Genomic DNA, 72,089 nt, shown 5'->3' with positions numbered 1-72,089 from the left:
GGAGGTGGTGTTGAAGAGCAGGATCTTTAGAGCCCATGCTGCTTATTAATATGCTGTACAGACACGCTTCTTCCAGGAATACCCACTTCTGATTCTGCTGTGGTGATAACGATACATTACCTTGCCCATTAAGTGTTTGTTGGTGGAAAACATTAACTCTAAATGTCTGGTTCCATGTGAGCAAAGCTAGGGCTCCTGTAAAACTGGGCAACGATACTCTGAATTCAACTGAACTGTTTGGGCAACTTTGTCACTTCTGGGGCCATCATTTTCAGGATAGTTTCCACAGTGTGAGACAAGGACTGCTTCCTGTAGTACTGGCACGAGGGTGAAAAGAGAGCTCTTTAGCAAACACATTGTTTATCTACCCTTAAAAAGCTTGTCATCCCCAGGGTGCTTGTCCAGAAGCAATCTCATTACTTAAATCATATCCTAGCATGTGGAAAAACTCCCCGAGTCCCCCACCTGCCCCACCTACTGATTTCTCAGGACCACTGACAACAGCTTTCATGTGGAATTTGGGATTAATATCAAGCAAGCCACAGATTTTTGTCTCCACTGGACTTGGGCCTTAGGGACAGTTTCCATTCCAGGTGTTAAGGGCTTCCTGACTTTCAACAGTGGTGCTGATCCCAGTTCTGAGGAATGGAACATCAGAGAGCCTCCCCTCCTCAGCCACTTGTAAGCATAACAAACTGAAAATGTAATCTGCTTTCAAATATTCTGTTGAGTAAAGATTCCTTTGAATTACTTTAACTGGGTTTTTGTAGAGACAAGGGACCATTCTCTGTTTCCCATGTCATAAATGACTTTAATGAGGAATGGTGAAAACATCAATTAGGGCAAGCCCACCTGTACTGGGGCTACCCTCCCTTCAACTCTCCATACCCTGTTGGGTAGAAACCATGTGGGAATTTACCACTCAGCTATTCCAGAGACCCTTAGAACAAATAGCATTTGCTCCCAATTACTGAATCATGCGGACTTCCTACTTTTGGTAAGAACATTGCCTTCCTCACCATCAGGGCCTTTGAACACACTGTTCTCTCTCCCTGGAATAAGTCACCCCCTTGCCATTTCTTCTCCTGGCAAATACTCACCCTTAAGACTCAGCTTAAGGGAGCACATGACCGTGTTTGGGGTTCTGGAGGGTTTTCTGTTACATCCTCCCATAGGACCCCACAGATCCCTTTGATCCATCTTGTCTCATTTTTCCTGTTAGCCAACTGACTAACAGGAAATTTCAGCCACAAATGAGCACATACTAAGTAATCACTGTGCATTTGAGGAATGCCAGCACCTTGAAAGGAAGCCACAAGTTGTAAACAGAGTTTATACCAGAGGAGACTTACTGATCATTCAAAACATTCAATATATTCAAGTATATATTGAATTGTTAGCATCAGAGACACAAGCAGATATTGCATCCATAAGAACATAAACAGATAATGGACACTACTATTTTGATTTTTGAAATAAAAATATAAATGGACAGCCTGAAAGGACAAACAGATGACAAACTGAATTGAGAGAGTCAATCAAGGAATTATCCCAGAATGTAGCACAAAGAGAAAAGAGATGAAAAATATGAGAAAACAGGCAAGAAATAAGAAGGATGGATCCATGAGACTGAATGTTTGTCTAATAGGTATTCTAAGAAGCCAAAATGGTAAAAATGGAGGGGGGTGGGGACACAGTCAAATATTAAGGAAGAACTGAAGACTGCTTGAAGCCTCAGACGTAAGAAGTCACAGATACCTCACTGGGGCCAATCCTTCAATCAGTTGCTGAAGGTAGACTTAATTTGGAAAGCAGTCAAAGGTCATTTGCAACCAAGTGTGATAGAAGAGATGGATAATCAAGCTTAGTTCTTGTCGACAATTAGTTGTAAGTTAAATTAGATGACCATTTTTAAAATTATTTGCAAGGCTCATAATAGACTTCTGAAGATGCCTGCCTCTGCCATCAGCACCCATAGGGAGTTTAGTGAGTTGAGTTTGCTCCGTCTTTCTCAAAACCTCCTCTAGTTTCCTTGTATCACTGAATGGGAGGTCATGAACAAATTAGAAACCTGGGGTCAACTAAGAGAGCACTGCCTCTCCTGTATCCTCCCTCATCAACTGCCTTTCTACTTATAGTTCCACAATAGATATTATTGCTTCCTAACACAAATCTAGCCTCTTCATTCTTGTTATCCCCCAACTGCTGTATGTACTCCTACCTCCAGAATTGCAAATACCTCTCCTCTACTTGCCATCAAAATCTCAACCACATTTCAAGGCCCAGAACATGTCCCATCATTCACATGAAGCCTCCTTTGGTCTGTATGCTAATATCTCTTTGTACTTGTCAACAGTACCAAGCTTCTTAGTTTTTCTCTCCCAGTAGACTGCAGGCTTCCCTAGAGCTGAGAGTGTGCCAAACATTTTCTTAATGATCATTAGGAACTGCTCCAGGTACATGTTAACATGAAAATATCCCAGGAGGGAGAACAAGTTAAAGGATTAGCCCCTGGATACGAATTATTTTGATAAGGTAATATCCTCTGCCTGGGCAGAGCATAGTAGGTGGATAGAAAATGTGGGGAAATTACACAAAAAAAGAAGTGTGGGTGGGAAGGGGCACTGGAGGCAAATGTTGAGAATCCCACAAGTGTGTTCAGTGACCTCGTGGCTCTCACATGATCCCCCAATATAGCTGTGACAAGAGGGATGTATTGGGAACTACAAGACTACCCCACTCCCCAACCTGCTGCATGTTCTTAAGACAGATATAGTGAGCTGTTCAAAGGCATACAGCTCTTTAGGGACCCCTGAGGGTACAACTCCAGTCCAAACTGTTCCTTCCAGCTATTCCAGGGACTGTCCATTGTTACTTCTGCTCTTGCTGGAGATGGAATCACAATAAGTTTATCGAGGTTTTACCATATGCTAGACACCTGATACGGCCCTAACAGGCTTTATCTTGTTTCTTCCTCCTAGTAACCACATCAAGAAATACCGCTGTTTCCCCCATGTTTTTCTAACGAAGAAACTAAGCAGAGATCTAGCAGTGGACACAGTGATAGAGGGTCTCCCTGGACCCAGGAAAGTGAGTGGTGTGGGGAGGGATGCAGAAGCAGCTTTGAGTTTCCCCCACCAATTCGTTTCTCATTCCCTCTACCTGCAATGCCCTTCCTCAGCTTGGTGTCTTGCAGAGTAATGCTTCTCCTTCAAATCCTGCTTGTAAAGCCATGCGTGACCTTCCTAGGGTAGTCACTTTCTCCTCTCTTTTCATAGCTGTTTATGCCTCTGGTTGAACACTTGTGCAATCTGACTTATATTATGATGATATGGGTGGCTCTGTCTTCCCCAGATTAACTCCGTAAGAGCAACAACCTCATGTCCCCATGTCCCTAGAGCATAAAACAGCGGCTAGGACGTTGTAGATTTACTCAGTGTTGGAGGTGAAGACAGTGGCCTCCACATGCGTGCACTCCGTGTGCCCTCCATGCACTGGAAACCTCCTTGGCAGAACCCTGGAGATCCCACGAGCCTTGATGCCCTCTTCAGGGCCACAGTGTGGCCATGGACAGTGTCAGTCTGAGGGCCCACAGATGGGATATCAGGGTACCAGTTGTGCCCCTCACTCTCTCCTTAAACCTTTCTCACTGGTTCTGTGGACCGAAGAATGTAACACCCCATTATCAACTGTAATTTGGGGTCTAGTTAAAATGAAAAATCTTCAAGAGAAATTATATTCACTTATAACCTGGAAACAACTTTCTATTGGTCAGTGAAAGCAGTTTTAATCAGGAAAGAACCTCTGGGACATTGGACAGCTTGAAGCAGAAGGTTGAGAAAGGAACTGGGCCCAGGAGTTGTCCATTTGAGGTCTTTGGATGGGCTTTAGAGGGTCCGGGATCCCAGAATTGTACTGAAAGCTTTGCATGTTGATTCCTGAGTGTGTTTCTCCAGAGCAAGATTCCACCACGTTCACTGGATCCTCAAAATGGGGACTCTAAAAGAAATGAGAAGAGATGGAGAAGGTGACCAAAGTGGGCCACGTGCACCCCAGGCTCCCTGACGTCTCAGTGTTTCTCTGCAAACCTGGGCCTGCGGGCACCACTGGCTGGCCTATGACAACGCGAAAGAAAAGAACCAAGGAAGGCGACAGGGCAAAGGCACAGGGAAGGGCTGGGGGAGGGCAGCTAAGACAAAGGGTAAGAATGCTGGGCAGCAGATACAGAGATAAGAGGGGCCCTGTGACTCAACCCCCTCGTTTTATAGATAAGGAAACGGACGTCCAGAGAGGCTAGGTGGCCCCAGCACTCTGGGGTCAGCCAGGGGCTTCCTTGCCAGAGAGTGTCCCTGCTCTAGGACATCTCTATGGCCTCACAGTCTGTTCATTAAACAACAGATAAGCTCTCAAGGAAAGGCCAGCAGTGCTGCTGCTATCTGACTGTTTGGGTGGTAGCTATGGGCCACTGTGTTGCTGGGACTTGGCATTTGGAATCACTGCTAAGATGTGCAGAAGGCAAACATCCCTCTGAGGATATGTGAATGCATCATTCTTTGACAACTCCAGGCCTAAAAGGCTTAAGATGCTAACCATTGGTTCACTTCATTTCACAAACGTTTACTGAGCACTTACTGGGTGTGAGGCACTTGTGGTAGCCCCCAGGGGCTAGATAGAAAAGCGAGATGTGAGTCCTTGCTCTGGAGGAACTTATGTTGTGGGAATATTGACAGACATCCCCTATTTCTGCCGTTACAAGAACTTATCATATCCAGGTAGATGAGCGGAAGGAAGCAAGGCCACTTGGGACTGCAGTGCCATAAATCTTGGATGCCAAGACTCAGGCATGGCTCTGGATCTTGCCACAGAAAGAGGTTCAGGGGGCCTCTCTGGCTGGGGGCACCTGGGCTGCCCTAAGGATTGTTTATCCATTTAGGGACCTTCCTTCTTTACTACCAGAGACAAGGAATCCCACAACTCCATGTGCCACAGAGATCTTAAAGCTGGAGGAACGACAAACACCACCACTGGCACTTGGCTCTGGAGGCTTCCCTTTCACCCACCTCAGTGTCCTGAGGCAGCTTCAGTGCACCCCCTCAGCCAGGGCATGGCAGGCCTGGGAAGTAAGCACATTTCTGAGACTCGTACTCAGCTCATCTGGCCCCAAAGCCTGTTCTTGTGACGTGGTCTCTGGGACTTGTACTCAGCTCATCTGATCCTAAAGCCTGCTCTTGTGCTTTTGTCACTTCTGCCTTTTCCCTCCTCTGGTTAAAAGCCCAATTTTGGCTGGAAAATTCCACTACCTTATCTCCTGTGGGGCCAGGTAACCCATCAGGTCTTATGAAATTGAATTGAAAAGTGAAGTCATGGGAAACCTCTTAGAAAAATGACTGCTGTTGCTGGAACAGTCCCCAACTGGCCCTTTCTGCCTCCTCCGTAAGGCGAGGTCGAACTCCTCATGAAAAAAACTATGGTTTGGGTGTCAGGCAATCCCAATACAATAGGAACTGGAGGATCAACCCCAATTCAACAGGTTCCCCAAATACTGCCCCCACTTTGTCTCATGGCCTGAAATGCCTTAAATAATCAAGAAGTCTTTTAAGACAGTCATTTCTCACTGTTTAAAAAAAACTTCTCTGGGAGACTCTATCAGATGCAGCCCACTGGGAAGACAATAGATTAGGTATCTGAGGAACCAGAGGCACCATCAGACGGGCAAAGAGGCTAGCTGAGATAAGGGCATTCTTGGACTACTCTTGTTTTTGACTGCCAATGTTCCCAAGTCCCAGGCTTGCTGGTAGTCAGCCACTAAGTCATTGTGAAGAAAGGAGTGATTCCATGAACCCACACAGAGCACCTCCTGGGGCAGGTGTTGTGCTGGAAATCATGGGACCTCACAGGTGAGTGAGAAAGTCACAGTCCTGTTTGATGGATGCCCAGGAGCCTTGGGTCTGCACACACATGTGAAATGTGGGTGTTAGCAGCAGGTACCTTTCATACACTGTCAATAGTCTTCCCTATGTGGGTAGAACCCTAGGGGCTGAGGTCTCCCATTGGTGCCTTCAGGGCTTTTTGCTCATTCCACACAAATGGTCAGTCAGAGACCACAGCAGGGATGGGAACTATAGGGTGGACAAGGCATTTGCCCTGAAGGTAGTCCACACCATGTGTATCTATCTGCATTTTTCCTGTTGGTTCCTATTGTGTCGCTCCTGCTCCAGAACGAGAATGTCCCAGGGAATCACTGGAAGCTTGCTAGGAATAACAACTGGAACCTCAAGTTTCATGACCCCAGTGCCAGGGAATGGAAATCAGATCACTGAATGTGCACATGGGTGAACCTTCCCTGCTTTTAAGTAACCATTGACAAGTGACCTTCCCTGGATGTCATGTAAGTGGCTCATTTTTAAAGGGAGAGAACCATATTATTAGAAGATCACAGCATTTCTTTCCAGTCCTGATACCCTGTGTCTCCTTGATGTAGAAGTTCATGGGCAGCTCTACATGTCTTTCTAGAGAACTGTGGTTCTCATAAGATGTCCTAGCTAGCAGCACCTTCAGCTCGCTTGTCTTACTGCCTCCCATGTCTAGAAAGAAAACTGAATGTCTGAATGTAGTACCCTGCTCAGATAAGGTTCCTAATAAGTGTTTCTTGAATGAAACGCTCCAAGGCTCTGATTTATATAGTGCCTTGGCAGTCAAAATCAATAGTAGTCCAAGACCCATGTCAGAGAGAAAAAGAGGAGGAGTATTTATACCAGGTAAGAGATGGCTCAGGCAAGGAGAAGAAGAAGCAGACTTGTCATGGGAAACCAGTGGGGCAGAACTGGACGAGCAGGGAAACGTGGAGGAGGAAGAACTCAGCAGGTAAGATGTTGTGGTAAAGCAGGAGTCAGACTTTGAGTGGAGAGAACCAAAAAATAAGGCTGAGTCAAGACGAATTTGGGGTGGGGCGTGGTAGCTCATACCTGTAATCCCAGCTCTTTGGGAGGCTGAGGCAGTTGAATCACCTGAGGTCGGGAGTTCAAGACCAGCCTGGCCAACACGGTGATAACCCTGTCTCTGCTAAAAATACAAAAATTAGCCGGACATGGTAGTGGGTGCCTGTAATCCCAGCTACTCAGGAGGCTGAGGCAGGAGAATCCCTTGAACCCAGGAGGCGGAGGTTGCAGTGAGTCAAGATCTCATCACTGCACTCCAACCTGGGTGACAGAGCAAGACTCTGTTAAAAAAAAAAAAAAAAAAAAAGATGAATTTGAAAGCCTTGCAGACAACTGGAAGCAAAGAAGGGTTTTTGGCAGAAGATTGACGTGATGTAAGCTGAGTTAAAAAGCAAATCTGGCAGCAACGTGCAGAAGAGAGTGAAAGAGAAGGTCTGAGAAGGAAGATCTTGGATAGTTTACAATGGGGAATAAAAGCCGAACAAAGCTGGAGATAGTGCAAACTCAAGCAACGGGTTTGTAGCAAGCATGTACGAAGGCCTGGACACTGTTCTAGAAGTGGAATACAGTTGTGAAGGAGAGAGACACACAGATCCCTGTCCTTTGGGAATTCACCTTCTAGAGAGAGAAGAAACAGATGGAAGAATTTGACTTTTCATGAATGAATGCCTCTTTTTGCTCTGTAAGAGGCGTGAGGAAATTTACAAACATACATCCACTCAGAATAATAAAAATAAGTGATTTTACCTATTGCCTTTGACAACATCCTTTCATTAGATAAAATAGTGAGTTCCCTATGGCTGACCTTACAAAGTCACTCAGAGGTAGCCTATGGCCTGGCACCAAAGCATGGCTAGACAAAGGTAGTTGCACGAAGAACACAAGTGACTAGTTCCCAGTTTGTAGCTCCATGAAGGTTGTGATGGTTGATTCAGATACTGAGTAATGGCAACAAATGGGCTGGAGTCTCGATTGGGCTCATGGAGAGGTGGTTTGTTTGGCATCATGCCTGGTCCTTTGAGAGGAAGGCTGTGCTCTAGAATGTGCTGCAGTCCATCCCCCACCCTCCACATTCATGTCACCTGTGTTGCCCTTGAAGACATTAGAGCTTGGGGCTGCCAAAAGAGGATTGAGGGTCCACCAGGAATCCCCAGTAGATTTTTCACAGCAGAGGCTTTTGAGAGCAATTAATATTAGAGAGTTTGAGGTAGGGGTAAGTTTTGGCAAAGAAGGAAGCCAGGAATTTGCCTTCAACTGACCACTGAGATATCCTTTGTCATGAATGGAGCAGAGGGTAGGGTTAAGGCCCATTATAAAAATTAACATATAAGCCAGAAGATTAAAAAAATACAGGGATGTATCTTGAGACAGGGACACGACATTATTAAGGACTATGCCTAGAACTTTGTGACTGGATATGGTTAGACTGGGATGGGAAGGGATATGTTAGGAAAGTAAAGGGAAAAGGGAAGTACAAAACACCCAAGATTTTGAAGCTGGATGATAGGGTAATGATGTATAAGAAGGTTAGGGCTCTGATCACTTGAGATCAGGAGTTTGAGACTAGCCTGGCCAACGTAGTGAAACCCCATCCCTACTAAAAATACAAAAATTAACTGGGCATGGTGGTACGTACCTATCATCCTAGCTGCTGGGGAAGCTGAGGCAAGAGAATCGCTGGAACCTGGGAGGCAGAGGTTGTGGTGAGCTGAGATTGTGTCACCACTGCACTCCAGCCTGGGCAACAGAGCAAGACTCTGTCTCAAAAATAAATAAATAAAAATAAAAATAAAAATAAAAAAGGACAGAGGGAGAAGGTCAGGAGGAGGTTGATGGATTCGGTTTTAGATGTAACTGTGGAGTAATGGTGAAGTATCTGCATCGTGGAGTTCACTAGGCAGTCAGTGCTTCAGAGATGGAGAGGACAGAGGCAAGAAGGGAATCGGGGGAGGTGCCTTCACAGAAGTAAGAGCTTAAGACAGGAAAATAGAGTTCTGAAAAGGAGAATAAAGCAGAGAGGGCAAACGGTTTAGGCTGGAGAGATGCTCATGGTTTGAGGACTGACGGAGGAATAAGAACGGCTGTAGAGGAATAGAAACAATGAGAGAAACCTGCCACAACCATCATTGGAGAACAGATACAAGAAGGAGGAATGGCCAAATGGGTCCAACGCTGCAGAATGAGATCAAGAACAAACATAGATGGGGAAGAGGTACAGATCAGGCAGTAGTCAGGTCATGTGTCAGCTTTCAGAGACAGGTTTTAGTGTGGCCAGGCAGAAGTCGGGAGATAAGAGGAAATGGGTAGAGAAAAAAATGCATTTCTGCAGGAGCTAGGGTGTGAAAGAGGGATGGGCCAGGTTTGCTGGAGAGAATAAGAGGGAGTGCAAGCTTGGCACCCAGCCCTCAGATCCAGGGTGACTGGGCCTGTTTCCCTGCTGGGCCGGTAGCCCCCATGCTAAAAGGTAGGATTTAGCAGGGTCTGGACATGCTAGGCAGCACTTCTGCAAGGCCAGGGCCTGCCTCCCCTCCCTGTGGCAGGCTAGGGTTAGGGCTTGAGCTGTACTAGAGGATCTGAGAGTCCTTCATGGCACTGTAGGACCCGAATGTGTTCAGACCCCCAGGTCACCAGGACACCTGGGCTCTGCTGTGTCCCCACAGGTTTTTGCCCTGACTCAGGCTGAGGACTTTGGGTGTAGGACTCGCATTTCCTTACGCAGAGGTTGGTGGGGCATTGAATGAAGGTATTAATAGGCTCCATGTAGCACAGGCACACGGGCCTGGTGCATCAAGTGGCCAGAGCCCCTGCTTGGTGCCAGGAAAACGTGGGATGCCTGAGCAGGCAGAGACCACTCAGCAGATAATAATGGGGTGACCCAAGAAAATGACCCTCAGAGGGCAGTGGAGACCCAGGCATTTGAGACGGCCTGGCAAATGCACAGCACCTGAGGGCTGTGTGCCTATATGTGTATGTTTGGGGGTGAGAGGAGGGTATTACTAGCCAAGGGGACATATGAACAACCTATGTGCAAGTTCTAGGACCTTCCTATACTCCTGTACCCCTATTTGAAGACTTCTGTTCAACATACCCACGTGGCCCATTAGAATGTTCCACTGAGCAGGAAAACCAATGTGCAATCAGGAGAGAAGCTCAAAGGACCTTTCCAGCTGTGGCATGCAGAGATCCATAAAGCTTAATCCTTTAAAAGGAATTATTCTAAATAGCCCAGGAGTGAGCATAAACGAATGAAAAGTCCATGAATGTGGGGACTGAATCCCATAATAGGTTGCAAAACGGCATGATAAAGAGCATGGGCTCTGGAGACAGACCACCTAGGCTCCAATTTCAGCTCTGTCACATGTGAGCTGGGTGCCCTAGGGCAAGCTGCTTAACCTCCCCAGGCCTCAGTTTCTCCATCTGTAAAATGGGGATAGTTAGACTTAGCTCTCAGGCTTATCATGAAGATGAGTGGCTTAATATTTGTAAAGTGCTTAGAACAATAACTGACACAGCACACGCTTTCTGGGTGTTAAAAAATATTCTTACCCTGTTGGGTTTTTAAGTGATGCTCTTCTCGGGGATCTTTATGACATACTTTTGAGGAAGATGAGAAACCAGGCTTCTTAGCTCTGTTAAACATTTTAGACACACAAACAGTCCTCACTTTGCATGGTAGTATGGGACTGTAAAAATGACCATGCAAGCTAAAACTGTGCAAAGCAATCCTAAAAATCAAGAGAAAAATTACAACTGTTCTGTGACCTTTAAAATTTTTTGTCAAAGCATTAGAAACCCTTACCATAGGTTGTAAGTGTGTAGGGAGACAAGCAAACAAAAATAGTAAAACAAATATTTTAGTACACAGTAATTTGAAACATTAGAAACAATGCAACATTTTAAGTGTTTTCTTTCTTTGTGAAAATAAACTTATTGAGAAGTTTTTTTTAAAAAAGTTCTTGCCTTCTTCTCTTTGCATAACTTACGCTACTGAGGGAACATCTTTTCTCTACCAGTGAATTGCCATAGTCCTTTATAAATTTGCATCAGCTTCCAACATCTTATACTCTTTGCTTTCAATGTTGTGAAATACCTCTGAAAGTTCCTATAATGTGAAGATTTTTGCTGGCATCACTTCCTGTGGGACATCTTCATCCTTTTTGTCGCAACCACTTTCCTCATTTATGCTTTGAACAATGGTTTCAGGTTTCATCAATATAAATAGAAACTTTAAGGGTCCTGGCTGTCAGTCAGAAAGTCACATAGAGCTTACTCAGAATGATGTCAAATTCCACTCTAGAAATTTAAAACCTCAGCCTGTTAAAAATAGCTTGTCATCAACAAAGGAACCAGATGATAACAGACACAAGGCTGACTTTTTAGTCTCAACTTATATATATGAAAAAAACAACCCCAAAACTGCTCAACATAAGCGCAGGCATTTTCAGTGCCCTGCATCCAAGCATTAATGATTATTTAAATGGTAGAATAACATAAAATGATGAAGCAACTGGATAAATTCAACTATGTTGTCGAATTTTTGTAGTTGACGGAAATCAGTCTTTGGACTTTAAGATCTCATGTAGATCAGAGGAGAAATACAATTACATACTCCTTAAGAATCTGATGAAAGTTATGGCCTTTCTCCACCAGAATGTGCACATGAGCCGATACAATGTTATGCAGTGTTTCAAGGAATCCACAGAGCCCTGGATATCCAATTAGAAGCCCTGGCTATGAATCTAGAATTTTATTACTTTATTACTAGGTGAAACCCAGCCCAAGTTCGTTTGAGAGCCACTGCAAGTTCCAAAAACTGTAGGCACTATCTAAGTAAAGGCAAACCTTGGAGCATGTCATCTGCCACTGAAAATGCATTTAATGATGACTCACTCTTTCCTCACTATACAAGTTTGTTCAAACTACACCTCTTCAGCTACAAACTACCTACCATCCCTGAAACTCTGTTCTGAGAGTAAAGGGATTACAAAACCTGGCTAAAAATACAGACTCAATAGAATGTTGAAAAACACAATAGAACCAGCACATCAGACTGTAAATTGATTGTCTTGCACAGGATGTTAGCTGCTCTTCGAATGAGGTTCCTGAGTGGCACCTGAGCCTATTGCTGGTGGCATCCTATTCTGCCGTTCTCTTTCTTCCTCCTTCCCCATTCCTTTCTTTCTCTTCTCCCTTTATTCGTCCTCTGCAATTCTTTTTTTCCACACTACCGTTGGCAGGTCCCTAGGGACACTGTTTAATCTGGCCCATGGTACAAGAGATTTTAGATCTTCATTGAAGTCACTAGAGATGGCCTGAGTGAGTCACTTTGAATTTAATAGGCAAACTGATGGAAGGCTCTGAGAAGACCTCGATGCCCAAGAATTGTGTTCTTACTGTAGAAACTATTTTGATCAAAAAAGTCATTTTGGTCAAAAAGGGGAGTTGGGGGAATTGCTTTTTTTGTTTTTAAATTGATTTGGCTTCAAGGGAAGAAGATTGCCTAAACAAAACCTGCTGATGAAGTCACAGAATGACTCCACCTCTGGAATGAGCTTTATTTTCTTATATTTTGACAAGAAATTTGGCTTTCAATTGGGAATGCACGTCACTCTACCCACTCAAGGGCAAGATGATAAGGTTCTATCAGACCAAGCGTCTAAAGGAACCTGAGACTCTACCAAGGTCAGAAATGCTGCAATTCAAGCCAAAAGATCTTTCTTGGGCTTCCTTGTTTTGACTTGTAACCATAAATTAGTCTTGCCTAAATGTCTGATCACATTATAAAACAGTGAGTGAATCTGTACTGTGCAGCACCGTCTGAAGCAACAGGAGCTGTAGATGAACCTTTAAGGGGATTCTGTAATTTTCTGTCCCTTTGATTTCCACAGGACTCTAAATTGCCCCCTCTGAGGTCAAGGAACACAAGATGGTTTTGGAAATGCTGAACCCGATGCATTATAACATCACCAGCATGGTGCCTGAGGCCATGCCTGCTGCCACCATGCCAATCCTGCTCCTCACTGGCCTTTTTCTCTTGGTGTGGAATTATGAGGGTACATCCTCAATACCAGGTAAGTCAGTTGTTTATTTCCATTTCTAAGGAGATTATTTACTTGGGATTTTGGTCCATGATGGTAAAGAAAATTTTGCAAAAGGACAAAAAGCACACCTGGGAAGATCTCTGAAGACTATGGCTGTGTTAGCAAATAAGGACTTGGGTGAAAATTTTCAAACCAATTATCTGCACATTTTAAATGAAAGCACTTTAAAAATATCTTAGATAAACCCTTCCAGTCTGCACTGTGCTTTCGTAAAGTAGACTTGGCACAAGTACCTTTAAAACAAGCTCAAGATGGGGTGGAGTAAAGTAAAATTCCAGGGTTTTCTGGTTAACTTTTAAAAATGAGATTGCAAATTTGCTCTGAAGGTGAAAATGTCTCTGGAACGCCTTCTTCACTGCTTTTCTTCTCCCTTTCATTTTGCTTCCTCCATGCCCCCTCTTTGTCTTATATTTATCCCTTCTCTTTATTCCACTCATCATTTTCTCTTATTCTTGGGAATGTGGTGATAGTGGTCCCCATTTTTCTCCCACTACCTGGCTCCCATAAGGGTCAAATGAGATCCAGGCAGTGGGATAAAAATTCAGACCACTGCAGTACTCTTGGAACATCACACCTCGAGAGAATCTTCAACAAGATCTGTGGGTCAATCAAAAGTGGAGAATAATATAATTATCCAGATAATCCCAATAGAAAACCCCACCCTTCCACTGTTAAAGCTACAGTGATCAGATATCAGATTAATTCAGAATGACCTGAAATTTCAGACTGCTTCTTTAGTTTTCAGTGAAGATGCCTCATTGCAGACACATCTGTTCCCAATTCCATAAGATATCCAATGAGACTCTAAGAGCGTAGTTATTACACACTGGTAAGTGTGGTGGGCCTCGTCTCAGTGGGATCAGAAGTGGGAGCATGGGGCTGGCACAAAATGCTCTGTGTCTGGATTCTTTTTAACATTGCAGATAATTGCCTGTCTCTCTGCCTGATTCAGCCTGATATTTTAGATTACTTTAATGCCCAGTTTAAAGGAACATTTAGTTAATTTTGTTCTCTGCTCCCTGACAGGGTCAGCTCTAGAGAAGGGAGGCTCAGAGCTAAGGGAGGACTGTTTCATTGTCTTTAACTTGAACTCTCTTCCCCAGTGTGGCCCTTCCTCACTGGATTTCTCCTCTCCCAAGGGGGCTTCATGGTCAGGGTCAGTGAATGGTCGGGGTGGGGTGAGTACGTAGAGGGGTGGAAAGCCTTCTTTTTCCTCTTCTTCCCTTCATAGGCCCAGGTGCTAAATTCTAATTTGTCTGTATTATCAGAGAATCAGGCCAGGAGAGTCCAGCACTGCCCACACCGCATTGCCCATCCAGTAAGCCACAGGTTCTCAAGCTTTTAAGTCTATGTAAGAACACCCAGCAGGTAGGAGCTTGTTAACATTTCTGTTCCTGGACCCTGCTCCTGACTTTTTGACTCAGGCTCTTCAGGTCTAGAAACATGCATTTTTAAAAAGTCCCCCCGGATGCTTATGCTAATCAGCACTGGTAGAATTTCCTTGGACCCTTGACCAAGGAGGTCAGCCTGTTAGGACAAGCCTGAGAACCAGCAGCCCTGAAGCTCTGGATCAGCAGGAGAGTAGGCAGCATCTCACTCTGTCCACCATTTCTGGGCCAGGGCCATCATGCTGCATCCACTGACAGTCAGATCAAGTAGCACAGTGATTCTCAGCACTGTCTGAGGTAGGGGCTCAGCTGGTTTGGGGCTGCTATTTTTTAAAAAATCTCCACTCCTGATTTTTTATGAGCAGCCAAGGTTGAGAGCCACAGATATGAGCCTAACTCCTTCATTTGACAGAAGGGGAAACTGAGACCCGGCGAGCTGATCTGCCTTGCCCAGGCAAAACGCTATGACAAGCATGAGAAGCCATGGAGTTCAAACTCCTCATTTTACAAGTGGAGGGTTAAAGCCCAGAGAAGGGAAATGGCTTGTCAGCTCCCCAGCTGGACAGGAAGTGGGAATGTAGGGGGGCCACCAGGAAGTCCTAAAGCCCAGGTTGATGATCATTTTGCTGGACAGGTAGTTTCTAGTTTCACACTTTCCCTTTGAAAGCAGAAGGTCTAGTTAGAATCCACTAGTAGCACAGACTGTGAGATCCTATGGTTTCTGGTTGGGGGATGGAAGATAAGAAAATTGGCCTTGTTTGGGGTGGTTTTTGCTGATCAATACTCCTGAGCTCCTGCCAGCTCACTTGAATCAGTGGCTCTCTAGGTTCTTGGTTTTAGAGGTTTGGGGGAAGCGCAGAGTCAGGAAAGCTCAGGACCAGTGAAAGCTGGAGGAACTTACAATGATTTAAAGTCCTTGAGTGAGTTATAATTTACAAAGCAGTTTCATGCCCATTTTCTATGGTGAGGTTGGTGTGTTTGTGTCTGTTTTGTAGGTGGCAAAACTGAGACTCAAAGAGTCACACAACTAGTAAGTGATGAAACTGGGGCTCATATCTAAGCTTCTTCTAGCTGTATTTACTAAGAGGCCCTGTTCTCCTGCTTAGGGGAGGGAGGATGTGTGAAAAGATTAAAGAGATGTGGTTTCTGCCCCGAGGGGATTATATAAATGTAGTAAAGACAGTCAGGGGCACACACATAGGTGGCTGACTTAGTGCCAGGTAGGGGCTATGAAAGTCCTGAGGAAAGTGTCATTCCTGTGGGGGAGGGGGAGTGGCCAGGGTAGTGGGGGGCAGGGTTGGAAGCTTCAGTTCTGAAAAATTGCTCCCAATTTTTGGGTCAGGACTCACAGTCACCTGGCACGGGCTGCTCTCCCTTCCCCAAGGACATATAGCCATCCCCAGCTCTGAACAAGGGTCCTCTCCCTCCATATGCCATGCTGTGCCCTGGGTACCACATCCCAGAGCAGAGAACTGGGGGGGAAAAAAGCATGGGCACTGACATTCCACTTTTTCTTATTAAGATAATGTTTCACAGAAAAGTGCACAGCGCGGTGATAAATTTGCCATCACAATGCAGCCTGAGAAAGCGGATGTTACCCTTGTTCCAGAAGCTCCTCGCGTGCCTTTGCAATCACTCTCCCTCACTCCAGAGCAAAACACCGTCTTTGATTTTGTGACAGTCACTCCCTTGCTTTTTTTTTTCATCATTTTACCACATAATTTCATATCCCAGAGAATACAGGTTAATTTTGCCTTGTTTTAAACGTTTTAGCAGTCAATTCATACATTATGTATTCTCGTATCTTGCTTCTTTTGTTCAATAGTGTGTTTCTAAGATCCATCCACATTGTGGCATGCAGGTGTAGTTCATTTTCATTGCCATAGGGTATTGAGTTATATAAATATCTCATGGTTTAATTGCCAGTTCCACTGTTGAGGGACACTTGAGGTGTCTTTAGTTTGGGGCTATTGTGAACAAGGCTGTTCTGAATGTATATGTGCACACAGGTTTCTCTATGGTGTATATGTGTAAGGCGTGGAAAGCAACAGCTTGTTGATTAGGACAGCTGGGAAGAGGTCCCAGCTGTTGGCTCCAAGGAGGCTGTCTCTGTACAAAAATGCAGCAAAGCATTCACTACTCCTTTTAGGGTGTGAAAGAGGCTCCCACAATCACTGCATGCCTAAATAAGCATTCCTAAATCTGAGAAGCAAAGATCAGCTTAATGTGGATACAACCAGAATATTTCCCTAATATTCTACCAAAGTTTCTACCTTCCTCCAGCATTCTTCTCTCCAGCTGGAGGGTGGGTAGAAGCATAAGATATACACATAAATGAAAAGGTCACACTGTGTTAAGATTCTTTTATTTTGTAATTATTTTTCACATACTCTCCTGTCTTGCCCCTAGACTCTGATGGGGACCATTATACTTATAATATCTCCAGTCCCTAATTTGGAGCTAGTGTCTATACCAGTAGTATCTATACCAGTAATTGTTTGTTGGATGAATTAAGCTGATACAGAATTGATCGCTAAGGACTCAAAACTCTGGTTCTCTTCTGGTTAGAACACTAAGGTTCTTAATCTAAGCACAAGGTTCAATCTCCCTTTTTCAGTAGATACGTCTCTCCTGCGTCATAGCTTACATTTGAATGGCAGGTCCCAAATATTAAGATTTTTACATGGCAGGCTGGGTGTGGTGGCACAAGCCTGTAATCCCAAATCCCAGCTACTCAGGAGGCTGAGGCAGAAGAATCGCTTGAACCCGGGAGGCGGAGGTTGCAGTGAGCCGAGATCATGCCACTGCACTCCAGCCTGGGCAACAGAGCGAGACTCTGTCTCAAAAAAAAAGGATGGCATTTAAAACTTCATCCTTTATATTAGATACACATGCCTAATTAATTTTTAAAATTTATTCAGGAAATATTTATTGAGCATCTACAAAGTGCCAAGCTGTAAATATCCAGTGAGGTAATATTATGCATATATTAATTGATTAAAGGTTAATATATCTAATGACAGTTTAAGGAAATACATATTCAATCAAATCTGCCGTGGAAATCTTTTAAAGAGCTTAATGAAATTATTTTAATACGAAGTCAGTCATCTACTGTATAATGTAGCGTTACTAAAATAATCACAAGATTAACAACCTTAGACCATATTTTGGTTCTATAGGTATCAGCAAACATCTTCTATTTAAAGGGAAAAAAGAGCCGACAGTCTTGCTCATATTAACTCAGCTATTGCAAAGTAAAAGACTAAAAACTGTTTGCTGTGTTTGGGACTAAACATCCAATTTAGGTGATTTCAAGCAAAAGCTTACACTATGTATATCATTACACAACTCTTGCCCATAAGGTGAGAATGCTGTCTCACGTAGTTAGGAGTGTTTTGGCTTCAGAATGATTTCACTGGCAGAATGGAATTAAAGGAGAAAGATTCAGAAAAACTACTACTTGACAATTTCTAAAAAATTCTAAAACTTTTTAATCTAACTTTTTACCACCACCAGTAAAATCAAAGTACCAAGTTTGTTATCTGATATAAGCAACATCAAATTCCCCAGTTGTTCCCTGGGTTCATGTTCTTTATAATTCTGCCATCCTCTGCATAAGCAAGGTTGTAAGCAGCCACTACTCTCAGCTAAAACCAGATTATGGGACTCAAACTCCAGTCTAGAGGCTCAAAGACCCATTGCCTGACTCCTCAACTCTTAGCTTTATTTTGCCTAATGAGATTTAGCTTAAGAGCCTTTTCTTAAACAGTCTTTTTTGAGGGGAATAAAATAGATGTTCTTGGATTAGACATTGTCCTTGTAGATCTTGTTTCTTTCAGTTGAAAGATTTCCTACAAAACTACAGACCAGTTTTAACCCACCTATTCTGTCAACTGGGGCACTCAAACCAAAAGTTTCCAGAAAAAAACTACGCGCCAAACAGATCTGCCGGCTCGTCAGCGTTTCCATGTTTGCTACCAAACGCACGAATTGACTTGTATTCAAAACTCATTGATACCGGTTAACCTGGGAAGAAATTAGCACACACACCCCAGTTCATTCAGACTGAAATGATTGAGACCAAATAAAACTAGTGTGGCGTGGATACTGAATCCTTTTTACTCACGGAGGGGTGAAGAGCCTCATGTTAAGTGTGAGGCTTTTGTTTTGTTTTGTTTCAAATCACTTTATTCATGATTCACAGATATACATCAAATGTAAAGAACACTTAGCTATAAAAGAACAAAAACAGGAGTAACACAAAGCAGTTGCAATTTTTGGTGTGACTAAGATGTAGCTTACTCTCTGACACCTGTCCTAGGTCCTGGCTACTGCATGGGAATTGGACCCCTCATCTCCCATGGCAGATTCCTGTGGATGGGGATCGGCAGTGCCTGCAACTATTACAACCAGGTGTATGGAGAATTCATGCGAGTCTGGATCTCTGGAGAGGAAACACTCATTATCAGCAAGTGAGTCTGTTCATAATCGGAGACATACTTTTTTTTTTTTTTTTTTTTTGAGACGGAGTCTTGTTTTGTTGCCCAGCCTGGAGTGCAGTGGCGCGATCTCCGCTCACTGCAAGCTCCGCCTCCCGTGTTGACGTCATTCTCCTGAGTCGGCCTCCCGAGTAGCTGGGAGTACAGGTGGCCGCCGCCACGCCCGGCTAATTTTTTGCATTTTTAGTAGAGACGGGGTTTCACCGTGTTAGCCAGGGTGGTCTCAATCTTCTGACCTCGTAATCCACCCACCTTGGCCTCCCAAAGTGCTGGGATTACAGGCGTGAGCCACCGCGCCCGGCGGGAGACATACTTTTTAAATCGAGGCTGGAGTTTTTTCCACTTAAGACAGCTTTATTTTGATTATTGATGTCTTTGTTTCTAATGCTATATTTTTACCACTGAAATGAAGGTGAGCAATCCCCAGAAATCTAACATTGAAACAGAATAATTGGGTTTTGCTTGAAATGAAGTTAGCGGTACATAAATAAATAACTCTGGAAAGTTGGGAAATTATTTACAGTCTCTGTGAGCAGTGAATGTGGAAACTTGGAAACCAGATAATTTGATTTCAACGAAACATACTTTAGGGAGAGGTGTTATCTTTTCTGCTTTCCGAAGTTTTTTGGTCTTAACCACAAATAAACATTAAAAAGAACCAAGCCAAACAAACAAAGAAAAAACCCATACAAAACAAAAATAAAACCCAAGACACCACTGCACTATAGTCTGGGTGACAGAGCAAGACCCTGTCTTTTAAAAAGTAAAATAAAACCTGAGGCAGAGGTATCTGATCAGCAATTTGCTAATTTATTCTCCTGCCAAGCCACTGAGCACCTCTAAAAGAGCAGATGGTAAGCCGACCTTGGCTGAATCTGATTAAAGAAAAAAGAAAAGAAAAGAAGAGACGGTAGAAAAAGAAGTCATTCACATGCTGCTCTTCCATTTATGACTTTAAGCCAGTATCCAGTGGAGGGATCTTACATAAATCAGGAACAATGTTACCCATTTAAAAAAATAGTGTCCTCCCTCTCTGCATTATTATATTTTGTGGATAACTAGCAGATTGAATTAGTTCTATGGTTAACTAAATAGGAGTTGACTATAAAGAACTAGTTTGGTGAAATACTCGTTTTCTTGTTTATTGATCTTAGAAAATGGAGAATTTCAAAGGCAGCGTATTTCCGTAGACTTTCAGCCAGTTTTAGTAGATTTTTAGCAAACCTATGTGCAAACACTGTCTCATTAACACATTTTTATATTTGTAATCCCTGACAGAGCTTTACCCACAAACCGAAGCTGACCAGGGTGTTTTACCAATTTGTTCAAATTATTCATTCAGATACAAAGACTATAGCTCAAAAGCAAGTGAAGCTTTTCTAGAAACTACATAATTTTTTCAGGTCAAGATTACATACGTCATCTCATAAAATACCACGATATCCTCAAAGCCCAAATATTTGAAGCAGATACTGAAAGAAGGAAGCAGGAGAGAAATAGGTGTTATTTTAATACTTCCAAATATTTCAAACTATCCAAAACAATTTTTTTTTGGCCTGGGATTTTTTTGTTTGTTTCATTCAGTTTCATGTTGTAGCACTTCTAAGAGTAGCTGAGGCAGACCTCACACAACTAAACAGAAATGGCTTCAGGTGGAAACAGCATTTCATTGGGTTCATTGTGACGTACATTAATGCAGTAGTTTTCAAAGTGTGGTCCTTCAACAGGCAGCATCAACAAGCCTGGGAACTTGTTAGCAATGCACCTTCTTGGGCCCCACCCTGACCTACTAAATGAGACAGTCTGGGGTGGGACCCGCAATCCGTGTTTTAACAAAGTCTGCAGGTGATTCTGCTGCACACTTGAGTTTGAGAACCACTGCTCTAAGAACTAGATCATAATTACTTTTTTAATTTTAATTCTCCTGGTCTATTAGGCTTTAGTCAGCCAAATTTAAGTGACTATGATATGTTCTTGGTATGTTCTCATTTTAAAAATCAGTACTTGAGTCACTTTTACAACTGGCTACGGTCTCACAAATATCCTGGAAGCGCTGGTGTTTGGGTTTGCGGGTAGGGACATTTGCTGCTGCTCTTACATTTCCCCACACAGCCACCTGCCTTCCAGCTCTCCCCAGCCCAGGGTCTGCCTTCCCCACCACCTCTTTCCCTCAGCAGACAGGTGAAGTGACCCCCAGGATATTTATCTAGAAGGATATCTACCTGCTGCCCAGGATCTAGCACAGTGCCATGCTTCTCACCCTAGCTGTACCTTAGAGTCACCCAGGGAGATTTTCAAAGCCCCACTGCCTAGGCCACACCCCCACTTTTAGATCAGAACCTCTGAGGGTAGGACCCAGGCATCAGTGGTGTTTAATACTCCCCAGGTGATCCCAGGGTGTGACTGAGTTTGAGAACTTCCATCTGGAGAGGGGGTGGAGGCGGAAGCTCCTGGGGCAGGAGGGCCTCTCCCCGGGGTTAGGGGAAACAGCGATGCAGGTTTGGTTTTGTCTTATGCTGAGGTGGTGGCAGTATAAGACTAGAATTGGTGTAAAGAATGATGGAATTGAGAAAGGACCACAGTACCAGGATAGAAATCATTCTGACATACTAGATATTTCGATGCTAGATTCTTAAGTCTCCAGAAAAACTCCCTGAATTCCCAAAGACAATTCTTGAAGTGGTTGCTCGTTACAGTGGGGGTGGCATCTGACCACTCTGCTAATCTTAATTAGGAAACTGATTCCAACAACCCCGACCAAGTCAGGCGCTTGTGCACGCAGAGACGTGGCCACAACCCACCCACCCTACCCCCAGCTCTCCCAGTTCTTTCCTTTTCCTGTCCTCTCAGGCTTTTCACTTGTTGGAGTCTTTGTGTTCTCCTTAATTGCCTCAGAGCAGTTCCATTTTGTTGTTAAAGGCTGAGCTCCCCGCGGGAATAGGACATGTTTGTCCCCATCTCCTTTCCTTGCCTGCTCTTCAAGTCCCTTCCAGAACTCCCCGTACCTCTTGAAAAGACCCCACTGGACCTCAGAAAGCTTTTTATTTTTATTTGAATAGTTTGCCAGATTTTTTTTTTCTTTTGAAAAGTTTGAGGTCTGTAGTCATTACAACTGTGTAGAAATTATGGTCCAACTTTTCCAACCAGCTTTGTCCCAAAGTAATGGGGGCTGCAGAACTTCTGGGGAGAAGTCAGGCATGTGGGCTGCTGCGATTCCGCCTGCACCACTGGGGGCGTCGAGGCACAGTCCATCTGGTGAGATGTAGATGATGTGTGCACCATTCTTCCCCCAGTCAGCTACCCAGGCAGCTGTGCTCTAAATTAATGAGGGTCTGTAGGTGCTGCATGACACTATATGTCCATTATATGTCCCTAGATTCGTTTTTGTCATGAATACAAAAAAAAATTTATGTAGCACTCATAAAGGGAAATTAGCAATTAGCATGCTAATTCGGGTTCTATTTGCATATCTGTTAGCAATTAACATACTAATTAGGGTTATATTTTTACATCTGTCTTAAAGATGTGCAAATTTACACATCATTTGCAGGGGTTTCCTTCATTTATTCTTTGAATGTACATTTACTGAGAATTTATTATATACTAAGCACTGAATGATTCTAAGTTGTAATAGTCATTACTGGCTCTTCATCCATTAAATGTTTATTGAAAACTTACTATGTATAGCAGCAGGTATTGTTCTAAGCTCTGGGAATACAGCAGTGAAAAAAACAGCCAAAATTCCTTTACCTCATGGAGCAGTATGTTGTCACTAGGTCAACAATAAACAAGTAAAATATATAGTGTATCAGCAGAGTGACCAATTGTTTCAGTTTGCCTGGGACCAGGGCCTTTCCCAGGATGTGGGACTTTCAGTGCTGAAACTGGCATAATCCTGGGCAAACCAGGATAGCTGGTCACACTGTTATGAGGCAGATAGGTATTACATAGAAAAAGAATAGGGAAAGCGGATGGGGGAGGACGAGTTGTAGAGACACAGGTGTGATTGTAAATAGGTGGTTCAGGCAGCCCTCACTGAGAAGACAGCGTTTAAATAAAAACCTAAAGGAAATGAGCAAGTAGCCCATGCAGAGACCTGGTGGAAAAGCATTCTAGACAGAAGGAACAGCAAGTGCCAATGTCCTAAGGCGAGATCCTGAGTGGAAGAACACAGGAGATGAGATGAGACAGGCAATAGGGCACCAAATCACGTCAGGCCTTGCAGGCCATTGTAACAACTCCAGCTTTTACCCTCTGTGAGAAAGGAAGCCACTGAAGAATTTGAGCAGAGGAGTGACGCATGTGACTCATTTGTGTTTCAGCAGAATCATTCTGGCTGCTCTGTTGATAATAGGTGCAAGAAGACAAGGGATGGGGACAGAGAGACCAGTTAGGCAAGAGGTGATGGTGGCTGGTCCAGGTGGTAGCAGTAGAGGTGATAAGATATGAGGGAAAATTCCAGACATATTTTGAAGGCAAAGCCAACAGACTTGCTGACAGATTGGATGTAGGATGTAAGAGAAAAAAAAAAAAAGAGTCAAAGTGCTGTCCAGTTTTGCATTGAATGGGGACATCGTGTCCTAAGATAGGTGGAGCAAGTTGGGAAGGGGAGAGATTAGGGTTCCATTCTAGACATGTTAGATTTGACATGCCCAGTTGACATCTGAGTGGGATGATTGAGTAGAGAGGACTGAACCTGGAGACCCTCTAATGTAAATAGCACAGAAACTAGCAACAGAGACTGAGAAGGAGCAGCTGGACCGAGAAGAGAAAACCAGGAAAGTATGATGTCTGAAAACCAGGTGAAGAATCCATATCAGGGCGTAGAAAATTGTGAACCATGTCAAATACCACTGATGGGGAAAGGGAATGCATGGAGATTTCAGTACTGCGTTTAGCAACAGGGAAGTCACAGGTGACCTTGACAATAGCAGTTTCATTGGACTAGTCAGGGCAAAAGTCTGAACAGAGAAGAGAATAGGGGGAGAAGAATCAGAGGCATCAAGTGTAGACAAGTCTTCCAAGGAGTTTGCCATAAAGAAGGCAGGAAATGGGACAGTAGCTGAACGAGATGTGCAGGCAAAGGAAATTTGATTTTTAAAATAGGAGAAATTACAGCATGTGAGTTGTAGGGGGAATGGTCAGTTATGGAGGAAAATCAAATGATTGTTGATGGAAGAGAAAGAAAGGGTGTGCTAAGTGAGACGTGAAGAGGTCCCTGGGGACAAGTGGATGGGTTGGCCTTGAATGGGGACATGGAATTTCCATCGTAATAGGAGGGAAGGTGGAATATACGGGCACAGGTCCGGGTCGTTGGGGCTTGCGGAGATTCTCTTGTAGTTGTTTCCATTTTCTTGGGAAAATTGGAAAAAAAGTCTTCAGCTGGGGCTGAGTGGGGAGAATATAATAGTCATGTAGAAGAGTGAGAGAGTGAATGGGCTGGGGACTTGCAGTAGCATTGCCAGCGACACTGAGAGCCCACTTGAATTTAACCAAGACCTGACAGCAGGCACGTGTGTGCTCACGCACACACATGCACACACACGTGTGCACATACATGGTTTTTCTTTTCTTCCCAGCCTCAACTGCCAGATGCAAGCACAGAATAAGCTCAGAGTTGGACTTAGCTGGAGTTGTGGTTTTACCAGGCAACCATGACAAAGTAAGAAGAGGGTCAAGGGAGTTGAGGATTCAGGGAAGGGTATTTTAATTTTAATGATTGACAATAATTTCTTCCCAACTTTCTATTAAGAAAATTATCAAATGAGTAGGAAAATTGAAAGAGCCATCCCCCAGTCACACTTTTCCCCCTATGACATTGACCTTTTGAAGAGACCAGGTCAGCTATAAGATATCCCACATTCTGAATTTCTCTCACTGTTTCATCAGGATGTCATTTACTATATTCAACTATTCCCTGTATTTCTTGTAAACTGAAATTGGGTCTAAAGGCTCAATTAGATTAAGGTTGCACATTTTTGCAATAACACTTCAGTAGTACTAGGAACTTCATATCACATCACATCAGAAGATGAGTAACGGGTTGTCCCAGTAGCATTGATGTTAAATTTGATCACTTGGTTGGGTGGTTACAGTAAGATTCCTCTGTTATAAAGATTGCTTATCTCTTATAGTCACCTAGAATTTAAGCTGGGTAAGTGAGGATATTAGAGATGTGAAGGACAGTGAAAAGGTGACAGGATTGATGGAACAGATCTACACGAGGCAACTGTTTTTAAATGTTTGTCACCAGCTGGGTGCAGTGGCTCACACCTGTAATGCCAGCACTTTGGGAGGTGAAGGTGGGCGTATTACTTGAGGTCAGGAGTTTGAGACCAGCCTGGCCAACATGGTGAAACCCTGTTTCTACTAAAAACACACACACAAAATTAGCTGGGCCTGGTGGCGGGCGCCTGTAATCCCAACTACTCAGGAGGCTGTGGCACGAGAATTGTTTGAACCTGGGACGTGGAGTTTGCAGTTAGCTGAGATTGTGCCACTGCACTCCAGCCTGGGCGATAGAGTGAGACTCTGTCTCAAAAAAAAAAGTCACCAATTATTCCATTAATTGCCTCCTCATCACTGTTGAACCTGCCCACAAGTGTGTGAGTTGTTTAATCCCAGAACTCAGGTGGCTTCCTTCTCATCACCTAAGAGCTTACTCCCTGGCTACTCTTCATTTTGAACAGACAATAGGTCTGCCATCTTTGGAGATGTCTTTTGTCTTCAGTCATGCTTAATGAGGGATAATAACCCTAGTGACCAGACACCCAACACTGTGCCCTGTCCCTGTGAGGTTGGGGACTCAGTTGGACTCTCCTCAGTGCTAAGAAATCCTCATTCTCCCAACTAATGAGTATAACGCTTGCCTATGGCAGTGTTGCAGGCTGGCCCACAAGCCAGAGCCAGGCCTGTCTTGACTGCCAGGAGGAGCTCTGGGCTGGGGTCCTTAGTTCGTCACTGACCTTCTGTTCTTCACTTCTCTGATTTACTCTGGCTAGATCAATCCAGCCTACTTTTAGTAAGTGACCTTGTTTTAAATTGCTCATCTGTGGCCAGTCACACATCCCTTGCTTTATCACTTCTGCCTGATTAGCTTTGTCCCTGACAAGCCTGAGCTTTGGATTCAAAATAGCTGAGATGTTGGTGCCCCCTAAAGGACACATGAATTTTAAAGGTTGACTCTTTGTTACTAATAACTAGCAAATATTTAGTTGGGTTTGTTTTATGTTTGGAATTTCTTACTCTCTTTTGAAAACTGGTTAGCAAGTTCTTAAATGAAATGCACAGGCCAATATAATTAATGCAGTATGCAAAAGCCCTAGGGTCAGAGCAGAAAAATAGTGTTTGTCCGTTAAGTGCTTAAAATTTTTAGATACGAGTTTGTGAACAAAGAATATATAAATTACTTAATTTCTGCTTTAATTATGGAATGATGGAGGGGAAGGTAAGTAAAGCTAGAGTTTTCAAATATTTTAATTAGTAAGAATTTCATGCCTTCCTATAGCATAATTTTTATATATATGACAAAATTTGAAGTGTCAGACAAATTAATTCTCTAGAATACAAATGGAAGCATCTGTATTTTTATTTTTTTTGTTTTTATTGTTTTTATTTTTAATTTTTTGCTAGGGAGAGGCAAACATATCCAAAACTTAGGATTATTTGATGAATATTATCCAGAATCAGATCAAAAGAATATTTAATGGTGTTTTTATTTGAAAATAGGGGATTTTTCCTGAAATAGATATCAAGTAAATAAGTTATTTATACAATAGCTCTGCTTTTTTTTTTTTTTTTGAGATAGGATCTTGGTCTGTCACCCAGGTTGGACAGCTTCAACCTCCAGGACTCAAGCTCTCCTACTGCCTCAGCCCCCCAAGTAGTTGGGACTACAGGCACACACTACCACGCCCAGCTAATTTTTGTATCTTATATAATAATAATCCTGTTCTAATTTCTTGACACTACCATTATTTCAGAGGCTTACTTTTAAAGCTTAAATAGGACTATGGAACATATCACAGATGTGAGAGCTGGATTAATACTTAGCCCACAACCTAATCCGTTGAACCAGAGCAGCGCTTTTTAGGCCTAGAGTCCTCTGGGAAGGTATTTCAGCAGGTACACTGAACAACCTCACTAAGGCAAAGGTATCCTTTTAGGAGCCAAGTGTCAACTAGGAGATGGAGGAATAAGAGTCTCTCCAACCTGTCTGAGAACCAGTTGCAGATATTATAGTAACCACTTCTAATCTTTGAGGGTTATGTGTTCTGAAAACCTCCATAGTAGGAGAATTTGCATTGTGAAACGAAATTTTGGGAGACCAGAGGGGAGGGAGGACCAAAGTTGAAATTAATACATGAAATTTTGTATAAATATTAAGTTCACCAAGAAAGTAACAACAACATCTGAAATCAAGATAATACCAATGACATCTTACGCATCTTGAATTTGCATAATTGAGCATCATGCAAATTGTACTATCTCATGACTCATCACATCCTATGTCATGGGAGAACTCTGTGACCCTGGAGACTTTGATGAGTCATGATGGAATGCAGAGCCCCAAAATAGCTTCCTTTACTACCACAGTGAACTTTGCATGCCAGCCCAGCCAGCCCCTGGCCAAGCTCAGGGCTAGAAGTAGTGTCCAAGGAGATGTTTTTCAAGCCCTGACTGATACTCCACTGGAGAGGGCAGGCCTGATCAGAGACTAGAGTTGGGTGGTACTGGGCAAAACTGCTGGTTCCAAAATAGGAAAACAAGACTTTGGTAATTCCACAAACTTCCGATTCTGTGACTCACTCTTGCAGTGGGTGGCACTTTGTGGAGTGAGGCTGGGTGAGACCTGAAAGGCTGGAGGTTCTTCTGGCTCTGGTGGTATGCAGGGTTCAGCTTCTTAACAGCCTTGAAGCTCTGACTCCAGTAGTGGGTAGTATTTTGGGGAAGTTAGAGAAGAAAGAGAAATAAGGAATGGTATGTGGGTATGTGTGTGTGTTTTCTATCTTTGGTGATGTTTAAACAGGGAATCAGTAGGTAGAAATGATTCAACTGGAGAAGGATGTCCTCATGCTAACAGAAGTGCTTATTCAATCTGAATACTAGAAATCATGCACACTGCATTTGGAACGACATGCATTTGCTAAGAGAGCCACCTCCTAGTCAAAATGTACCACCATGAGTTCTGCTGACCCTTAAAAATTGACACCAAGGTTTCCTTTCTTTTCAGGTCCTCAAGTATGTTCCACATAATGAAGCACAATCATTACAGCTCTCGGTTCGGCAGCAAACTTGGGCTGCAGTGCATCGGTATGCATGAGAAAGGCATCATATTTAACAACAATCCAGATCTCTGGAAAACAACTCGACCCTTCTTTATGAAAGGTAAGCAGGTACTTAGCTACAATCTTCGTTTTTGTCTATGAATATGCCTTTTTTGAAATCACATTTGTTAAATATTTTATTTACTTATTTATTTATTTATGGAGTCAGAGTCTGACTCTTATCACCCAGGCTGGAGTGAAGTGGCACGACCTTGGCTTACTGTAACCTCCGCCTCCCGGGCTCAGGTGATCCTCCCACCTCAGCCTCGCAAGTAGCTGGGACTACAGGTCTGCACCACCATGCCTGGCTAATTTTTGTATTTTTTGTAGAAATAGGGTTTTGCCACATTTGAGACCAGGCTGGGCTCGAACTCACGGAGTCAAACGATTCACCCGCCTCGGCCTCCCAAAGTGCTGGGATTACAGGCATGAGCCATCATGCCCAGTCTGAAATCATATTTTGAATTATACTGCAATAAAGGAGGAAGAGCTAACATTCATTATACCTTTACTCTGTAGTAGCCATTGTTCTAAACACTTGAATGGCAGCCCCATGTGGTAAATGTTGTTATCACCTACAACTGACAGAAAATGAAGGCATAAAGAGGTTAAGTAACTTGCCCAAGGTCCAAACATTAGTAAATGATAGCCTGGAATATATCCCCAAAGCCTATATTTCTTAATCACCACACATTCTTTTCTTCTTATTGATATGCAAAGCAATTTATAGGTATAAAGAAGAGATGAAGATATATATTTAGAATCATTTCAGTTAAGAATTTAGCATGTCACCCATATGTTTGATTTAAACATGGCCACACAATGTGTTTGCTGAGTGCTTGACTGACAGCCCAGATGATTCAGCAGGAAGCAATTTGTGAATGAAATTAGAGAATTTTAGAACTGAGAGGGACCATATCTGTCATCTAACCTCTGATTTTAACAGTTGAGGAAATAAAGTCCCAATGAAGTTATGATTTTCACCCAGGCAAAACAGGGAGTAATGAATGAGCTGAGACTCGGTTGCAAGCCTCCTTATCCAGTGATTTTTCTCCCTTTACCTCATCATGCTGGAAATGAAACTACTGGGGAATACACATGACTAAGCCTGGACATTACTATCAAGCATCAAGAAAAATAATCGTGCCCTAGAAACCTTCTTAGTGGTGGAATCTGGGGCTAGATGATTTTAGGTCCGGCCCTGTCTATTCACAGCCTTCCCTCCAGCAGCCGGTGCTGTGAACCCAGGTCACCACCTTCCGTGTGCCTGCTAAGATGGGGAGAGCTATGCCAGTACCTGTGCCCACTGGGTGTTGAGTCCAGCCTTCAGAGCTGCCCCTCACCAGGACTCAGCACAACTCTTGCTGTAGACCCCAGTGTATCACTTTCCTATTGCTGCTGTAACAAATTGCCACAAAATAAGTAGCTTACAAGAACACATTTATCTCACAGTTCTGTAGGTCAGAAGTCTGACATGGATCTCAGTGAGCTGAAAATCAAGGCATAGGCAAGGCTATGTGCCTTTCTGGGGGCTCTAGGAAAGACTCTCTTTGTCTTTTCCAGCTCTAGAGGCCAGCCACATTCCTTGGCTTGTGGCCCTTTCCTCCAGCTTCAAAGCCAGCAACAGTGGATTGAGTCCTTTGCCCGTTACATCTCTGGCCCACCTTCTGTCATCCCATCTCTCTCTGGCTTTGACCTTGGCTTAGAAAGGTCCTTTGCCTTTTTTTTTTCTTCTTCTGAGACAGAGTCTTGCTCTGTCGCCCAGACCAGAGTGCAGTGGCGCCATCTTGGCTCACTGCAAGCTCCGCCTCCTGGGTTCACACCATTCTCCTGCCTCAGCCTCACAAGTAGCTAGGACTACAGGCACCCCCCACCACGCCCGGCTAATTTTTTTGTATTTTTAGTAGAGATGGAGTTTCACCGTGTTAGCCAGGATGGTCTCGATCTCCTGACCTTGTGATCCACCCGCCTCGGCCTCCCGAAGTGTTGGGATTACAGGCATGAGCCTGTAATCTTTGCTTTTAAGAACTCATGATGAGGTTTGTCCCACCCCATTTCAAAGTCCTTAACCTTAGTTATATCTGCTATTTTTCATGTAAAGTAACGTATTAGTTGGTTCTGGGGATTATGACCCAGACAAATTTAGGGTGCTATTATTCTGCCTATCACTCATGTTGGGGGAGATAAATCTCCTTATACCTTATAAAACTATGGAACGAATTAATGGAAAAAGTATAGGACTTGGTATTACAGGTTGTGAGTTTGAGCCCCAGCACTGCCACTTGCTACCTATCTGACCTTAGGCAAGTCGCTTCACCTTTCTGAGCTTCAGTTTCCCTATTCACAAAAGGTGATAAATGTTATAAAACTTGCACTCTAGGGCTATTGTGAAGAGCAAATGAAATAATGCTGTAAGATCCCACGTTTGACTTTTTCATTTGGCTCAGGCATATTAGGAATATGTGAACTAGTATTTAGGAGTAGTTAACTTTCACATACCAATATCCTCTACCCTGACATGCAAGAGCTAATTAAAAGAATCTCTAAGTTCATCCATTTGTTTGACAAACCACCGTTGTCATCACTGAACTAGGTACCGAGATACAATGACAAACCAGATGTGGTTCCTGCCCTCGAGGAACTTATAATGGGGGAGGGGGGTTTGAATTAGGAAGGGGCAGCCCAGCACATCACCAAACACTACCCTAGGTGATAGTAATGCTGGCGGTTGCACGGAGTGATGCCAAGTACAGATGAACAGGCCATCTGAAGCACACTGAGGGGCAGGGGAGACTTTTCAGAGGACTGGATGCTCATAATGAGTAAGGTAGAAGCTAATTAAGAAAACAAAAGACAAACATTCTAGGAGTAAAGAACAGGATAGCCAAAGGCACAGATGAATAGTTAGACATGACGCATCCAGGGCCCTGTCAGTAAGTCCTTGTGCCTGGTGCAGATACATTCAGGGACGTGGCCAAGGGGAGGGCAGGGCCATATCACCAAAAATCTCTCGGTTAAGGCAAGGAATTGAGCTTATCTCAAAAACTATGGAGAATCACTAAAGATTTTAAGCAGAATGATATGAACATATTTGTATTTTATAAAAATCCCTCTGGTAGCAGAGAGAATGACTAATTGGAAGGAAGCAGGACCGTGAGCAGTGAGAACATTTAGGAGCTACTGCAGTGATGCAGGAAAGGTGGAGGGGAGGCTGTGGGTTCAAGATAGTCAAAAGGATAGACCTTACGGTAGTAGACCCTATAGTACTTGGAAATTAAGCCAAACATCTTTGTGACTTTTTTTTAGATAGCCTTCTATAGGGAAGATCAGGGTTTCTACAAAAAAGTGCTACACAATTGGACCCAAATTCATAATCCCAAGAAATAGGAGGCTAATTGCTTATTGGAAAGTTCACTGTGGTGTCTGACATTTCTATAATCAATGAGAGTCCTAAGCATTTTTCAGTGAATTTCCTTTTAGAGTTAGACTCCCTGTTGGTTTTCCTGATATAGCAGAAAGTTTGGCACAGGTTTCAGTAACGTTAATGAAAGTATTGACTTACTAGGTGAGTCTGTAGAGAAATAGTTAAGTGCAACTTAGGCAATGGCCCATCTTGGGAGGTGGGGAAGGGTGGGAGCGAGGGGTGAAGAAATAGCATATGTTTCCCAAAACTGCCGAGAAATGTGTCCATATTGATGGTATTTGCTGTTTGCTTGCCCAATTTTCTTTTGACTGGACAGATTCAATACGTTTTGGCACATTTTAAAAATTAAATCATATCTACATCATACCACTGCCTATAAGCAATGTTATTACATTTTTGCCCATAAGTTTGGCATGTGGCTTCAAGCTCTTTAAACACAGAGGCAAATCATGCATGAGCCTGGGAGAAAACCACCAGTGACATTCTAAGCCAACCCTTCCACACAAAGGGTTGAGTCATTTGTCCTGCTTGCTGAAGTGGCAGTCACCCAGAGAACAACATCCTGGTCTTTCACATCTGCCAAGTCCTTCCTATGGTCAGAAAGCCTGCTCCTACCTCAACCTTCCTTCCAAGATGTATGGAAATCTCAAAAGTCTAGGACCAGTCCTCAGGCCTCCTTTCTTGTTTGCAAAGTATACCTTCAGGCATGGGGGTTCTGCAGCTTAACCCAGTGTGTGTGTGTGTGTGTGTGTGTGTGTGTGTGTGTGTGTGTGTGTGTGTGTTTAAGAGACAGAGAGAGACAGAGGATAATCTTCTTCTGGAGTTACATCTACAAAGTTTCCCAATATTTTTTATCTCATTTCAAAGACTCTGACGTTAACAACAAACATGAATAATAAAAGATTTAAAAAGAAAGATTACTCCTAAAAGAAGCTTAAAGAAACTTAACACAAAGAGAGAAAGGGGCACTTTAAGGGTTAAACCCTCCTGTGTAGGCCACCCACCATCAGGACTGCTCAGATAGTCAGGAACAGAGCAAGAGTGAGATCAGAGCCAGTTTACTCTGTTTTCATTCATTCATTCTTTTCTCTGTTGAAAAAATATGTATGAAGGCCCCCATGGACCATCAGCTTGAAGGGCAATGCTAATGAGCGACTGTCACTGTCCTTAAAGAGCTCTCAGTTCAGTGAGGGAAGACTGGTAAGCAAGCAAGGAATTGCTTAGCTGTCATGCCGTTGGTTGAGTAAAATAAACCTGGAAGTAGTTTGAAGAGAAATCAAAATTAAGAGAAGGGCACTTTGGGGGATTTTTACAACTAGCCTTTTACACTTTAACAGGAAGCACCTTAGATCAAATAGGATCCAATTTGACCAGTTTTCCAGTAATATCCTGCCACCTGTTGAAACACAAAATAAATATGATCCTAGGCAAATCCAAATCAGCTTTGGAGGGAAATGTATACAATAAATATGAAAAAATCACTGATTTGTGAGTTATGACCACAAGTACTAAATGTTTCCTTTGCAGTCTCATAAATGGCTGGCTAGAGCATGAAAAAAGTTGAATTTTTAACAGTTTGTTTAAAATAATATTTGTCCCTATCTTCCTTCCATTCATTCATTCTTAACTATAGGATAGTACGTGCTTATGGAAAATCACAGAAAAGCATAAGATGATGAAAATTTCCACCCAATTATTAAATAAAAAATTGTGGACAATTAAGCTCCAACATAAAAAGCCAGAATGGCCTGATTTTGTGTGTGCCCTGGAGTTCATGATGGCTGATTCTCTGATGTGTACCCTGCAGCTCTGTCGGGCCCCGGCCTTGTTCGCATGGTCACAGTCTGTGCTGAATCCCTCAAAACACATCTGGACAGGTTGGAGGAAGTGACCAATGAATCAGGCTACGTGGACGTGTTGACCCTCCTGCGGCGTGTCATGCTGGACACCTCTAACATGCTCTTCTTGAGGATCCCTTTGGACGGTACTGACATTTTCACTCTTGCATCTTGACCATCTGTCCTTTATTGAACAAGGAGCTAGGAGGGTTAGCAGACCAAAGGAATCACATGCCGTTTTCTACATTGCTCTTGTTCAAACATTTCTAAATACTCCTTGTTTTTTTCCCTAGTGTTTCTGCTTTATTCACTTATAAAATATAAATTTCCATAAAGTAGGGGCCAGCATCTATTTCTTTTGTATCTTTCCTCATTACTCTAGGAAATAGAATTCTACCCACAGTTGAAACTTAACAACTGTGATTAGTTCATTTGGTTATTAGCATATCCTACCACCCATCAACTTTATATATTTAATCATTTCCAACTGTTCTTTTGGGCATGATATATACATACATATATACACACACGTATATACACACACTCCTCCCTCAAAGCTACTAAACATGAAAATATCATGCCTATATGATAAAAATGTCAATATTGCTGATGATACTGATGCTGATGGAAATGACGATATTAGCTGCCATTAACGTAGTATCTAATGTGTGCCAAACAGTATTAAAAATTGCTATATATACATGTTTGCCATTTATTGTTTATAGTCTTAACAAGATGTCTCACTCAAAAGGCTAGTTTCCTCACTATGATACAGAAATGAATATGAAAACATGTGCATGCTCACGTCAAACTCATAGAACTTGGTTTTATTTTGGCAGGATTAAACCAATTTGCAACTTGAGTACAACTGCCAATATTTCGGCTAGTTCTTGAAAAGTTGTGCCATTGTGCAAAAGTCCTTGACTTTTTGATAACTTTTTAACCTAATGATCAAACACCTGACAGGAATGGAATTCACTGGACTTGTACCTAATTGTTTTACATTGTTTTCTATGGGTTACATTTTTTATTGCCATTGCAACCTTTATCCACACACTAACCTGGAAAGTATAGGAGTTAAAAAATTGGTATTCTTTCTGATGTACCTTTTTCATTTTCTTCTTAAAGTCATTTAAATTATATATTACTCTTAAAGAATGTTTTGGTCTCCATTTTAGTAGCCTGTGCATAAGGTACTAATACATGTACACAAAGAAAAATTCACAAGCCCATTCAGATGTCTTTTAGAACATTACTTACCACTAAATATTTATACAGTTGACATAATACTTATTATGCCCTTGGATAATAGAATTTGTTTTTTATTACTTCTTATCCATAAGCATTGGCCTTATATTATCTCAAGAGGAACAGAATTTATTATTAAACAAGATTCTTAAATCCATTATTCATATCGTGACCTCATACATTTTGTAACCCTAGTAGTGAATATACCCTAAAAACCTATAAATCCCCCAAATCACTCTACTGATAAAAAAAAAAATGTACATGCAACTCTACCACCACACCAAAAAGCGTAAATCATTTGAGTAGTTTGGTGGTTACCAGAGGAAGGGAAGCATAGTGGGGTAGTGGGGAGAGAAGAGATGAAGAGAAGTTGATTAATGGGTACAAAAATACAGGTAGATAGAAGAAACAAGACCTAGTGTTCAATAAATCAGTGTAGTGAAGAAAATAAATAATAATCTATGTACAACCAAGTAGCTAGTAGAGAATAATTTGAATGTTCTCAGCATAAAGAAAAGATAAATGTTTAAAGTGATAAATATCCTCATTACCCTGATTTGGTTATTACACATTATACAAATCTATCAAAATATTACATGTACCCCTAAATATGTATATCTATTATGTATCAATAGAAAATTAATCATTTGGATTAATTCCATTCTGCTATTGGCATTAAGTATGTACAACTCAGTGAGACTTTTCCTGAATTAACACCAGTGTTCATTGATTCAAACATTCATTCATCAAACATTTATTGATTGCCTATTTTATGCCAGGCACTGTTTTAGGTTCTGGGGACATAACAGTGACCCAGACGGATAAAGTTCTTGCCTTCAAGGGACTTACATTCCAGTGGGTGATATGGACAGGAAAAGAAATAAATATCTAATAAAATATTAGCAATAGTAAGTGCCTTGAAGGAAAAATGAAGCAGGGTAAGAGGACAGGAAGTGAAGGAGGGCAACAGTGGGTGTGGGCACTCCCTATTGCCACACTGGCTGTATGGTTTTAGGCAAGCTTCCGAATTTCTATGAATTGCAGTTTCTTCAACTGCAAAAGGATGATATCACAAAGCCCATGGCAAGAATATGAAGATGAAATTTAAAATCTCTTTCACAAAGCGCCTAGCATGGTGACTGGTATTTAGCAGTTGGAAATAAATGTCTATTCTCTTCCCTTTTGTATATTATCTGGTATAATTTGAAAAAGTAAGGGTTTTATTTCCTCTAGTATTCAATTTAATTAAAGAACATTTGTTAAGAGCTGATTGTGTGTGAGGCTTAGGACAAGGCATTGAGGAAAACAAGATGAATTCTACACTCTGGACTGAATATAAATAACTATGAAAGCTACGTGATGAGTGCTATGGGGGAAAAATGAACAAAGCACCATGAGAACATGATTAGAAGCTATTAAGTGTATAATCCATATAAACTGTCCACTTCATGGCTCTGCTTACCCAACACCAAATGAAGTTAAAATGTGCTTGTTAGCCATCTAACAGGCTCCACTTTTTGCACTCCCAGGTACCAGAGTGAAGGCCATAACAGCCGTAATTACTAGTTCCATTTGTCCAGAGAAACAGGAGCAAGTTGGAAGCTCAGCCCGAGGAGAATATGTGAAATTCCAGGTTGAAAACTTGAAAACTAGCAACTCATTGGTTAACTAGTCCAATTTGGATGGCAAGGAGAACAAATCAGTGCTTGATTTCTCTAGTGGTATTCACATGGCTAAGACTCCTACTGAAGATGGAACCTCACTTAGCTTAGAACCCCGGACTGTTAGGAGAACCTACAGGGAATGTTTTCTGCCCAGAGCACCCTTCTTAGGCTCACATTTTGCTCAACTGCTCTTCCTTGTGCGTTTTTTTTTTTTTCTACAGAAAGTGCTATCGTGGTTAAAATCCAAGGTTATTTTGATGCATGGCAAGCTCTCCTCATCAAACCAGACATCTTCTTTAAGATTTCTTGGCTATACAAAAAGTATGAGAAGTCTGTGTAAGTAATACAACTTTGGAAGATTTATGAGTACAATTGGATTGGTTTTTTCCCCTTGTGTCTTTGCTGTTTTTGTTGGCCTCTCCGGTAACTTTTCTGCTCTCTAGAGCCCACAGGGAGCTGTTGATTAGGTTGCTGATGAAACACTTTTTACAGCAATCTGGCTGCATTTGGCCAGACCAGAGTAAATGAAGCCTTTGGCTGGGCGGCTTCTCAGCAAGGGGTCTGAGTGTGTGGTCTCGGAGCTTCAACTCAGGAACTAGAACACTGGTGTGTTTTGAGTTGAAGAGAAGGGTTGACTGATCCTGTCATTAATATCTGTCAAAATTATCTTTGCACAACTGAAAATCTGGAACCACAGAATCAATTTATAGTTGTGTTGTTTTTGAAAGAATTTAACATAATTTAACTTGTAAGAACTGACATTAGTCTCAATACAATTTTTTCTTAATGAGTATAACTAACTTCAATAAAATGTGTGTGGGTTTTTAAAATTATGTATCTTGTGCGTTGGGGGTCCTGAAATTGTCATTAAATGGCTTTGTTTTGATCTTAGAATTGTCCATCAGAAAACCGGACAAATGCCCAGTGGCCTATAGGCTAATCAATGGGTTTGTAGAGTACAAGTAGCCAGTCACTAAACACTGCTACCTCTAACCACCAGTGGAAAGCCTATGGAATCTAGAAGCCTATGCTTTGTGTCCTGTTTCTAATGGCCTTGGGAAGTTATTTAAAGTAAGATATAACCTATCTTCTAGAGTAGGGGCATAGGTTAATGACATCATATAAGTAAGGCAATTAGCATAGAGCATGGCACATAGAGGGTACTAAATATGTTAGTTTCTCCCTTTCCTGTGTTCATATCTTCCTCAGATGTTCCTAACCATCTCAAGTTCTCCATCTCTAAACGTCCCCAAGCTTGTCTGAAGACCTGACTTTATTCTACTTGTGGATTTTAAAATTCAATAATATTAGTTTCTAGAGAAGAAGCCAACTTGATGTTGTTTTGTTTATTCTCTCATGGTTGATGAGTACTAGGTGAATGTTTTAGACACTTGGTTCTTTATACATTTCATTCCCACCAGAGCTTATTGTGACTTGAAAACAAATAGATAAAAGATTCATCTCTTCCCTGTGATCAGAGTTGGTGGCAGTGGTAGTGGTCTGAAGAGTTCATTACATAGTTCTTAGTCATTAGTTTAGCCTTGGTCTTGGCCATTGGACCTATAGAAATTTATTGTACAAGTCTGTGTAAAGGTTTCTCTTAGGTTTCTGCAGTTCCGTCAAGGAACTCTCTATGAATTTACAGGCTAGGGGCACTCCAACACCTCCCAGACCATTTGGGGCTAGTGCTCAGATGGGAATGCTATGAGCATTCTCGGCCTACTAGGAAGAGGGCACCACAGCCCAACTGAGTGAATATCTGTTAATTGTATGTAGGAGTTGCTCAGCAAACATTTGATGAATGCATGGATCAGTAGGGTATTTAAGTGTATCAGTGAACATGTAAATTAGAATTTGAAAGATGGATTTATTGTACATTTAACGTAATACAGAACATTGTTCCCTGGGATAAGGGAACAATACACTTACAAAGAACACATACACTTAAGGACAGAGATAGGAAAAATTGAATTTAGATTCAAGGTGACTTTATTTTTCATCTAGTGTGATCCCTTCACTTTAAAAGGATGTAGGGCCCAGAGACTCAAAGTATCTTACATAGAAAGAGAACAACCTGAACTAGGACCTGACCCCACCCCGTCCAAGTGTTCTTTCAACCACACTGCCAAAATACCTATACATATTTATGCAACTGTTTATTCATTCAACACATATTAGTGTTTACAATGTGGGAGAAACTAACAAGGCATGAGAATAAACATCAAGAATGATACCTAGTCACTGGAGTTTACTGTTTATAACAGGAATCTCAAACTCAACAGTCTTCAGGACTAGGCAAAGAAAAGCAGGCTATGGGGGCCGGGTGCAGTGGCTCATGCCTGTAATCCCAGCATTTTGGGAGGCCGGGGTGGGCGGATCACCTGAGGTCAGGAGTTTGAGACCAACCTGACCAACGTGGTGAAACCCTGTCTTTACTAATAATACAAAAAATTAACCGGGCATGGTGGCGGGTGCCTGTAATCCCAACTACTCAGGAGGCTGAGGCAGGAGAATGGCTTGAACCCAGGAGGTGGAGGTTGCAGTGAGCTGAGATCATGCCACTGCACTCCAGCCTGGGCTACAGACTGAGACTTTGTCTCAATTAAAAGAAAAAGAAAAAAAAAAGCAGGCTGTGGAAACATAAGACAAGGAAATGGAGGTGCCTGTGGCAAACTGAAGAGCACCTGACAGCACTCACAGGTTTTTTTTGTTTTTGTTTTAATTTAAACATTGTGCCTGCCAAATCAGAAATTGGAAAATATTGCTAGATTTAGCCTTTTGCTATCAATTTTTAACCCTTAACTAGAAGTCACAGCCTTGATTTTGCTACCAGAATCCAGAAATCTTAGCTAACTCTGGCACCTTAACATGAAGTATAAGGTCTATGTAATTTAAGAGTATTTATGAAGAAATAAAACAGTAATTCACTGACTCATAAGCACCAAGGGTTTCAATTAAAGCAGATCATTTTACCTAAATACGTGGCAAATAAATCTGTTTCACTAGATGTCCAAACTGAGTATAAATAGACTATATTTTGACTTTTTTTCCAGCAAGGATTTGAAAGATGCCATAGAAGTTCTGATAGCAGAAAAAAGACGCAGGATTTCCACGGAAGAGAAACTGGAAGAATGCATGGACTTTGCCACTGAGTTGATTTTAGCCGAGGTACTGACCTGAACTAACCATACCATGCCACATATGTTATGACTGTGTAGAGGTGTGTAAAGATCCCCTTTTGTAACTGTTGTGTATTTCTGCTTTTAAATACTTTCTCTAGCAGTTCTATAATCCCAATCCAAATAGCCAACACATTAGGTATTTCAGTAAGGCCTTTAAGATTGGAACATTCTAGTAAGACTGACTGCTAAGATTGTGACTCTTCTGTGTAACAATATAAAATATGAAAACAAGTTGGGGGAGGCCAAAGACACTACATACATAGACAACCGGCCTAATTGTTCATCTTTCAGCTAAAGATTGTCATGTAAAATGTCCACAGTCAGTCACAGAGACATGTGGTTTCTATTATTTCATTTTGTTGAAGTTGTTGATCCTTGAGTATCACCTCCCCTCATTTTTTGAAACTTTGATTCACTTTCCAAATTTTTCGTGTCTTCCAATTGTTCAGAAACGAGGTGACCTGACGAGAGAGAACGTGAACCAGTGCATATTGGAAATGCTGATCGCAGCTCCTGACACCATGTCTGTCTCTTTGTTCTTCATGTTATTTCTCATTGCAAAGCACCCTAATGTTGAAGAGGCAATAATGAAGGAAATCCAGACTGTTGTTGGTAAGAATTTATCAAATAAATAACACAGCTTAAAAACAATTTCTTCTGAATGTCCATTTCTTATGTCCTAAAAATCTGATATCAAACATAAAATTTTTTATAATTCACTCCAAACAATAAAGCAAGACATTCTGTCACATTTGATTATACTAGATAGACTGAAAAGATGGTTATTTCTGTTGTCTTAATCATAAAAGTAATACATGCTCATTGGGAGGAATTTAAATCACAGTGATGTGTAAAGCAGTAAGTGACATCCCCCAATCTTTTCCACTCTCCTTTCCAGCCTCATCCCCACTCTCCAGTGGCAACCATTATGAATAGTTTGCTGTGCATTTGCTAAAATCTTTTTCTGTTTGCCCACAAACACATATTTACGGTTGGATTTGTCCATTTTACAAAAATATGGGATCACATACAGTGTTCTGTCTCCCTTGTCAGTTACAAAAGACTTTTGTGGAATCTCCCAGGGAAATGATCGTCTCTCATTTACAGCAGTGTTTCTGGGCTTCAAGCGACCCATTCACAAATGAACTTCCAGTTTGTGGCAGAAGGAAGAGGAGAAGATGACAGCAAAGACAGGGGAGTGATACATATCCCTCTCCACTCCAATCCAGTGATGCCAGCCCCTTCCTCTCCCCTGCCCTCTGCTCCTCTGCAGCGGAGCTTCCAGGTCCACACTCAGGTCTTCCCCAACTCTACTGCTTCATTGCTCTGTCTCCGCTTCAGTTTCATCCTGCTCCACTCTTCCACAGCAACAACCATGCCAACTTTGAAAGAAATCAAATTTTCTTTCTGGGAGAAAGCATAATTCCTCATTTGACACTTCCTTCACAAGAGTAATCTTTTAGGAACACATTTCTTACAAATGTGAAGAGATATCAGAGAATGTAGACTTCCCTCTCTTGACTTTACACAGACCCTGCAAAACAAGTTATTTGGCTGTAGAAGGGCATCATCTTTTTCAAACCATGGGAGTGCTGCTTGAAATAGTTAAACATAAGGAGAAATTTCACTGAAGGGTTAAATATGGGAGAGAAGGGATCTGCAGATGCCTCACACAGGTGGGAAGTTTCCTGGCAAGGTAGATAGCAAGGAGCCGGAATAACATCTAGACTCCAAATTCCAGAATGTTTTCTTGACTGCCTCCTCTCAGGTTCTCAGGTTCTGTGCCAGGTGCAGGGCTACAGCCTTGAACAAACCAGCACCATCCCTGTGCTCGCGGGGCTCACGGTCTGGTGGGAAAAAGAAAACAAGCTCAATACAGTAAAGAGAGACCGAAGGAGGGCGTTCAAGGAAACCATAAGCCTTTAATACATATTGAATACAATTTATTTGAGAGGTGAAATGTGTGTGTACATGTTGATGTTCCCTGACACTTCAAAAGGCCTCTGCAAAGATGGAAAAGCAGCAGAGCCATTTGCAATTGTCCATGTTCCCTTCTGTGTGCCACACACAGACTGGATAACTACTTCCTAGTGAGCACCTTTGGTCACCATCTCCATCATCTTCCTTTCTACTTCCCAACCCCAGCTATACAGGCCCCATTAGACCCTTGAGTGTGCCAAGGGCAGTATGTAAGGGGAAGGGCCATGAGAGGACTCTGACCAAACTAGACCTTTCCTCAGTAGCTTGGTTGTATATGAGACAGGGCTGCCTCAGGACCCTGGGCTATTTTTTATTCTGCAAAAGTGGCATCTCTGAAGCTTTACCATGTCTGGGAATAATCTGAGCCTCTTTGACCAGTGTCAGGCCAATCTGAGACAGTGAGGGTGTCCATCAATCCCCAGCTCACCCGGGGCTGATCTGAGGCACCTATTTTGTCGTGGTGGGGAGAACGTCCTTGTCACTCTACTGCAGGTCTTTCTTGATGAAATGCCGAGGGACTATCAGTGATATGTAAGGGCAGATGACTGCACAGGTAACCAGAGGAGAAAATTTCGTTGAAATGAATCAAATCTGCCATCTCACTTTGACTCTGCAGCAGCCTGTGCATCATCTCTGGGATGGTTGTGGTGCCAGTTTGCTCACAAGTGAAGAGAGGAAATGAATGTCCCCTACAATTTAGAGCAGGGAACAAAAACTCAAAGATTTCAGAAAGCAGGCAGATAAGATGAATGTTTGAAGCAGATTGGGCACGGTCTAGATGGAACTGTGTGACGTATGCCCCCTCTAAAAGGGTAATTGGCCACTCAGTGTCAGCCCATTATTGCTATGTGGGAATGTAAGTTCAGCATCACCAAGTTTTCTGGATATTCAGGCTTTTCTATAAAATCCTCCAGTTTTTAAGGTAATTGGCTTCATATCTGAATTTTTATAAAACACTTTGTGGACTGAGCGTAACATATTTGGCCCTGGTTGCTGGTGTGCATTAGAATTAGAGCCACAGTTTTTTTCAACCAAGAGCAAACTGTTCTGTGGAAAAAACAGGAGCTTGATGCCAATCACAGATGGAAACTAACATTACCTTATTTGTCCCTGTTATCTGTTTCCACAGGTGAGAGAGACGTAAAGATTGATGATATGCAAAAATTAAAAGTGATGGAAAACTTCATTTATGAGAGCATGCGGTACCAGCCTGTCGTGGACTTGGTCATGCGCAAAGCCTTAGAAGATGATGTAATTGATGGCTACCCAGTGAAAAAGGGGACGAACATTATCCTGAATATTGGAAGGATGCACAGACTCGAGTTTTTCCCCAAACCCAACGAATTTACTCTTGAAAATTTTGCAAAGAATGTAAGAGCCCTTCCTTAAAGTTGAGCATGCCATTCTTGAAAATGTCAACTGTTAAATCCTCTCTGGTTCTTTGTGTTTGCACCATAAACGTTTCATTTTTCTTACTCATTCCCTCTGCCACCTCACCAGGAGCACACATGTACCCTAGCTTGGAGCAGGGCTCCCGTATTCATCCTCAAGCCTTCAAGGATGCTGGGTCTCCAGCTCTAAGAAGTATCTACATGGTGGCCACAAAATAGGTCAAAATGTGAAAAAGCTGGGCCCTTAATTTGGCTAAAATGAGGTGATTTTTGTTTAACCCAACCAACCTACTTTTCCATTTAAACTTTGTGAGCATGTCATCAGATTCAGCTATAGCACCATCTGAGCAAAGGAAAGTCCACTACTGCTTCAGATGAAAATCAAATGAGACCAGAAGATTTAGTTTTTGCAAAGTGCCTTTGGCTCATCAAATGGCCCCATGAGCAGTAGGTCCCATTCTAAATAGGACTTACTAATTAGAAGAGAGACAGTTTTTCTTTTTTTTATAATTGATGTGTACTAGAGATTCCACCTTCATTAGGTCAAATTCTAGGCAATATGTTTTTCAATCTGAATTACATAAGCAGTTCCCTAAGTGCCCTTTTTTCAATTTGCATATGGTGTAGAAACATGATGCTAAAATTAATTAAGTACTCCAATTCATCTTGTTTCTACATGGGCAATCCAGATAATGCCATGTAAATCAGTAAACTGATCAACAAAAATTTGTTGAACATCTACTATATGCCAGGCACTAAGTCCAGATGTGGACAAGACAGATGTGGTCTCATTAATTTTCTGCATAACTAAAGTTAGTTAGATGCTTGGCACTGAATAGGCCAGGAATCTACATCTTTGCTTGCCTTTGTCTCTTATATGGTATCACAAAAAATAATCTTTGCCTTAGTGACTTATAAAACAGTAGTAAATCTGTGGCTATTCCACAGAGTTACCTGATTATACTAACACTTGCTGTAATAAGATGGTTTGCATTACTTTACCCCAGCACATGAAAGGCAAAACTGGGGACTCTCTGAGGTTGGGTTGGATCACAAGGGGTGAATCAAACAGGACAGAGAAAGGGCTTGAGTTCCAGTTGTTCATCTGAGGGGCTGGAGGGCATTGTGGCTGATAACCACGACACAGTGTTCTGACTGACCCATGTTTTCAGAATGAATCAAACAGAGACTGAGTGACTCTAGCCTTTAATATTCTGGCTGTCTGATCATTTTCACAGGTTCCTTATAGGTACTTTCAACCATTTGGCTTTGGGCCCCGTGGCTGTGCAGGAAAGTACATCGCCATGGTGATGATGAAAGCCATCCTCGTTACACTTCTGAGACGATTCCATGTGAAGACATTGCAAGGACAGTGTGTTGAGAGAATACAGAAGATACACGACTTGTCCTCGCACCCAGATGAGACTAAAAACATGCTGGAAATGATCTTTACCCCCAGAAACTCAGACAGGTGTCTGGAACACTAGAGAAGGCTGGTCAGTACCCACTCTGGAGCATTTCTCATCAGTAGTTCACATACAAATCATCCATCCTTGCCAATACTGTCATCCTCACAGTGAACACTCAGTGGCCCACTGCATTTTATAGGCATATTTCATATGGGTTGTCACCAAGCTGAGTGCTATTGGTCATCTGCTCCTGTTCATACCGGAGAACCAGACTACAAGAGAAAAAGCAAAGGCCAAGAGTTTGAGGGAGAAATAGTCAGTGAAGAAACTATCCGTAAAGGCCCGATTCCACCAAATGTGCTTTGAGAAGGATAGGCCTTCATTAACAAAATGTATGTCTGGTTCCCCACTAAAGCTCTACTGCCTCAACCCAAGGTGATTTTTATGTCTGGGGCAGAAACACTCAAGTTGATTAGAAGGACCAGCCCAATGTCAGGGTACCTGGGGCCAAACACAACTGCTAGTGTGAATTAAAATACTTTAATTTTTTTTTCTGTGGAGGCGGAACAGTAACATTCATAGTCTTTGGAGAAATGCTTAGAAATTCAGCATTTGACCCTTCCTGTGAATTAAGCCCAATTAATTCCTGTTTGTCCACATATGATCTGTCTGTGGCAAAAGTTAAATCAGAGGAAATTCTTTCCCAGTCTGTCAATTTATGCCTCAGCCACTTGCCTATACTACAATTCGTTGTATTACCTGTAGATTCAAGTAATACAAACTAATTTAGTAATAGCCTGGGTTAAGTATTATTAGGACCCTGTGTCTGCTGTAGAAAAAAAATTCGCATAATGCACTTCAAATAAAAATCCTTTTGGCATGTTTCCATTTTTGCTTAGCTCAATTAGTATGGCTAACCAAGAGATAACTGTAAATGTGACATTGATTTGCTCTTACTACAGCTTCAGTGACTGGGGGAGGAAAAGTCCCAACCCAATGGGCTCAAACTTCTAAGGGGTGCTCCTCTCATCCCCTTATCCTTCTCCCTCGACATTTTCTCCCTCTCTTTCTTCCCATGACCCCAAAAGCCAAGGGCAATAGATCAGAAAAGAACGTGGTCAGAGTAGAACCCCTGAAGTATTTTTTAATCCTACCTCAAAATTTAACAGTTACCTGAGAGATTTAACATTATCTAGTTCATTGAATCATTGTATGTGGTTGTGGATAAAATGCATACCTTGGAATTCGCTTTCTAAAGGAAATCAAATATGAATGGAGGAACTTTTCAAACACCACTTTACTTGTGTTATATAGCCAATATAACTATCTCTACTGAATGTCATTGAAAAACTGAAAAATTAAACTTATTTACAAGTAGGTAAATATTTGTCATTGAATCCATTGCCATCCCATTTGACTATTCTTTTCATCCTACTGTATAGTAATAAGGCAACAGCTGAGTATAAGATGAAAGTGTAATCTCCCTGAAAGCAGGAGCTATTTTCTTTCTTTTGTAATCCATCTGCATCCCCATCTCCCCATCCTGTCTCCCTGTATTCTCTCCCAAGCTCAGTTCTGAATAGGCACTCCTGCTCAGAGATACTCCCAACTGATGCAGAAACCAAATAAAGAGGTAGGTATTCCAAGAATTCAAGAATGGATATGAGTAAAAAATAAAACGTTTAGTTGAGCTTGGAATTATTTGGATCATCTATATAGCCTAAAAATATATGGACTATGCCTGTGTACCTGAATATGTCTATAGTCAGCTCGAGACAATCATCCAAATAATTTAGACCCCTGAAAGCAAGGCCAGGATTTGCGATTTAATGTGTCCAAATTAATTCACTTGAAAATTAGTAACACTCTGTTTACATTGCCTCTGGCTGGAGCTGCATGGTGGAGGAAGTCCAACTTTGGATCCATGTACTTCGCCTATCCAATACACTTGGGACATTTATGTATATTTTATCTGTATATATGAAGCCAAGGTCTGTGTCTACACAGTCAAAGTGAAATGAAAGTTTGATATAGTTGTACATAGATAACTATTTTGCAGATACAAAAATATCCTAGGGAAAAACTGGGAGTGGAGGGGTGGGGGGTGGAAATGAGGGATATGGGGGAGGGACAGGAAGAGGGGAAGTGTTGGTTTAAATGATCCAAACAAACTCTCCCAGAATCAAATACCTGGGTAGTTGTTCAACTTTCATTCTGCTTAGCCTGTATAGACAAACCCCATATGTTTGTAAGGCTTGGCCTAGGAATTTTGGAATACCATTGGCTTTTCAGTAGGCTGATGAACATGTATTTGAAAATTCTATTATCTCTTCAGAATTTTGCCTCACTGTTAAGTGCTTAACTGTCACTCTTGAATGTGCAATGTGCTGTGGATTCCATTTTCATCAGTTCTCAAAGAACTGAAATGTGTAAATTATCAGTGAAATGCATGTATATAAGGGCTCTATCATTATCAAATTGTAAGGACAATTGTCCCCTTCTATATCTCTGGGCATACTAGACAGCCCCATGCCTTCATTGAGATCCCATTTTCCCTCTCAAGTGGAAAATAATCACATCCAGCAAGCTCTCTCATTATTGAGAAATACCACTTGGAAATTGCCACTTTTTATTCCTAAGCAGCACCTTTCACTGCTAATGGTGCTAATATTCCACAAAAGCATGTGCCATTGGCCCACTGAAGGATGGAGGGACCCTTTTCAATCTGTATCAGCTGGGCTCTGGGACTGAATCTCTCACCTATTCTTGCAGAAGGACATACTAATTAAACCTTATCAAAGTAGTAAGTCAAATGGAGCATATGATGCTTTCAGTTGCTCTTAGCTCAAAGAACAAAGTCAAGGGCTTAACCCTTCACGGCTCAATTCTGTCAGGGCTTACCTGTTTCAAATTCTTCATTTCCTTTCTGCAGCTTTTAGCAGGTATTGGCCTATTCTAGGAAGTCAATGACCATAACCCTGTTTCTACCAGGTCAACAAGACAATGGAATGTATTTAGACAGGGCAACCCCCATTCATCAAGTCCAGCCCATTAAGTATACTCTACCCCTCTCTCTCCCATCAAGAATACATTTCAAAGTGCAAAACAAATAAGAGTCATAAGAAAACAACGATAATTATCATAAGAATAACCTCGAATCCACTGTGATTTATAACAAAAAGCAAATGTTTCACAAACCTCAGTATTTTAATTTGTTAGCAAAACATTTCTTGCAAAGAAGGTCTTGATTAGAAGGTATGGCAGCTGAGTGCCTGTGGTCCAGGTAATTTTTAAAGTTCCTTTCAGCACTGCGACTCCATAAATAGGGAGGCAGTGGAGCCCTGAATCTGGGCTCAGCCTTTTTGTAAGAATATGCTTTGGGCAAACTGTTTCATTTCTCCATATCACAGTTTTCTCATCAATCCAATGTGGATAATAATTATCTTATAAGCATTGCTATGAGGATTGCAAGAAATAATTTCTGTGAAGCCCTTTAGCACAGTGCTGGTACACAGCAGCCTCTCACTGAGCATAGGGCATGATAATGACAAGCTGAGTAATTAGGCTGAATCATGATCTCCTCAAACCTCTTATTGTGCAGTAGAGGGCGGCAGGAGATGATGTGCCAGATGCTTCTATTATCTCACATTAGGCTTCATGACAACCTTCCCATCAGTATGAATGCCTCAGTAATCCCTGCAGCCTTTTTATAAGACAGAGTCCCAGGGAGTTTGGGGACTTGCACCCAAGCACTCAGCTAGGAAAGGAGCAACCTAGATTCAAGTCCATCTCTCATTCCAAAGCCCTTGTCCCCTCTCTCGTGCCATCTTTTTGCAGCAGGACTAACCTGCTGAGAGGCTGGGGAGTCTCATTCCACTTGCCCAGCTCTCTCACCATGTGATGCTGGGTAAACCCCTTTTAAGGGCTGCTCATTCCCCATCTCATTGCCCAAGGAATATGAAGCAAGGAATATCTCAGTTTCTTCATCTATGAAATATGGATGATTTTACCTGCCTTCCCTACTTCCCAAATGTGTTTCAAGTTACCTTCTCAAAAGAGATCGAGGAAAGTGCTGTAAAAGTTTAGTTACTATAAAATGGTAGTAGTATTAATGAGTGTATTCCAACAGCTGCCTCAATAAGAAATTATCAGATTCCATTTGGCCATTACCTGACCATCAGGAACATTTCTAGCTTCACACAATTTCAATTCATTTCAGATTTGTCACTGCATTAAAAAATAAGGAGTGGATTTTATAGTCATTTTCTATAAACACACAGTGTGCAAGGCAGACTGCATGATGGCCATAAAATTGCCTACATTTTGGCCAAATTGGCAAATGCTAATAAGTCTATTATGATTGACAGCTATTATGCAATTTCTTCTTCTGGCAAGGATTTCATATATGAATGAAATATTCAGTCCCTTACATAGTTATTTCCAGTGGGGATAAGCTAGGGGTTTGGTGTGGAGGAGGCAAAACCAGACACATGGGCACAAAGCTTTCCTCTTCTAGCCTAGTTAAGCCTGGATAGATGAAGAACTAAGGGTTGTGAAAGTACATTCATTCTTTCAGGCCAGGAAAACAGTAACTGTAGGTACTTTCTTGCTACATTAAGCCCTTTTAACAATCATGTCATTTACTTCTCTCAACAATACTGTGAGGTGGTTATTACTCTCCCCCATCCATCCATCCATTTTTATTCCTTTGCTACCTGCTTGGTAGGGTTTCCCTCCCCTACCCACATATACCCTAACACATATGGCCAGTGTCTCAGCTTCTATTATCAAAAACTGCTCCCGAAACATTTTTTTAAAACTCCTTGGGAGGCTGAGGTGGGAGGATTGGTTGAGCTCAGAAGTTCGAGATCAAAGTGAGCTATGATAGTACCACTGCACTCCAGCTAGGATGACAAAATGACACCCTATCTCAAAATAAATAAATAAATAAATAAATGTGTCTACCTAAGTTATAAAGCATAGCTAAGTTTCAAAATGTCATCCTCCCTTACAGTAAAAGTTTTTGGTTTTCTAGGGAATTGCACAAAAGCTTGATAGGCAAGCTCGGCTTGTGGGAGGAGAGGAGGAGAGAAAGGAGATGGTACCTTCCAGATACCCCTAATTGGTCAACAATTTAGGTATTGATATTGGAGGAATTTAGGTATTGGGAAACTAGGGAATTCTGTCTCCTATCATAACACACCAGCCACTCCACCATGGGAATAAGTCCAAGAACAGTGACTTGAGATTTTGCCCTGTCTCTCCAACCAACAGCTAGGGGTGAGTCAAACCGATTCTACTGATTCAGCTATGTTATGCAACCAAAGTAAACTGATACATATGTGTTCTCTAGTCATCCACGTTTTACTCATCTCCATGTCTGGCACACAGCATGCTCTCAGTACATTTCTGTTAAATGAATGAAAGAGTGAATCTTTAAACCAGTAAGAGAAGTTAGTACTATCAAATTCCTAAGAATAGGCACCACATGTACACATTCTAAAACGCGGCCTTTGCAGTCTACTAAGTGCCACTGGAGGACAGTGAATGATCAATCCACACACTTAAGCAAGAAAACATGGCCAAGTCGGGGAAACCGGATAATCTTGGTCAGGGGTACTGGCAGTTGGGGGTGGATATTCCTGCTTGTTGGGAAATTGGAGGAGATGAACTTTGGACTCCTGCAACTGAAGATTCCACAAGCCAATGGGTTTGTTCCCCTCTCTACAACCAGTTGGTGAGGATTTAGACATTTTCTAAGTTAAACCAAAAAGCTGGCTTTGGGGAACACATAGCCTCAAAGGGGCCATCTTTCAGAAGAATCTCTTTTAGCTTAATAATCAGCCCATACTCATAAGGGTCGCAAATATATGGTATTTTGTGTTTAATAATCACATTTGATGCCCATTGGTTGCCAGGATAGGTAACACTATGCCTATTTACAAGGCTAATTCATTTACAAATGAATTTAAAAAGCACATTTCATTCTATTTTAATGCAATTGTTCCTGGTTCTCCTTCTTAGGTCTCATTCTAACCTCTCCCAACAGCCTGTATTTCTACTTCTCACAGGTCTTTTGTGGCTTCTTCCATAATGAATCCTCTCAGTAGTTCTTCCCTTCTGCAGTTCACCTCGGCCTGTCTCAGGACCAGCTCTGAGGACTGTGCTCTGGGGAAACTCCAGCCTGTCTCCCAGCCCCAGGCTTGCCATCTTGCCCCTATTGTTGAATGCCATCCCAGCAAACCTGGGCTGTGTTTGCTTTGTGTCCTCCTCTTTCTTCTACCTCTGCAGATCCATCTTCCGTATTTCCCTCATTCCCTCCTGAGCCTCCTGTTTTCTACTTCCCCTTTCTCTTACCATCTGCACTCACCATCCTGAATTGCTCTGGCTGAGGTCAACCTTTTATTCTGAGCTGGTGAAGTGGAGGCAGCTACCCTCCTTTCATCACGACAAACTCTTGTGTAGATGAGATGTAGCCCTTCCTCCTTATATTTGTTTCCTAAAACTGCTGCCACAAATTACCACAAACTGGGTGACTTCAAACAGCACAAATGTATTCTCTTTTAATTCTGAAAGCCAGAAGCCTGAAATCAAGGTGTCGGCAGGGCCACACTCCCTTGGAGAGGGATTCTCTGGGAGAATCCTTCCTTGCTTCTTTGAGCTTCTGGTGGCTGTAGGCCATTCTTGGTTTCCTTGGCTTGTGGCTGCATCACTCTAATCTCTGCCTCTGTGGTCACATTGCCTCCTCCTCTTCTGTCTGTATCTTTCCCTCTTCTGTCTCAAATTTCCCTCTGCCTTCTCTCCTAAGGACACAGCATTTGATATAGGGCCCACCCAATATTCCAGGATGATTTTATCTCAAGGTTTTTAGTCTACATCTGCAAAGATCCTTTTGTCCAAATCAGGTCACGTTCACGGGTTCAAGGATTTGGATGTGAACTTATCTTTTGGGGACCCCCTTTCGACCCACTGCACCCCCAGAACAGACTGGCACTTCTCGATTTTTAAAGCAGTAATTCCTAAGCTTTAATGTGTGAATCACCTAGTGATTTTGATACAATTCAAGTTCTGACTCCATGGGTGTGGATAGGGCCTGAGGTTCCGCATTTCTAACAAGCTCCCAGGTCACACTGATGCTGACATTTTGAGGAGCAAGGTGAGCCAAAATGTGTAGCTGTGTGATCCCCAGAGCAGTCACAGCAGCACCACCTGGGAGCTTGTTGTAATAGGAATGCCCAGGCCCCATCTGGACCTACTGAGTCCAAATCTGCACTACAACAGGATCCTCACACACTCTAGTTGCATGTTAAAGGCTGAGAAGCGCTCATCTAGTCTAGAAGGTTTTTTTAACCCTCATGCTTTATACCTAAGACCCCACTTGATTACACTCTGAACTCTATCTTCATGGAATCTTCAGCCTCGTTGGGGCAGCTCTTCTGCAACCCTGCACAGATTATAACTCCTCTGTGCCCCTAAGTGGAAGCCCTTGGAAGGCAATTAACAACGTCTTCCCTTGAACACTGTTCTATTGCATAAATGTCCCCAACCTGCACCCCAAACCAAGTAGCCATGTGTCCCAAGACTGCTAATTCCATCAAGCCACAACAGTTGTGACACATATGGAAGCTACCAAACAGGATTTTATCCTGCTCAAATAAGTCACTAGAAAATTATCCCTGTAATCCTGGTTTGTTTGTTTGTTTTCAATACAGTGATCAATTAAAAGTGCTTTTTCCAGCCAGGTGTGGTGGCTCACGCCTGTAATCCCAGCACTTTTAGAGGCCGAGGCGGGCAGATCACCTGAGGTCAGGAGTTCGAGACCAGCCTGGCCAACACAGTGAAACCCCATCTCTACTAAAAACACAAAAATTAGCTGGATGTAGTGGCAGGTGCCTGTAATCCCTGCTACTTGGGAGGCTGAGGCAGGAGAATTGCTTGAACCCAGGAGGCAGAGGTTGCAGTGAGCCGAGATCGCACCACTGCAACCCAGCCTGGGTGACAGAGTGAGACTCCGTCTCAAAAAAAAAAAAGAAAAAAAGTGCTTTTTCCACTCTTCTGAAGTTCCCATCAAACTCTTTAGTCGTAAGGATTCAAAATATGAAAATGTGTCTCTCTTCTTTCATCCCAGTGAACTAAGAATGGATGTTCCCACAATTAAAAGCTTCTGTTAGTTATCTGCCATCATTACTTATGTGGTTTCTTTATTCATAGAATTTCCTCTGGAGGGGACCCTCCTGCCACCCTACCTCCTATTATGTAGGAGATACATAATTAGGCAAAGCCTGAACTTGGTCAACTTAGAATTAAATTCTACTATTTACCAGCTGTGTGTCTTGGGGCAAGTTGCTTAACCTCCTACAGCCTAGTTTTCCTCAGCTGTGAAACACACGCCCCACAGGATTCTTCCATTAGGTACATCTTGAGTATTAGCACCCAGCATGTAAGGGGCAGCAACGAGGTTCAGAGAGTGTCTGTTTCCTTTCTTTGATCTTCCTTTGGTCCTCTTCTCTTCACATGGCTCTTGGGAAAATGAAGATGCCAATTACATATTTTTGTTTTCTTCCTCCTCCTCCTTCTCCCTGGCCTAGAGATCTTTCAAATTATTCATTTGAAGAGAAGACTGTCCCTGATCTTGTCTTAAAAAGTGCACGTATACTTTTGTCCACCTCAAAAGAAAACTATGTCAACTGAGAAAAAGAAAAAACTTTGAAACCAGTTTTATAAGTTGTCAGAATGAATTTAGGAATTTTCTACTGCTTAAATAACTCCATCTTATAACAGAAATAATTTATTTTTGACCTATTAATCATTTATTTCTTCAACAAACATTTATTGCCACATACTATGTGCTGGACCCGGTTCTTAGTGCCTATACCTTTGCACCCTATATGTCAAAACAGAAAACAAATAAAGCAACAAATAATGAAACAGATCATTTCAGATAGTGGCAAGGGCTATGAAGCAAATAAACTGGTAATGAGATAGTAATGGGGGAGGTGGCTCTATTTTGGAATTAGGTGCTCAGGTAAGGCCTCCCTGACATACTGAAGTTAAGATCAAATTGACAAAGAATAGCCAGTCAAGATCTAGAGAAGAAAGTTCCAGGTAGCGGGAGCAGCACGTGAGAAGGCCCTCACGTGAGATCAAGCTTGGAATATTTGAGGGTGTATATTTGAGGTGGAATATTTGACACAGGCAGGGTGGCTGCAGTGTCATGATCAGAGGGAACATGAAATGAGGTAAAGCTGGCAAGATGGACAAACCACACTGGGTCATGAGAGTCTCAGAAGCTGGATTTTAAATAGAAAAAGTTGCTGGATCTGGCTCATTCTAGCTCACGAGATCCACTTGTTAAGTTTTCAGGGTTTTAAGAGCTGATTAATGTCAAATTGATAGCTTGAAATTGGCCATAGTGGGAGTATTTACACCATGATAATTGGCAAATACAACAAACCCAGGTTCTTCTCCCAGATCTCTCCTCCAAGACAGCCAGTTGTTAAACACTTAACAGAATACCACTGGTGTATGTGCAATTTAAGTGCAGTCAGAACTCACTAGAGGGTTTAAGCCGGAGGATGTTATAACATAATTTATGTTTTAAAATAATCCCTCTGGCTGCTGTGTAGGGAATGGCTCTGAAGGATAAGAGGGAAGCTAGGGTGGGTGTGGGAGGGGCAATAAGAGAGACTTGAACCCAGTTTTTCTGACTTGAAATCCTGTGTTCATTTTACTGTCACACAAGACAGACAGAACTGATGCCTGCACTTAGTATTCTTTTTCTCTTTAAACTTTTGCTCTATAACCAGCTTTCTTCCTCACTTAAAATTACCATCAGACCAGACTTCACATCTGAATGTCTCAAATGAGTCAGAGCCTCAAAGACCCTCATATAGATTCTGGAAATAAAAACGACTAAGGTTCATTAGGATGAAAGAACAGCACCTTTTCTTCCCAGAAATTAATCATATCTCAGGGTTTCAGGGAAATTCTTTATATGATTTTACTACGTTCATAGCTTAATGGAACTTTCTGGCTAGAGTGGGCACAATCCACCATCTACAAACCCCGAGGTCTTAGAAGTTAAGAATGTTTTGCGTATGGCCACACAGCTCTTTGGGGCAACACGAGGACTGGAAGCTCGGCCTCGCTCTTCTCAGTCCAGGCTGTGCTCAGAAAGCTCTAGCTTTCCCTGCCAGCAAGCTCAGGCCACTGGCTGCCAGCTGTAAGGTTGTTTGCTGCCTCTGCAGTGGTGCCACCACCCCAGGGATGGGGTTAAAATCCCAGTTCAGCCCTGGAGGCCGCCTCCCAGCACAGGGCCCTGCCAGCCTGGTTCTGGCCCTCTCTCCTGAACCATAAAGCAAGACCACATCTCAGCCTGCCTGTGCAAGGCAAGGCAGAAATGGCAAAAGACGCCTTGCCCATTGATGAAGGCAGCTGATTGCTTCGGCATTTCCCTCCTCCGTGGTCTGGACGCGGGCCAGCCTTGGTCTAGTTGGCCTATATTCAAGTTACTTTTCTTTTCCTGATGAACTATGGTTCTATTCATTGTGGGGGAAATTGGAGGAAATGAATTGGTACATAAGTTTTCAAGTCATCTTTGTGTTTCTAAGGGACTGGCATCGAGCTCTCAGTAATAACACAGTCATGAGATGCACAGATGGGAAGACGTAACCCTCTCTTTTTTTCCCTTTTTAAAAACTTTTTAATTGTGATAAAATATACATAACATAAAATGTACCATCTTAACCATTTTTAATACAGCTCAGTGGTACTTGTACGTTCACCTTGCTATATACCACTCACGCCAGAACTTTTTCATCTTGCAAAACTAAAATTCTGTAACCACCAAACATTTCCATTTTTCCTCCCTCCCAAAACCCTGACAACCACCATTCTATTTTCTGTCTCTGTGAATTTGATGACTCTAGATACCTCATGTAAGTATAATCACATAGGATTTGTCCTTATTGGCTTATTTCACTTAGCACAATGTCCTCAAGTTTCACCCATGTTGTGACATATGTCCAGATAGCCTTTCTTTTTAAGGCTGAATAATGGTTCATTGTATACATATACTATATTTTGTTTTCCATTAATCTGTCTATAGGCACTTGGGCTGTTGTGAATAATGCTGCTACAAACATTCATGTACAAACATCTCTTCAAGTCCCTGCTTTCAACTATTTTAGATATATAGCCAGAAGTGGAATTGCTAGATCATACACTACTAACTCTATTTTTCATTTTTTTGAGGAACTACCATACTGTTTTCCATAATGGCTATACCAATTTATACTCCCACCAACAGTGCAATTTTCTGTTTGTTTTTGTTTCCTTAAATAGTAGCCAGCCTGATGGGTGTGAAGTGGTTGAAAATTGACTTTTTTCTTTTTTTAAGAGACGAGGTCTCACTCTGACACCCAGGCTGGACTGCAGTGGTGCAGTCATAGTTCACCGCAGCCACGAACTCCTGGGGTCCAGCTATTCTCCCACCTCAGCCTCCCAAGTAGCTAGAAATACAGGTAGGAGTCATCATGTCCAGCTAATTAAAAAAAAATCGTATAGACAGCGTCTCCTGTTGCCCAGGCTGATCTAGATAGAGGTAGCTATGCCCAGCAGCCAGACTAGGCAAGAAACTGGTGAGATGTCACTGTTATAGCTAAACCCCTGCCTTCCTTAGCTGGACTCCTCAGACCTGGCTACACAGCCTGGCTTCCATCTCTCTTGTCCAAACAACTGATCCTGTAGCCTCTACTTCGACTTGAAAAGCTACTTCCCATAGCCACCGTTAGGACTCCGTCTTTTACCCCACATCCTTTAAATGTTGAGGATTAACCACAGCTCTAAATAGTTTGTATGTATGTCCCAGAAGCCAAGTTCATTTACATTTATTTTGAGGAAGAAATTCTTTATGAGTGATGTACATATATTGTGTGGTTTCTTGGAAAATGATACACGTCTGCAAAGTAATTATTTTATCATCTGGCTAAAACCGTTTATTTGCTAATCCATGGTCTTAAATAACCTGTTTCAGTTCATATTACTGAGGTACAATTTATAGAGACAAAGTGGAGCCAAGAGTTTAGGGTGTTTTGCTGTGATTGAGGGATAGATTAGGAAAGGTGCCCTGAACCTGGCCACAAATGCAGGTGCAGGTTCAAATGCATAGACCCTAAAAAGCACAGGGAAGATTATAAAGTGAGAGGAAGACCCTGTTCCAAGTGCCCAGCTCACACTCTTGCCCATTCCTGTCTCTGACCCCTCTTCCACTGGCTCTCCCCTCTCTACCCCCAGTGCCTAGACCTGTGGTCTGTGCCTCCATCATCCCTTACCTCTCCTCCAAATTTGTCTCATCCCATGATTTAGACAGGGCAGCAGATGTGGAATGACCACGGTGGGGAAAACGGCTGGATGAAGCTGGAGGATGTGGGCTGAAGAACCTGGAGGGCATGTCACATAGGGAAAGCAGGTGGGAGGAAGAGAGTGGGTTACGTGATGGGACAGAGGAGGGACAAGAAAGCTAGATTCACACCAGGACCCTCTGAAGCATGTGTGCCAGAGACTTGGCATATTGGCCAGAACGTCTAGACCACTGGATCATCTGCATGACACAGACAAACCCGACAAACCCATGGAAGCCAGATCCTAAACCACAGGGCTGCCCCAACATCGAGCGGCAAATGGCATTATTTAGGAGCCCCGTTACCCTTGGAGGTCTCAGCTAGATTTTGAAACATATATATAAAGTTTTCCAATTAGTTGCTTCACATAATTTTTCACTGGCTCTCTTACCTACACCTGAATTGACATAGGATAATCCTAAAATTATGTTGTTAGTTTACACATATCTAAAAGATTCCATTACAATTCTTTTCATAAGTCTCAAATGATTAAATGTAATCATTTAATGTAATATAATCATTACATATCACTGTAATGATAAAGTTTATTAATGTATATCAAGGGTTCTCACCAGCTACCAGGCCTCATATTCTTTCAGGAGGGTTGATTATTGTCTTCCCAGGGTGCTGGACATGGTACCTGGATTATATCTCTGTTGTAATTAATCCTCTAATGCTTGGCTGGTATCTATAATTTTAGTGCTTTACAATAAAGAAACGTGTATCCCTATTCACTATGCTGAGGAAGACTCCTATCTAAGGCTGAGTCTCCAGTTACCGGGGACTAGTGCTGCTCAGTTCCTATGCTGCAGCTACTGGTACTGCAAATCCCTCACTGTGGTACAATCACACTTGAGCCACATGTGACCCACATGTGAAATGCATTTTATTACATATGATTTTGGAGTTGAGCTAAGTGCGAGGTGTGATGTGGTGTAGCGTTTAGGGGTTGTAACTCCTAAGAGGAAGGGGCAGAACACAGGGCAACTATGCCAAGGACACCCAGGGGACATGCAGGAACTTCGTCTTTGATTTAAAAAAAAAAAAAGCAAGCCTGATCAGGACAACAAGGACTCTTTTCAAATTGTGACCCAAGTGACTGATTAGAACCACAACTATGTGTGCCTTCAAAAACCCTCTGAGACAATCTCATCATGTAGTTGTAACTACACTGTGACTACACTTTAATTTCATCATAACTTTCACTGTCTCTAGCGGTGTCTGGGGTCCTTGATTACTTTAATATAGGCACTAGTAGCATGAAGTGCTCTGTGAACACAGGAAGTTAGGAAATCATTGGCTCACATGGAGTCTTTTAGGCCAGTGGCCTCTGTCATGCACAGCCCAACACTATTTCTTATTCATCTCTCTTCAAAACTGTCCACTAAAGGCAATTTCAAAAAAAAAAAAAGCCATTCTGAAATTGTTCCAAGCAGTGGCAGCATCATTAGAATAACAGTACGATCCCTAAATTTAAGGTAGAAGTTCTGGTATGTCTACTGAAAACCAATATCATTCCATTAAAATCACACTTCATTCAGGGGGTTAGGACTGTCTTTTCCTTCACATTTTCAGGGTGTTTCCAAACAAGAGGATCATTTTGAAGCCAGATTGCTAAGGTACCTAAAACATTACACATAATGTGAAATCCTTATTTTCTAATTTAAAAAATGTAATTCACCTTGTAGCTGAAATCAAAACAGAAACAGATGAAATGCAGTTATTAAAATTCAAAGCTGAAAATAAGTGGAAAATAGGAAAGATAGGTGATGAGCTGGCTACTGTCCCATAAGAGCCAGCCCCTGTTTGTGGCCATTTCTGGACATGTTTTTCTCAATAAAGTAACATGGATGTGGGCTTTTAGGGTGAGTATAGTAGAGTTTTATAAAAATGTTGTAATGTGCTATTGTTCCTGTACCTTTTACTGTCTGGTATCCTGAGCATGTTCAAGTTTAAAGTAAGAAAACAATAGTCCTAGTGATGCCGAGAAACTCAATTATTCCTCAGAGTGCCATGGTCATCTGCACACAAAATGTATCTTTAATGTGACTGTGTCATTTGTAAAGTTGACAAATAAAGTGCTATGAATACTCCTCTCCTCTTTGTGGAAACTGTCTATTTGTTAAAAATTATGATCCCCACTGATGTCCTTCATCTCCAGAGAATACAGAAGTAAGAGTGGCTTAGACCAGGTCTTCTCAAAGTGTACCCATAGGCTAGGGCCAGTCTGCAAACTGTTTGAGGGTTCCTGGTGAGATAAACATAGATATGAGTCGGAGTCTAGAAAGTTTATAGCAATTTGACAACAGCCACATCATTAAGCACACCACCAGAGGACTTGTCTCATGGAAAAGAGTAGAGGCGGGGCATGGTGGCTCACACCTCTAATCCCAGCACTTTGAGAAGCCAAGCCGGGGGTGGATCACATGAGGTCAGGAGATCGAGACCATCCTGGCCAACATGGTGAAGCTCCATCTCTACTAAAAATACAAAAATTAGCTGGGCTGGTGGCATGTGCCTGTAATCCCAGCTACTTGGGAGGCTGAGGCAAGAGAATCGCTTGCACCTGGGAGGCGAAGGTTATAGTGAGCTGAGATCACACCACTGCACTCTAGCCTGGGTGACAGAATAAGACTCTGTTGAAAAGAAAGAAAAAAAGAAGAGAAGAGTAGAGAAGGGAAGGGAAGGGAAGGGAAGGGAAGGGAAGGGAAGGGAAGGGAGGAAAGAAGGAAGGAAGGAAGGAAGGAAGGAAGGAAGGAAGGAAGGAAGGAAGGAAGGAAGGAAGGAAGGAAAGGAGTAGAGACTACTTTCGGTGGTCTTCATTTCATTTTCTAATAATTTATTTTTATTGCATTTTTTAAAGTGTCAGTTCCTATGGGTTGAAAACTAAGAAAAATAATTTGTCCTTCACCCCAGGAACCCTGCCTTAGGCTCTGCTGAGGCTGAATATATGTGTATATATGGGTGCTCCAAAGTAAATACAAAAATTATCTGGAAAGTCTTGTTTCTTTAGAAAATACCAGGGTTGAACATGAGGTCACATTAATAGCAATAGCCATGTACAGCTGGTTCTACCTCCCACCCCTGCTGGCACAGGAACTCCAGCCCCCACAACATTTCCCTTGGGAATTTCTGGGCTCCTCAGGCATCCACTCCTGGACCACAACAATTTTATGTGCCTCCCCAGAGTTCCTTGGCTCCAGTTTTTCTGGGAACTTCAGCCATTTGCTCAATGGAAAGTGCCGGCAGCTCCCTTCCCCTCACTTCTTGATAGCTCTCGCTGTCTCCTCTGTCCTGTGTTTGGACTTGTCAGGAAGTGACAGGCAAGCTGGCCTCAACACCAAGAAGCACAGCCTAGTTTCTTTCTGAACCATAAGATTCCCATTCTCAGGGAACAGGGCCTGGGGACCTCATACAACGGTGGCTCAGGTTGGGGGGCAGGGTGGGCAGCTGGAGTTAGCAAGTTGTCTGGCCACGGGGGGATGCAGGTGAGCAGGGCTGGAGACGTGGTATGGGAACTGGGGAGGAGCTTTGGGGAGAGAATGTGAGATCCAGCGAGGAGACCTGCTTAGAGGAATCTTTAAAGAGCTTACATTTAAAGAGCTTACAGGTAGAGATTTCAGATCGAAGGACCATTAGACGTCGTGTAGTCTAATGCCTTCTTTTACAAATTAGGACACAGGTTCAGAGAGGACACCTGCCGCTGGAGTAGGTGACCCTTGGACAAGAACCCAGAGTCCCCTGAATGGTGTTCCAATGTTTTTAAAGATGATCTTTAATTTCCCACCGTCCTCCTCCAAGCCCCACTGTTTCCACCCCACATCCAGTGACTACACAAACTAGCTTTGCCAGGACAGCAACCAATTTTAACCAGCGCATCCTAAGACATTCCTATCTGTCAGAGCCCAGGTCCCAGTTTGGGGTTACGGCAATTCACCACTCCCCTACAATTACGGAAGCCCAAGCAGCAGCCGGGACTTCACTCAGCCTCACTCTCTCCTCCAGGGTGCTCTTGCAAGGAGTCGGAGAGAGCCCTGTTATGCTCACATCCGCCAGCAGGGGGCAGACAGGGAAAAGGTTTACCGGCTTTGAAGCCAGGCAGCTCCCTGTGAAGAGGAGTGTGCCTGCTGCCTCGGTTTCTAGCAGCGCTGCTCACTGAACTGGGCTGCCTGCCAGGGGCCAGCAGTAAAAAGCCAGTCAGGTTGGTATTACTGTCTGGTAAAATAAAAATACCCCTAAATGCTCATTTGCTCCATCATTTCAGATTCCCTAATGGCTGGCTCCAATCAGGGCACTTCAGTTTACATCATAACCTGGTCGCTGAAGAGCTGTGACCTTGGGGAAGTTACTCTGTGGCTTCCACGTTTGAAAACGGGGAGAACCATAGTGCCCACCTACTGGGGTTGTTAGGTCAAACAAATTAGAAATTTCTTGCTATGTAGTTGAGTACTCAATACACATAAGCCAGCAATAATACGTGATTTTACTTTATTAACTCATCCTTTAAATAAGCATTTACTGAGCATCTACTATGCTTAAGGCCCTGACCCACGTGTTTAGGAGACCGAAAAATTAATAAGATGCTCCTTCAAAAATGTTACAATTATTTTCTATCATTTATCTATTATCAACACTGTAATCTCTTAAATCTCTTATTTCTTTCTTTTTTTCTTTCTTTCTTTTTTTTTTTTTTTTTTTTTTTTTTTGAGACAGAGTCTCCCTCTGTCGCCCAGGCTGGAGTGCAGTGGCGCGATCTCGGCTCACTGCAAGCTCCGCCTCCCGGATTCACGCCATTCTCCTGCCTCAGCCTCCCAAGTAGCTGAGACGACAGGCGCCCACCAACACGCCCAGCTAATTTTTTTTTTTTTTTTTTTTTTTTTTTTTTTGAGATGGAGTCTCGCTCTGTCGCCCAGGCTGGAGTGCAGTGGCCGGATCTCAGCTCACTGCAAGCTCCGCCTCCAGGGTTTACGCCATTCTCCCGCCTCAGCCTCCCGAGTAGCTGGGACTACAGGCGCCCGCCACCTCGCCCGGCTAGTTTTTTGTATTTTTTAGTAGAGACGGGGTTTCACAGTGTTCGCCAGGATGGTCTCGATCTCCTGACCTCGTGATCCGCCCGTCTCGGCCTCCCAAAGTGCTGGGATTACAGGCGTGAGCCTCCGCGCCCGGCCTCTCTTATTTCTTTGATTGCCCTTGTTATGAGGAAGCTCAGCACCAAAGCTGAAGGCCAATCTTTGCTGCTGTTTTGATCCTCAGGACCATCGGCTCTGCATGCTTTTTTTCTGTTGGTTCTCGTATTCCTTTCTATTTTATTTATTAAGTCACAGCATACACTTCTTGCCTAACCTGCTCCATGCCGGGGTCTGGGCTTGCTGCCTTACTGATGGGAAGTCAGAGCGGAGCACTTTAGGGAATGGAAGGCCACTAACCTCCCCCTGCCCCCGCCCCACTCCCCAGCCCCTCCGAAAAAAAAAAATTACGGGTAAGGAAGTGACTCATGAGGCCTGAGGGGATGAGAGATGGAGGAGAAACAGCAACAATGAAAACACCTCCGAGAAAGACAGGATGAGAGACTGGGGAAAGAAAGAAAACACAGTGAAAGTAAAGACCTTGCCAAGGGCCAGCCCATCGTGTGGGCAGAGAAGAAAAGAAAGGGACGATGTGGAGGTGTGAGCTGAAAAGCACAGGTTCAGAGATAAGTTGCTTTTTGTATCCATTTCAGGAGCAGAGCAAGGGGCAGCGAGGCCAACTAGCGATGTTTCCCATCAAGAGACAGAGAAGGGCAGGGAGCAGAAATCACTGTTTCCGGAGTGGAAAAACACAACTGAGTGTCTGAACCGCGAAAGTCACAGCGTCAGCTGGCTGGACAGCTGAGCGTCCAGGTTTGCCGGCCAGCTCGGGCAGCTGATGCTCATGTCCCCTCACCCCTGAGCCAGTCTGGAGCCAGGATGTAAATAAGTCACCTGCGTATGTTAAAAATATAACAGGACAGCCATTGGCCTTGCTCAGCAACGTTGAAGAGTCCTGCAGATGGAATGGTGCACTTCAAGGAAGAAAAAGTACAAAAGAAAAATTGCTGATTATGGCAGAGGAGAAAACAGGGTGAATCATCTGTTAAGCCTGGGTCAAGAAAATGTCTTGGCCAAACAACTCACCACTTTTCTTTTAAAGACTAAGCAGACCCCACAAAAATGTGCACGTCTGTGGGCCAAAGGGTATGGGCTGGAACCATACATTGGAAACTGCCCCCACTGTCTGCCAATTGCAGAATGGGTGCATACATTGTATTTTGAGACAGCAATGAGAATGAACAAACTTCAACTACATACAACAATGTGGCTGAATCTCACAGCAGAACGTTCTGGTTTCTGTGGCCCCCCCCCCCAATAATAAAGCAAGTTTCAAATGTATATGTAAAGTTGTTTTAACATTTCTTTATGCCATATAAACCTGTAGTTGTTTTGACTTCTTTGAACCAGTTATAACATCTTACCAGTTCCCTCGTTCAACTAGGGAGTTAAATAAAATCTTTGATACGCGTTCATTGTACATTTCCATGAGAACCATTATTTTACTTATTTAAAAAGACTATCCTCTATCACATGGGAAGAGGTCAGGTTCAGATGCATGGTCCCTGGGTTTCCTGAGGAAGGCCCCCTCTTCATTGTACCATGGTCTGCTGGCAGGAGGCCCAGTAGACCTCATAGGGCAGGCGTGAGGCCAGGGCCCAGGTTGGCCTTGTCTTCTGCTTCCTGGCCAGGGTTGGCATGGACAGCGGAAGGCAGGGTGGATTTTGGAAGGAACTCTGCCTGGCCCAAAGGCAATAAACAGTGAGCAGGGAAGGATCCTGGCAAGGCCAGAGCTGCGGGCCCCATCATGGGCTGCCTAGGGGCTGAGGGACCAAACTGGAACTCTGGAATTGGGTGGTGCAAAAAAAGAAAACAATGCAGCTAACTGGGTAAGCGCAAACACAGGATCCTGAAGGACACAGTTTTAGGTTCTTCTTTGCCCCCTTCCTAGTTCTGTGATCTGGGCAAATTAACAAATTCCCCAAGTTTCATTTCTTCCTCTTTAAAAAAATGTTGATGATATCACAGTACCTATTTCCTGGGTGGGGGAAGGGCAGTGTGAAAATTAAGTAAGGTGATACACGTGAGGCTCTTGGTACCACCTCTGCCCTGAACATGTGATAAATGGCAGTTATTTTCATTGTTATTGTCAGCGAGAGACTGCAGCTTCTGGTGGAGGATGCATTGAGTAAGTGCTTGTGGCTCTTGGGGTTTTTGAACTATAGACCACTCTTCGTCACTATTATTTTCCCATGACCTAAAAAAACATTGTAACCCTCCCAAGGTGAAGTAAAAAATAGAATGAATCTAAAAAGAAGTCAAGTTATCATTAATTTATCAAAGCAAGAAGTACTTTACAATTCTTAACCACAGGAACAAAGATGCATAAGGAATTTCTTTCTTTCTTTTCTTTTTTTTTTTTTTTTTTTTTGAGACAGGGTCTCTCTCTGTCACCCAGGCTGGAATACAGTGGCATGATCTTGGCTCACTGCAACCTCCACCTCCTGGGCTGAAACAATTCTCCCACCTCAGCCTCCACAGTAGCTGGGACCACCAGGCCCAGCTAATTTTTGTATTTTTTGTAGAGGCAGGGTTTCTATATGTTGACCAGGCTGGTCTTGAACTCCTGGGCTAAAGCAATCCGCCCACCTTGGCCTCCCAAAGTGCTGAGATTACAGGTGTAAGCCACCATGCCTGGACAGGAATTTCTTTTAAGAGAAGAAGTAGCTAGTGATGGCAGTCGTAATGGTTGGCATTTATTAAGCATTTGTTCTCTGCCAGGCAGGATGCCCACGAAGCAGCGTGTCCTGTCGTTTCATTCCTCATTTATCACATGCTAAAGGCAACCTCATGAGGGGGTGCATGTTACTGCCTGTTTCTAGTTGGGAAGTGACAAAGAGCTGGGATTTAAACCCAGGCTAAGCCAACCAGCCCCGCTGTGTGTGGAGAAGGCTGAGAAGCCTGATCCTAGATGCTAGGGTGTGAGGGTAGATCTGAGGTGCTGGCAGGACCTCCAGGCAGCACTTTTCAGCCAGAAGTTGAAATGTAGGACTGATGCTAAGGAGAGGTCAGATATGTTATTCATTTAGCATATATTACTGGAGGGCCTATTATGTGCCAGGCACTGTTCTAGACTGAATAAAAGAGGCAAAAATCACTGCTTCCATCGAGCTATAATTCCAGTGGAGGATTTAGATAACAAACATAGTAAATAAGTAAAACACATAGTATGCTAACTAGGGATAAGGTCCATAGAGAAAATTAAAGAGAGAAAGGATTCAGAGAGCCGGGGTGGGGGTGGAGGGTGCAAGTGTACTTAGGGTGGTCAGGGAAGGCTTATTTAGGGGCATTTGTGTAAAACCTGCAGGAGGTGAGGGAATAAGCCATGCAGCTTTTTGGGAGGAGAACATTCTGGATGGTGGGAACAGCAGTGCAAAGGCCCCAAGGTGAGAGAACACTTGGCATGTTTGAGGAGCAGCAGGAGGCCATTGTGGCTGGACCAAAGTGGACAAGGGCACGCGTGTCAGAGACGTGTCAGAGACAGGCAGGAGGTGCAGACCCAGAGGGGCCTTCTATGCTGAGTGACTCGAGGGTGGTCCTGAGCAGACCAAATACACCGGCTGGCTTAGGCAAAAGAACTACTCTGGCCACTTCACAGACAGTGAAGTCTAGTGGGGAAGGGGTGACACAGGAAATCATTCAGAAGCCACTTACAGTAGCTCAGACAGGAGACGGTGGTAGCTGGAGCAGCGTGGCAAGCGACTTCGGGGAGCAGTAATGAGATTCTGGGATTTGGGAGTCTTCAGAAACCTTTGAGACTGTCCTTTGAGGGGTGTTCCCATGTGGGGCCTGATCCCAATAACCTTTCTTGGAAAGCCCTCTCCTGGTGTCTCCAGGATAATAGAACACATCACCCAAGAAAAGGAGCCTTTCTGGCCCCTGCCAAGTGTCCGGGCACAGGGCCAGCTTTTTCTCTATCCCCCAGGGATTCTGGGCCCCTCTCTAAGACATGAACAGTGACAGGTAATGAGCACTGAAAGCCCCTTAACTTTCCCTCAGATTTTCCTCAGAAACGAAGCAAATGCCACCAGGAGCAATGTTCCAGTTTCTATTGTTGTGTTAAAAACACCCTAAAACTTTACGACATAAAGCACTATGTTCTTATGCTCTCAGATTCTGTGGGTCAGTAACTCTAAGAGGGTACCACGGGGTGGCTTGTCTCTGCCCCATTATGTCTGGACCCTCAGCTGGGAAAGTTCAATGGCTGGGGGTGATGGATGACAGAGTCTGGCATCACCTGGAGGTGTCCACGCTCACGTTCTGGCTGTCGGCTGGCATCTCCGCTGGCTACTGGGCAGAACATCTACACTTGGCCTCTCCCTATGGTCTCCTTGTGTAGGGTGGTGTGGGTGTCCTCCACACCACAGTGGCTGGGTCTGGAAGGCCTGTGTTATGTGCATGAGAACTGACCCTGCAGCAGCCACCTGGCAAGCAACAGAGATAACAGAAAACAAAATTACCACACTGCAGATAGCAAGACAAAGAGGTGGAAAGTACTGGGGGCCCGAATTAACCTGGGGCACTCTACCTCAAATTTCCTGTTTGGTGAAATGAAATACATTTTCTGTATTGCTTAAACCAGTTCAAGTTGGGGTTTTCTGTTATTGTCACTAAAGGCAGCATAACTGATACAGCGCTCTTGATCTGCCAGGTCTCTGGTGGGCTGCATACTCTGGGGAAGGAAGCCAGGGCTGGAGCATCACCACCCACGACAACCGACATCCTGCTGCCAGCAGACAGCTGCTGCCTCCTGGGGCAGCTGGGGTCAGGGGTCCCTATGGTTGTTCATGCATGAGCCGTCAAGACGTGATTCTCGGTATCTTCCCCCCATAAAGGCAAAGAATCGATTCTTTGCAATTCTCAAGAACTCACACCCAGGGGATGGAGGCGGGGGTGTGTGGGGAGTAGTTCTGATGTGTGGTAATTTGACAGTGATGAAACAAAAAAATGGAAAACACTAGGGGGAGAAAACCCTTCAGACATGGCCCCAACACTCCCAGGGAGTTGCTCACCTGAAGTCGTGCGTATGGTGAAAAAAGAGGCTGTTAGTGTCCCAGACACATCCCTTAGACCTTTCAGTGGACTTCAGCCAACTTCAAACTGTGTGTCTCTATGCCTGTGCCTGGGACTTTTTCCAAAACTGTGGAAATCCCCTCAACTCACATGCAAAGAAAGCCAGAAGTGGGGGAGAATTAACACCCCTAGGGAGCAGCCTTCCACCAATGCACCTAGAAGCTGCTGTATAAACACCCTGTCCTCTCCCTTGGGTGGTAATATTCTGAGGCTTGTGTTTGATATTGGTTTCCAGAGCTTCCTCACGGAACTAAGCTCCATCTGCCTGCTATGAGAGCTGGTGGAACTGCATCCTTGTTGGCTGCCTTCCTTCCTGAATCACTTCCCCATTTCCCCCTCCCCTACTGGCATTCTCTGCCCCTCCCAGATAAATTGCCTATGCTCAAATCTGTCTCAGCATCTACTTCTAGGGGGCCCAAACTAAGGTAGTGATCATAAGGGAGTGGTTGGTTGAAGAACATGAGAAAATAAATTGACAGGAAAATCTCTGCAGGATGAAGTGACAATCGAGCCATAGGATTCTCTTAACTAGGAGACTCCAGAAGTCATGAAACCAGGGCTTTTTTGACTTGCCAACTGGGAGATGAGCCTCCTAAATTTTCAAGGCCCAGTGGTAGCTCATGGGTGCCCAGTTGTTGAGCCTTCTGTGTGTCCAGGGGCCAGGGCACCATTAATGCCATTCTGATTGGATCTAATCCCAACAGCACCCGTGAGCAGCATTTCACACTGACGACCGCTCATCCACTCATCTCCTGTCTCCCTGCAGCTGAGGAAACCTCTCAGCAGTGATCAGCATAGAGAATGGAGCCTCTTTTGTTCTTGTCCATTCAGTGTGTTTATTTTCAAGATTGCATTTGTGGAAAGCATTTAAACAGCACCGTTTATAAGAAAACAAAAGTCACCAGATGGAAAAATAGAATAAGAAACACACACACACACGAACTCCCCAAGCAATATAGCCAGGGCAGTGGGAGTTATTGTTGTCCTGCTGTTGTGGATAATGCAGCTGTGTTGGAAAAGCTGTCTGCTTTTGACAGCCTAGAATTTTCCAGAGGGAACTGAACACAGGTCAACAGAATTCTGTGCTGCAATTCACTTCTTGAGAAAGTTTGACAAACCTTCCTCTTCCTCCTAGGACAGAACAACAGCTACTAGAATTACCATATATATTGAATTATAAAGCACAGGCAAGTTTTTCTTGCAATAATGGCTTACAGTTGGCCCATATCTTATTTGGACAGATAACGTTCTTTCTTAGGTCCTCAAGAGCCTAAGAAAACCCTTAGCCACTGGCTGGCTGCAAAGCCAGGCTGATATGAAAACAAGAAAGATGGCGGCTGTTTCTGAGGCTGAGACAAACATCACCTCCTGCCCTTGAGGAAATCAAGAAAACCAAACTGCTTTCCCCTCTCCCCGACTCCACCACCAAACACATTATGATTTTGCCTATACTGGGGGTTGAAAACCTTCAGCAATATGCCAACCTTCAGTCACAAGTAACTCCTGGCCATGACTTCCTCCCTGCCATTCCTTCTCCTGATAGCCAACATGGGAGAAAAAAGATGGCAGTGTGAAAAGATGCTCAAGTCAGGACTGGTGTTCTGGATCCTGTGAGGAGGAGTCTTAACATTAATTTTCCCTGTACTGATCTTAGCTGGACCCCCAGCCTCCACCCACAGCCACTCTGGGTGTGGCACGCTCAGAAGAGGGCATCAGGTCACAGCTGCAGGAGGGAGATGTTATGTTATGCAGCATGGCCGCCCCGGCAGTAGTTGGGGAGTATTGAGCCCCACACTCAGACAGACACTTAATTGTGACACTCAGGAGTGTACTTAACCTCCCTGACCTTCAGTCTCTCCAACTGTAAATAGTAGTCCCTACTTCATAGGGTTATCTTGAAGTTTAAAAGCATGTAAAATACTAGTGCTGGACACATCATCAGCTCTCTATAAACGGCAGCTCTTATTACCACTGTGGGCATTCGGCTGTGGTTTATAACACTGTAAGCAAGTATGGACTAATAACAGCTGTTTCCACAGTTGTCAGTTTTAGAAGCTGTTAACACGATTGCAACTGCGGGTCTGAGAACCCGGGATGACTGTTAGAGAACCCAACTGAGATTTCACATTAGAGAACTAATGATATTAAGGAAAAGAGTCATGTGCAGGCCGTGGAGTGGATGGTGAGGACAGCCAGAGGGCATGGGGAAAGTTACCAGAAGGCCCAGCTGCCATCAGGAGGACTTTCCAGGGGAGTAGCCCACTCGGCATGATGCGGATGCAGGAGCCAGAGGAAAAACTCTGTGAGCCTTGGAGCAGAGCTGGCACGTGCGGGTTTATTGACCACAAAGCATGAGGAAGAGATTTTACATAGGTCGAGGCTATCTGAGGAGAAAGGAGGTTAAGACCACAGCAAAGCTGTCTCTGTTTCACACCGAGTGTCCTCACCAGGCTGGGCCTTCCCACTTAGCTGGGAGGAGGTGCAGCGGCTGGGCAGTGAGGCGTGCGCACACCTGGATGTGCCAACGTCAGGGCCGAAACTCAGAGGCCAAGGAAGCTCTGAAAGAGCAAGGTAAGTGCCCCCAGGGATGGGTACTAGAGCGTCTGCTGTTGGAATTCATGTTTCTAAAGCATCGATCTGAATGTTATTCAATAATACCATGCCCTTTCCCCTCCACACTTTTCAGACAACAGGATGACCACGCACAGCTGGGAAACAACACTTTGTAAGCAAACTCCAGAGTGGGTGACTTCTTTGAGGAAAGAGTAAAAATAGACAAAGATGTTGCAGGGGGACAGTATTGGAAGAGTTCCCCTCCAAGGATATGCTGATGTACACCTCCCTGGGGCTGAGAAGCACTCAGAGAGTAGCTTGGGCCACCACTGAGCACTCAGGGGGTGGGAGAGATGCCACCATGAGCTCCTTGAGGCCAGGAATCATTTCCAATCCAGGTATCAACTAATTTATCTTGGTTTTAAAAAATCATTAATTTTTCATGTGTTTATTCCAGAAATACAACTTCTCTTCTTTTCCTCCATCCTCCATGCACGCAACACACAGAGCAAACCCCACATCTTGATGGATGACTGACTGGTAAATAATATAGTACTCCTTCTGCCCTGAAGCCCCGACAAGAACAAGGCTACCTCTGAAATCCACTCTCACACTGATCATGACTGTGTCATCAGGGTTTGATCTTGGTCTATCACGTGAATCTCTACCTTGTTCTATGGGCCTGCGACACAATCAGGGCAAACCAATGGATTTCCCTTAAAGAAGGAGCAAGGGAAATCTATGCAACAGCCTAGTATAAATATATTACATCCTGGAAAAATAGACTGTCGTAAAAGTCTACTTAACTGATGTACTCCACTCTGAACAAGCAAACCACACCCTTTATCAACAGCTTCTTATGGCCCTTTTATTACTGCCATTACCCCACCTGAAATAGCCCCCCCAGTCCATGGGAAGTGCTGTTGTGGAAACAGCACTTATTCTGGAGCCAGACAGGACCACGTTCAAGCCCTGGTTTACACTTACCAGTTGTGGATCTCTTTCCTAATTTGGAGAATGAGGATAATGCTACCTGCCTTATGGAGATGTCATGAGGATTAAATGATGTAACTTCTAACCCCCAGGTTTTACAGCTTAGAAACCAAACCATAGATGATTCTAGAAGGCAACCTCCTTGCCAGGTCACAACCAAACCATAGCCAGATGAATGAACGTAGGGAGCTGAGTGAGCATTTTTGAGCTCCAAGTCTGTAGCAGGGACCCTAAGGGTGGGAGGGATGTCAGTGGGAGGGGACTCATGATGTCTTAAGACCTAGATAAGGGATGGGAGCAGAATGGGATCCTTCCCCAAATCCATTTTCCCTTTCTTCCTCACCAACAAAAGCCTGGTACTCAGGGTTTCAATGTGCCCAGAAGAAAAACTGTATTCTGCAGCCTACCCTGTAGATAAGGATGGCGACAGAACTAAATTCTGGCCAATAATACATAGGCATAAGATATTGAATGGGGCATTTGGGAAAGCTCCTTAAAGAAACAGTGGATTTATCTGGGAAGCCCTTTTGCATTTTCCTCCTTCCTTTGCTAATTGGAACTCAGACGTGAGGACAGTAGCCGCCGAGGCCATCTTGGAAGCATGAGGCAACCCTAAGGATGAGAGTACAGAAAGATACAAGGTGCCTGTGATGGTGCTCTCCACCTCCAGACTTACTTTATGTAGGAGAAAAATAAAGCCTTATCACTTGTCATTTCAGGCCTGTTATTAGGAGAGTTTGGTAGCTAGCCTCCAAGGTGGCTCCCAGTGATCCTCACTGGGACCACTGGGAGGATTCGTGCTCTTGTATAGCCCTTCCACACGTTGAATAGAACTGATCTGTGTAACCAATAGGATATTAAGAAAATGACAATATGTGATTTCTAGGTCATAAAAGACATGGTGGGTTCTGCCTTGCTTTCTCCTGGATCACTCACTCTAGAGGAAGCCAACTGCCAGGTCTTGAGGACATGCAAGCAGCCCTACAGAAAAGTCCACATGGCCAAGAATCAAGGCCTCCTGCCAATAGCCAGCATCGACTTGCCAGCCCTGTGAATGAACACTTGGAAGCAGAGCCCCTGGCTCATGAAGCCCTCAGACAAATGAAACCCTAGTAACATCTTGAGTGCAATCCCAGTGGAGACCTCGAGTCAGAACCACCAGATAAGTTGCTCCCAAATTTTTTATTCATAATAACTGTGTGAGATAATAAATGTGCATTGTTGTTTTAAGGCCCTAAATTTATTATACAGCCATAAATAACTAATACATAGACATACTCAATTCCCAACTGATGTAGAACCTAAAGAGGCAACTTGGAATGACTATACATGACACCCAGACGACCTGCACTCTCCTACATGCTGAAATCCCATCCAGAGAGGCACAGCTTCCCTCCTCCTCTCACTACCTCCCTCTGAACATGTGGGAGACATGCAGCACCCTTCCTGTAGACCGCAGATACTGGTGCCAGCTATAATCAAAGAAGACAGTCCATCCCATTCCACTTGAGGAGTGATCTCAGCCGGCTCTTTTTTCTCCCAACTTGCCCAGGTG

The 72,089-nt window shown here is 43.2% G+C and overlaps 1 protein-coding gene across 1 annotated transcript; it reads left to right on the top strand.

The window, feature by feature from the left end:
• Nucleotides 1-12,712: 12,712 nt before the first annotated feature.
• On the top strand, nt 12,713-45,765 carry CYP19A1 (cytochrome P450 family 19 subfamily A member 1). Its single transcript, XM_015142241.2, has 9 exons — nt 12,713-13,009; nt 18,749-18,899; nt 28,159-28,313; nt 33,484-33,660; nt 36,648-36,762; nt 39,480-39,594; nt 40,058-40,220; nt 42,718-42,959; nt 44,218-45,765. The coding sequence occupies exons 1-9, from the start codon at nt 12,865-12,867 to the stop codon at nt 44,464-44,466; spliced, it is 1,512 nt and encodes a 503-aa protein (XP_014997727.1). The 5' UTR covers nt 12,713-12,864; the 3' UTR covers nt 44,467-45,765.
• Nucleotides 45,766-72,089: the final 26,324 nt, after the last annotated feature.

This window comes from Macaca mulatta, chromosome 7 (genome assembly GCF_049350105.2).
Source record: "Macaca mulatta isolate MMU2019108-1 chromosome 7, T2T-MMU8v2.0, whole genome shotgun sequence".
Taxonomy (NCBI): domain Eukaryota; kingdom Metazoa; phylum Chordata; class Mammalia; order Primates; family Cercopithecidae; genus Macaca; species Macaca mulatta.
The sequence above is the reverse complement of the archived record's forward strand: the minus strand, read 5'-3'. Positions and strand labels throughout refer to the sequence as shown.

Excerpts from the sequence above, each read along its gene's own strand:
- CYP19A1 (XM_015142241.2), top strand. The coding sequence starts at position 12,865 with ATGGTTTTGGAAATGCTGAACCCGATGCATTATAACATCACCAGCATG. Across the intron at positions 33,661-36,647 it reads CTTGAGGATCCCTTTGGACG|AAAGTGCTATCGTGGTTAAA; the intron begins GTACTGACATTT and ends TTTTTTCTACAG. Across the intron at positions 42,960-44,217 it reads TTGAAAATTTTGCAAAGAAT|GTTCCTTATAGGTACTTTCA; the intron begins GTAAGAGCCCTT and ends TCATTTTCACAG.